This window comes from Oncorhynchus keta, chromosome 33 (genome assembly GCF_023373465.1).
Source record: "Oncorhynchus keta strain PuntledgeMale-10-30-2019 chromosome 33, Oket_V2, whole genome shotgun sequence".
Taxonomy (NCBI): Eukaryota; Metazoa; Chordata; class Actinopteri; order Salmoniformes; family Salmonidae; genus Oncorhynchus; species Oncorhynchus keta.
This window is the reverse complement of record NC_068453.1, coordinates 81526-153614: the sequence shown is the minus strand read 5'-3', so window position 1 is coordinate 153614 and position 72089 is coordinate 81526. Positions and strand designations below refer to the sequence as shown.

Genomic DNA, 72089 nt, shown 5'->3' with positions numbered 1-72089 from the left:
TCAGAAGAAACTGTTGAATTCAATGTAGACTTTAATGCAAGTTATTAAAGCCGTGCTGGTCCGCGGGAAAGCCGCCGCTTCTTAGCACTGGCTCTGCTTTTATACATACATAGTATTGGTGTACATCACATATGTATACAAAGTCACTCCCCCTTAGTATCTGCTTTTGGTCACAACGATGGCAGAACTCTTTCCATGTTCTAAAAATAATGTATATACTGCATGCCCATGTTTTACATGTTAGTCATCAGTTATCCTGCCTACATCTTTATTCCTGCACCCTGCTGACCACAGCATGTTCAGCTGTCATGAATGCATGTATGGTCTTGGTTAATGTATTCCTACATAAATAGAGTATGGTCTGGGTGTCATATGGCCTGGATATCATATTCTCTTAATGTGCATGTGCTTGCTACTTCAGCCTCTCAATGGTTTGCTCCAACATAATATAACAGTACAAAGTCATTTTGATATTGTTTGGAATGATTTTACCCCATTTTCTTATAACAGGAAATCTGGATGGCAGACATGACAGGCATCCCAGACTGCTGCTAATCTTTACAATGTTCCTGAAGGTATGTTTTTGCTGTATTTTATTAGGATGCCCATTAGCTGTTGCGAAAGCAGCAGCTACTCTTCCGAGGGTCCACACAAAACATGAAACATGACATAATACAAAACATTAATAGACAATTAATAAACAACAACAGCTCAAGGACAGAACTACATATCAATACATACACACAAATTACCTAGGTCAAAAAGGGGAGAGGCGTTGTGCTGTGAGGTGTTGCTTTCTGTTTTTTGAAAACAGGATTGCTGTTCATTTGAGCAATATGAGATGGAAGGGAGTTCTATATAATACTGTACGCTTTCTTTAATTTGTTCTGGATTTGGGGACAGTGAAAAGACCCCTGGTGGCATGTCTAGTGGGGTAAGTGTATCAGAGCTGTGTCTAAGTTAACTATGCAAACAATTTGGAATTTTCAACACGTTTCTTAAGTACTAGGTATCTAGTATTAGTGTTGATACTTTTATCATGAAATGGAACAATTAATTCACCTATCCGCTGGCCTACTTTGAGACTGCTTAATCCTGCTTAATTGTATGAGCAATTGAATACTGTATCTAAAATACCAGTGACTTCAATTTAGTATTTTAATTAGTTGTTAATTTATTTACTTACTTATGTAGGCTTATGTATGTTATTGAGTTGCACATTTTTTACATCACCATTACAATTTAGCCTTCAATGTATGCTATCAATTTGTTATCTCATGAAACCACACTGATCCTTTGTTTAAGGTAAACAATATATGCTTTTGCTCATTGGTGTGGGGAGGTGTGCCCCTTTTTGTACAATGACGGCATTTCTGGGCAATTTATCGGTACATTTTTCCATGAAGGTGGATGGCGTATGGCACCACATACTCTGGCAGCAGCGAGAACAGGTTCACTACAAGAAGAACACACACGAGCACACACACACAAATCATGAGGACCATGCCACACAGCGCTATGGCACACTGCTGACTACAGTGTGAGGCAGGCAATCAACAATTACGATGTTTGATCCATCCCTAGGGTCAAGAGTTATTCCTGATAACATAACGAGTCCAGGAAAAACCATAGGCCCTAGTTATGAAATTAGTTAGTTAGTTAGTTAGTGAAATGTTCCGGAGTTCTAAATTGAGCAGCTGCTGAAAAATGAGCTCCTGTATATATTGAGATTTAAATGTTTTTTTAGAGTGAAGTACATCGAAAAAATCAAGAGAAAACTGCAAGACTCAATAGAAGACAAAACAAGGAACAAACCAAAAAAGACAGGCTTTTGAAAAATTAACTATTTTTCATAAAATTGTACAGTTATCTTAGCTAGCTGAATTGCTAGCAGAATTGTTTACTTGTTGCTAAGCAGTTGCTAGGGACTCTCCTGGAAGAAGCTAGCTAGCTTACAAAGAATAACAACAAAAATATCTAGTTAACAGAAGAAAGGAAGACAAAATAAGGACAAAAGAAGGACAGAAGAAAAAGGAAAAGAAAGAGGACAACAAAGTGAAACAGTCAGCACTTCTATTGCAACTTCGTATTTCGTCGTCCTAACATAGTCTACACTGCTATCTGCCCAGCAGCTAGCCAGCTAGCAAACGTCCACCGTCTACCGAATAGCAGCACTGTAGAAACTATTACACTCAACTGAACGACTTGATTAGTGTAGTGTTAGCTAGCTACATAGTTGTCTTTGCTGTCTTCGTATCCAAGATAATTGTGTAGTTTAGAGCGTGTAGTCTTAGAGTGATTATCTTAATTTACCGAGGTTAGCTAGCCAGCTATTTGTCGTCCTTAACGTAGGAGACACTGCTAGCTAGCCAACAGCTAGCCAACGTCTACTGAATAGAACTTCCGCACTCAACAACCCGGTCGCATTCCGCTTCGCTCCACAGGTAGTATCACATTTTCATTTCATTTCATTACAGCACAACGGTTTGATTTGTTTGATCGTAGCTAGCTACATAGCTAGCTACATAGCCGTCTGTGTATCAAAGATAATTGTGTAGTCTAGAGCGATTTTCTAGGTTAGCTAGCCAGCTATTGTCGTTCTTTTAACGCAACGTAACGTAATCAACACTGCTAGCTAGCCAGCTAGCCCCCGAATAGCAGCACTGTAGAAACTATTACACTCAACGGAACGACTTGATTAGTGTAGTGTCAACAACGCAGCCACTGCCAGCTAGCCTACAAAGTCAACAACGCAGCCACTGCCAGCTAGCCTACTTCAGCAGTACTGTATCATTTTAATAACTTTAGTCAATAAGATTCTTGCTACGTAAGCTTAACTTTCTGAACATTCGAGACGTGTAGTCCACTTGTCATTCCAATCTCCTTGCATTAGCGTAGCCTCTTCTGTAGCCTGTCAACTATGTGTCTGTCTATCCCTGTTATCTCCTCTCTGCACAGACCATACAAACGCTCCACACCGCGTGGCCGCGGCCACCCTAATCTGGTGGTCCCAGCGCGCACGACCCACGTGGAGTTCCAGGTCTCCGGTAGCCTCTGGAACTGCCGATCTGCGGCCAACAAGGCAGAGTTCATCTCAGCCTATGCCTCCCTCCAGTCCCTCGACTTCTTGGCACTGACGGAAACATGGATCACCACAGATAACACTGCTACTCCTATTGCTCTCTCTTTGTCCGCCCACGTGTTCTCGCACACCCGAGAGCTTCTGGTCAGCGGGGTGGTGGCACCGGGATCCTCATCTCTCCCAAGTGGTCATTCTCTCTTTCTCCCCTTACCCATCTGTCTATCGCCTCCTTTGAATTCCATGCTGTCACAGTTACCAGCCCTTTCAAGCTTAACATCCTTATCATTTATCGCCCTCCAGGTCCCCTCGGAGAGTTCATCAATGAGCTTGATGTCTTGATAAGCTCCTTTCCTGAGGACGGCTCACCTCTCACAGTTCTGGGCGACTTTAACCTCCCCACGTCTACCTTTGACTCATTCCTCTCTGCCTCCTTCTTTCCACTCCTTTCCTCTTTGACCTCACCCTCTCACCTTCCCCCCCTACTCACAAGGCAGGCAATACGCTCGACCACATCTTTACTAGATGCTGTTCTTCCACTAACCTCATTGCAACTCCCCTCCAAGTCTCCGACCACTACCTTGTATCCTTTTCCCTCTCGTTCTCATCCAACACTTCCCACACTGCCCCTACTCGGATGGTATCGCGCCGTCCCAACATTCGCTCTCTCTCCCCCGCTACTCTCTCCTCTTCCATCCTATCATCTCTTCCCTCTGCTCAAACCTTCTCCAACCTATCTCCTGATTCTGCCTCCTCAACCCTCCTCTCCTCCCTTTCTGCATCCTTTGACTCTCTATGTCCCCTATCTTCCAGGCCGGCTCGGTCCTCCCCTCCCGCTCCGTGGCTCGACGACTCATTGCGAGCTCACAGAACAGGGCTCCGGGCAGCCGAGCGGAAATGGAGGAAAACTCGCCTCCCTGCGGACCTGGCATCCTTTCGCTCCCTCCTCTCTACATTTTCCTCCTCTGTCTCTGCTGCTAAAGCCACTTTCTACCACTCTAGATTCCAAGCATCTGCCTCTAACCCTAGGAAGCTCTTTGCCACCTTCTCCTCCCTCCTGAATCCTCCCCCCCTCCTCCCTCTCTGCAGATGACTTCGTCAACCATTTTGAAAAGAAGGTCGACGACATCCGATCTTCGTTTGCTAAGTCAAACGACACCGCTGGTTCTGCTCACACTGCCCTACCCTGTGCTCTGACCTCTTTCTCCCCTCTCTCTCCAGATGAAATCTCGCGTCTTGTGACGGCCGGCCGCCCAACAACCTGCCCGCTCGACCCTATCCCCTCCTCTCTTCTCCAGACCATTTCCGGAGACCTTCTCCCTTACCTCACCTCGCTCATCAACTCATCCCTGACCGCTGGCTACGTCCCTTCCGTCTTCAAGAGAGCGAGAGTTGCACCCCTTCTGAAAAAACCTACACTCGATCCCTCCGATGTCAACAACTACAGACCAGTATCCCTTCTTTCTTTTCTCTCCAAAACTCTTGAACGTGCCGTCCTTGGCCAGCTCTCCCGCTCTCTCTCTCAGAATGACCTTTTTGATCCAAATCAGTCAGGTTTCAAGACTAGTCATTCAACTGAGACTGCTCTTCTCTGTATCACGGAGGCGCTCCGCACTGCTAAAGCTAACTCTCTCTCCTCTCCTCTCATCCTTCTAGACCTATCGGCTGCCTTCGATACTGTGAACCATCAGATCCTCCTCTCCACCCTCTCCGAGTTGGGCATCTCCGGCGCGGCCCACGCTTGGATTGCGTCCTACCTGACAGGTCGCTCCTACCAGGTGGCGTGTCGAGAATCTGTCTCCTCACCACGCGCTCTCACCACTGGTGTCCCCCAGGGCTCTGTTCTAGGCCCTCTCCTATTCTCGCTATACACCAAGTCACTTGGCTCTGTCATAACCTCACATGGTCTCTCCTATCATTGCTATGCAGACGACACACAATTAATCTTCTCCTTTCCCCCTTCTGATGACCAGGTGGCGAATCGCATCTCTGCATGTCTGGCAGACATATCAGTGTGGATGACGGATCACCACCTCAAGCTGAACCTCGGCAAGACGGAGCTGCTCTTCCTCCCGGGGAAGGACTGCCCTTTCCATGATCTCGCCATCACGGTTGACAACTCCATTGTGTCCTCCTCCCAGAGCGCTAAGAACCTTGGCGTGATCCTGGACAACACCCTGTCGTTCTCAACTAACATCAAGGCGGTGGCCCGTTCCTGTAGGTTCATGCTCTACAACATCCGCAGAGTACGACCCTGCCTCACACAGGAAGCGGCGCAGGTCCTAATCCAGGCACTTGTCATCTCCCGTCTGGATTACTGCAACTCGCTGTTGGCTGGGCTCCCTGCCTGTGCCATTAAACCCTACAACTCATTCAGAACGCCGCAGCCCGTCTGGTGTTCAACCTTCCCAAGTTCTCTCACGTCACCCCGCTCCTCCGCTCTCTCCACTGGCTTCCAGTTGAAGCTCGCATCCGCTACAAGACCATGGTGCTTGCCTACGGAGCTGTGAGGGGAACGGCACCTCAGTACCTCCAGGCTCTGATCAGGCCCTACACCCAAACAAGGGCACTGCGTTCATCCACCTCTGGCCTGCTCGCCTCCCTACCACTGAGGAAGTACAGTTCCCGCTCAGCCCAGTCAAAACTGTTCGCTGCTCTGGCTCCCCAATGGTGGAACACACTCCCTCACGACGCCAGGACAGCGGAGTCAATCACCACCTTCCGGAGACACCTGAAACCCCACCTCTTTAAGGAATACCTAGGATAGGATAAAGTAATCCTTCTCACCCCCCTTAAAAGATTTAGATGCACTATTGTAAAGTGGCTGTTCCACTGGATGTCATAAGGTGAATGCACCAATTTGTAAGTCGCTCTGGATAAGAGCGTCTGCTAAATGACTTAAATGTAAATGTAAATGTAATTTAACTAAGGGGAAGGTCAGGCGCGACAATCGGGAGAAAAAGAGAGAGTCAGAAACAACAAAAGCGAGATTAATGAGAATCCTCGCTGAGGAAAAGCTTGGACCTTTAATTTAGGGCTATTTTTGTTGTCTCTGTGCCGGAGTTACGAATACAGACAATTGTAAAGAGGGTTTATTTGCGGAGAGTCTTAAACATTCACATGTCTTTGGTGGTTCAGTGGTAGAATTCTCACCTGCCATGCGCGAGGCCCGGGTTCTGTTCCCAGCCAATGCTGGGACTAAATTTTGAGTTTTTGATTGTAATTCAACTATTTGTATGTTTTGCCTGAACAGATACGGTCGCTAGTGATTGTATAAGATATAAACTGAACGTTTTAATAGCTTGTTTGCTTTAAATTGATAGAAGGGGTAAATTGAACTTTTTAACAGATTGTTTGGGTTAAATTGAAAGACCAATCCATTCTAAATAAGAGCGGGCGATGTCGTTGGAATACGCTGTCTTGCCTAAATAGCCTACTCGAATAACTTATTGAGTCGAATTTAAATTACTGAATCATTGAAGAGACAGTTACCTAAATCTAATGAATTCTAAATAATAATAAAGAGACAATTATGATAGAGTTGTGCCCATTGAAATGTTCTTATAAATTTAGTGAAGTGCATGCTACGTTAAAATTTTGGTTTTACGATAGAATTAAAGCAAAACTCAATCCAAATAGGGGATACATCTTTGCCAAGAGGTAGGTTGAATTGTTTCGTGATAACGTAAAACTGCGTCATTACGTTGAATACACAATAATGTTACTCAAATTGATTTGACCGTTGTTCAGGTACACTCTTTTCTGTACTTCTGGCAGTACAATTTTGATTGAGAGATGTTGATTGATGTAAGTTCTATTCAAGATCCAACATTTGTGATAAATTGGGTTTGGTTTATCGAACCCGTACTACTGCTGCTGCAGTTAGCCAACAATGATTTGCAATTCCTTTGAAAGTCGCTGCGGCTTGGGCACGGGTTGAGCGCCTGTTACTGACATCACTCACAATGCACTCTTGCCGCCAGGCAATGATGTTGTGACTGAGGGTGACAGAGAAAATTGTTTGTGTCATTTAGAGGGAAAATGTGTGCATTATAGCTTTGTCACTTTTCAGAAGTTCCAAATACATTTTTAAAAGTAGCTGAATATCGTCAGGGTAGTCTGAAAAGATGCTAAAACTAGCAACACAATTGCTAGGTGGCCATCACGGATTGGTGGCGTTCACTGGGCTATATTTGGCTATAAGGGGAGGTCTGAATAGTTGAATCGAGGGAGGTCTGAATAGTTGAATCGTAAAAAGTTGTGGTAGTTCCCAGTTATAGATTTTTGGTTTGATTGTTTAGGTAACACCAGTGAATTTGAACAAGAAGTTAACGTATTCTAAACATTATCTGTTTTCATTACGGGGAACAATGAGGTCCACAAGGTGGATTGCAAAGTGGATTGCAGGCTGAGTTTGTTTTATTTTAAAATGGGACAGTGCACGTTTATCACAGTTGTGTGGGTCTAATGGCGGAGACTATTTGGAGAAAAACTGAATGAGTTACATGAAACATTGAGGAAATTTAAAACGAATGATTTGAGGGAGTACAATAGGATTATCATAATTATTAGGTTTTGTTTGTAGTAAACGTTTGGGTTTAAGGGGATTTCCATGTCTCCCAGAGACAAGAAATCTTAAAGCGGTACACTCACATATGGAATGTCAGGAGTTTTATTTTCTGAGTTCTAATTGAGGCAGGACAAATTATGGGGAGCGGGGGAATAAACTCTAGTGAGGAAGAGGAAGAGGTTCAGGATTCTGTTTTTAAACATTGGCTAAACACATCTTTCAAGCTGTCAGGCATTCCCTTGGCAGCAAGAGCCTCTTGGTGGATGCTGCAGTGTACCCAAGTGGTGTCGGGAGCAACTGCTTGCACGCGCGTTACCACTCCACTATGTCTCCCTGTCATGGCTTTTGCACCATCAGTACAGATACCGAAGTCCATTTGATGTCACAAAGCTGTCCAGTACTTAAGAAATATATTCTACTGTTGTCCTGGTTTCCAGAAGAGGATGTCTTCCTTAATTGACCCCCCCGTAAACGTTACGGACATATACCAGGAGCTGTGCCAAGCCTACCACGTCTGTTGAGTCATCCAGCTATAACGCATAGAATTCACTGGCTTGTATGCAAAGCAATAATTGATTCAAAACATCTCCTGTCATGCCACTGATGCCTTGTGAAACAGTGTTGTTTGATGAAGTCATTGTCTGTATAGGAAACCTGGCACCATCCTTACGTTGAAGCATGGTGGTGGCAGCATCATGCTGTGGGGATGTTTTTCAGAGGCAGGGACTGGGAGACTATTCAGGATTGAGGCAAAGATGAACGGAGCAAAGTACAGAGATCCTTGATGAAAACCTGTTCCAGAGCACTCAGGACCTCAAACTGGGGTGAAGGTTTACCTTTAAACAGACAACGACCCTAGGCACTGTCATGACGCTGCCCTGTTGGGTGAGGTTTATGACCACCCCCCCCACACCATAAATACCTTTTTTCTTCACTATACAGAATGGACTCTTGGAAAGCCCTTTGTTAACACAGAGATGAACGGTAACATCAAAAGGTTGGGGAATGGAACAATATTTCCCTTTATCAACCATTTGAAAATGTCCATTGGTACATAAAGAATATAATGTTAGATCAGTTGGTGTCTGGTACATTATATCTGATGATAGGATGACATAAATTGGACATTGGAATGTCTACACATTCTAGTGATCAGATTCACATGGAATTGTTTAAATGTTTAAATATGAAACTATTTGTGAAAAGACTAAATGTAATTTTAGATTCTAAATGAGAGAATTGTTTTCATAAGTAAACTATGCTCACTCAGTGGCCACGCCCAAGTGAACAGACATTGGTTGAGAACTATGTAACACGCCCTTCTCTCCCACAGTACGGAAGTCAACCTCAGTTCCCGATGACGTAAGGACTGGTGTCCATACATCTAAAAGGGCTCTTTTCAATGTGGAGGTGACGATCACCACGCTGGAAGGATGAATTTCGACTAGACCTGCTAGAATACAGCACGAGCTGAGTATGGCAACTTGGTATGAACTTTGAAATCTTATTCACTAAAGAAGAAGATACATCCTAGACGTTGAGTTATCAGCTGCAGCTGTAAACGTACGTGACCTAGGAAAGGACAGACAATCTCCAGAGAACGACAGGGACTTCAACGTATCCACTCTACAACACTATGACCAGATTGAAGAATCTAAGGACAATGGTGATCTCTGCTGGGTAAACCAGTCTTCCATCTTTGACCCATTTATCGAAGCACAGCTCAGTGTAAATTGTAAAAAGTGTAAGTTGCATTTTCCTTTTCAGAATGGCCGGTTATTAGAATGCATAAGATTCTGTATTTAATTTAGGTGACACCCAAAAGTGCATCACGTGGTTACTTATGATAAGCAGCCAATTGCAATTGATTGGATATAGATATCTCATTCAATTGAACTAATAAGAAAAATTGCCAGACTTACCTTTTCAGATAGATCTTTTAAATAATATCTAAATTGATTGGTTTTCTACAATGAGACAATTTCAACTTTTCCACATTAACCTAGAGCAACAAGGCTCTCAGATTAATTAAAGTTTAATTCCCAAATAACCTATACTGGTTTGATGTATCATTAACATTGATTAAATCCATCAAATTTGCAAATGCAAAGTTCATTCAGGACTACCCAGTACTGAATGAAGTCCTGCCTCCAGCGGGAATCCCATGTGGCTTTGGCCTTAGGGACATGTGAATCTGGTGATGAATGTACCTCAACATTTAAACTACGGTTTACACTTATGATAATCCAGACAATCTCAATTGATTGGATATCATCGTCTCATTCAATTTAATTGGTTACATTTTAAACGTTCCCATATTAACCTATATGAACCAACTTCTCAGTTTTATTAAAGTTTAATTGCCAGATAGCCTAACCAGGTATGATTAATCATTATCATTGATTAATCAATTTGCTTTTGCTAAATTCATTCACATCCAACTCCCACATTACTGATACAGTACGGATGGTTCATTAACATCTATAAATAGATTAAAATCATCTTTGCAGCTTCCAATGAATTCCCAACACAAATTTTGAAAAAAAGCAGATTTTTTCCTCTAAATATTATTGTGCAAGCTATCAGAGGTGTTCACCACTCCTCCTCTAATTAGTGAACCTCCTCCCATAAAAGGATTCATATCTGACATCAGCAGCGATACCGACCCTAATTTTGCCATTAGCGGAAAAACAGCAGAAATTGCGAAACGCTCTCCACTTTAGCCCTTATGTATCGCCATCAAAGATTGGCATCGGTCCAATACCACAGTGCACAGCTGAAGCATGTGCAAGACATCACTGACATGACAGGTGGAGAGAACCGAGCAACTATTGACAAAAGCAGGAAATTAAAACATTCTGCTAGCCAAGGAACTGTGTTTGAAATCTAAACAATTAAAAAGAATGGCAAATACTTATGATGATGAACGAGCACAAACTCTTCAACAAAATCGTTGTCTCCAGGAAGAACTCGATTTAGCCAAAACTAAATATGATGTAGCCCACTCCAAACGAAATAAATCTGTCGAGTTATCTACAAACAGGAGCATGCAATTTGATAACATGCATGCAGTTTGGTTGAACGTTACTCAAAGTAACAAAGTTCTACTCCAAATGCTGCAGACCAAAGACGATCAGATAATGAACACAATGACTAAGTTGGACGACAAATCAGCAGAACTCATTGAAGTCGCTGACCAAATGAATGATGAGAGAACTCAGGTGATGAAGATGGAAATATTGATTTCTAAGCATGCGGAGGAAATCTCATCACTGAATCTCTCGCTCTGTACTCAGGAGCTCTATCTGCAAACCATGACAGATAAGTTTGAGACCGAAAGGAGCAAGTGCGACACTCATGTGTCCAAAATCAGTACTCTAAGTGCTCAAGTGGACTCTGCAATGCAGCAGAATACCACCCTTAGGCACAATCTGGTGGAATTCCAGAACGGTCATGAGCTACAGCGCGACTACCCAACCAAGCAACCGGAGTCCGGTACTCAAAGAAGTGGAGATGATAGGAGGTTTCAGTCTTGGCCTCCCTTATGTGTCCCTCAGTCTTCTCTTGGCCATTCGTAACTGAGTAATATGGCGCCTCTTCGCCAACACAGCCAAAGCTTTGCTTCTCCTATTGGCGCCAATTTCCTCACAGGATGAAGCCAACCCTCCCCTCTCCGCCAGCGGCCACGGAACGCCTTGACAACTCGTCAAGAATTTCCCCACTTTAGACCCCATTCCAGGTCAGCCAAACGATACTGAGACGTTCCTAGCTGACATAGAGGACGCATTGGATGGGTTCCTGAATGCTACGGGTTCTGACAGGCTTTATCTTGTTGAAGCAAATGTCAAATAGACTTGACGAGGTTCATTCGTCTAAAACAGCACCACGTGCTAAACGACTAAGCTAAACTTGCCACAGCTTTGAAATTAGAATTCAGTGGTTCTGTGACTCGCAAACACGATAGCTCACTGGCTAACAATGTCAAACATGCTCAGATCATAGGCTTCGTTCAGTTTACTTTGGCCTACTCACTGAAACAGGAATGGAAGAGCTGTTACATAGCTCTGTCATAACCTCACATGGTCTCTCCTATCATTGCTATGCAGACGACACACAATTAATCTTCTCCTTTCCCCCTTCTGATGACCAGGTGGCGAATCACATCTCTGCATGTCTGGCAGACATATCAGTGTGGATGACGGATCACCACCTCAAGCTGAACCTCGGCAAGACGGAGCTGCTCTTCCTCCCGGGGAAGGACTGCCCGTTCCATGATCTCGCCATCACGGTTGACAACTCCATTGTGTCCTCCTCCCAGAGCGCTAAGAACCTTGGCGTGATCCTGGACAACACCCTGTCGTTCTCAACTAACATCAAGGCGGTGGCCCGTTCCTGTAGGTTCATGCTCTACAACATCCGCAGAGTACGACCCTGCCTCACACAGGAAGTGGCGCAGGTCCTAATCCAGGCACTTGTCATCTCCCGTCTGGATTACTGCAACTCGCTGTTGGCTGGGCTCCCTGCCTGTGCCATTAAACCCCTACAACTCATCCAGAACGCCGCAGCCTGTCTGGTGTTCAACCTTCCCAAGTTCTCTCACGTCACCCCGCTCCTCCGCTCTCTCCACTGGCTTCCAGTTGAAGCTCGCATCCGCTACAAGACCATGGTGCTTGCCTACGGAGCTGTGAGGGGAACGGCACCTCAGTACCTCCAGGCTCTGATCAGGCCCTACACCCAAACAAGGGCACTGCGTTCATCCACCTCTGGCCTGCTCGCCTCCCTACCACTGAGGAAGTACAGTTCCCGCTCAGCCCAGTCAAAACTGTTCGCTGCTCTGGCCCCCAATGGTGGAACAAACTCCCTCACGACGCCAGGACAGCGGAGTCAATCACCACCTTCCGGAGACACCTGAAACCCCACCTCTTTAAGGAATACCTAGGATAGGATAAAGTAATCCTTCTCACCCCCCCCCCCTTAAAAGATTTAGATGCACTATTGTAAAGTGGCTGTTCCACTGGATGTCATAAGGTGAATGCACCAATTTGTAAGTCGCTCTGGATAAGAGCGTCTGCTAAATGACTTAAATGTAATGTAAATGTAAATGTTACCATTCAAACAAATGTTTCTGCCGAACATGTATCCCACTTTCATTACCTTCTTGGGCCCTACAGCCCACGTTGGCTTGCCTATCTTATAACTCAGGGAGCTTGCAAGCACAGCAATTGAAGCATCAAAAGCTCGCAACGCTAAGAGCCCTGACCACTCGGCTTGAAGTTTGACCAGGAGCACTCACTCCAGTTAGGAGGGTGCATTATCAGGTATTGGAGCATTGAGAGATGAAACCAATAACCACGGTCGAAATAACTGTAAAGTACATCGCCATCGAAATGACTACCACTACAATCGACCTGTTCTCTACGTTCCTGCACCCAACCCACACAAAGTGTCAGAGCACAAGGGTAACAAAGGGTTAAAGGATGATCAAAACGTAGACCAATGTTCTCTAGAAGTTCCACTATATGAAGAACTAAAGCGAGAAACATTTGAGAAAAGGGTAAAAGATAGGACTAGACGGGGAATTGCCGGATACCAGGTCTGCAGGAATTAACACCCTTACAAGGACATTAAACATCTAATTTATCCCGCTCTCACTCAAGACCCTATCCAGGGCCTGCTTGATCAAGAAACAAGCCCACAGACTTTGTCTATAGACTCTGATACAAAGATTGCGAAGAAAAGGCTAAAAAGCTTTATTAAAACTTCTTGTGACTCCCCATCCCGGGTCCGGAGCGTAATCATCGCCTGACACTAATTAGCATAACGCAACGGACATACATCTTCCTAGAAAATCTTCCTATTCATGAAAATCACAAGTGAAATATATTGGAACACAGCTTAGCCTTTTGTTAATCACCCTGTCATCTCAGATTTTCAAAATATGCTTTACAGCCAAAGCTAGACAAGCATTTGTGTAAGTTTATCATAGACTAGCATAGCATTATGCCTTGCTAGCAGCAGGCAATCTTGTCACGAAAATCAGAAAAGCAATCAAATTAAATAGTTTATCCTTGATGAACTTCGGATGTTTTCACTCACGAGACTCCCAGGTAGATAGCCAAAGTTAATTTTTTCCCAAAATATTATTTTTGTAGGCGAAATAGCTCCGTTTGTTCTTCACGTTTGGCTGAGAAATCGCCCGGAAATTGCAGTTACGAAAACGGCGAAAAATATTCCAAATTAGTTCCATAATATCGACAAAAACATGGCAAACGTTGTTTATAATCAATCCTCAAGGTGTTTTTCTAATATCTATCCATCTACTCACTGTTCCTAGGCCATCATTGAAAATAAGAATTTGTTCTTAACTCAAACATTGTTCGATGATCTCAAAAGGGCTTTGAAGCCAACTGGTTGGCGTCAGTATTGGTTAAAAGTGGAACGATGCGACACTACACTTCGAGGTTTCACTCAGACTACCTCGCCTCTCACATTGAGAGTCATGCTGAAACTACACTTCCAGGACGTATTGCTCGTTCATTTTGTGTATGTTACCAGCCTCGAATCTGAACCCCTGCTACTTGGAGCAGACTTTATGGATCGGTTACTCCCACTGACATTTATGGTCACAGGCCACATTGCTTTTTTCACTGACCACATTGTCTTCCTCCAACGCTAGCTGCAGCGCAGTCATCCATGAGGGGTATGTGTTGAAAGTATCACTTGGGAAAAAGACGTTTAGAAACCTCTTGGTGCAGAATCCGATCCAAGGAGATATTACGAGATGTCAATACATTCCATCAGCAAACCTGATTGACCATTATTTTCATGATTTCGAGCCAGCAGTCTCTGTGAATGAGCATCCTCCCTCCTCCTTGGAGTCGTGCAATATTGTTGCTGTGATGAACTGCTCTTGTCCTTCGGACACTTCCGCAAGCACTGCAGCCACCAGAGCAGTAAAAGCGTCGGCGCGCAAAGTGTACTCTGCTTCCGATTATACATCTTCCGATTTGTGGGGGACTGTCACCCCTTACAAGGACACTAATGGCGTCATTACAGCAACTGACCCGATGACTTCGCGTTCCTAGGAAACTATGCAGTTTTTTTTTTTTTTTACGTGTTATTTCTTACATTAGTACCCCAGGCCATAAGTACGACCAAGAATATGACGTTCGCGAAGCGGATCCTGTGTACTGCCTTTCACCCAGGACAACGGAATGGATCCCAGCCGGCGACCCAAAAAAACGACTTCGTAAAAGGGGGAAACGGAGCGGTCTTCTGGTCAGACTCCGGAGACGGGCACATCGTGCACCACTCCCTAGCATTTTTCTCGCCAATGTCCAGTCTATTGACAACAGGGTTGATGAAATCCGAGCAAGGGTAGCATTCCAGAGGGACATCAGAGACTAACGTTCTTTGCTTCACGGAAACATGGCTCACTGGAGAGACGCTATCGGAATCGGTGCAGCCAGCGGGTTTCTCCACGCAATGCGCCGACAGAAACAAACATCTTTCTGGTAAGAAGAGAGGTGGGGGCGTTATGCTTCATGGTTAACGTGACGTGGTGTGATCATAACAACATACAGGTACTCAAGTCCTTCTGTTCACCTGATTTAGAATTCCTCACAATCAAATGTCGACCACATTATCTTCCAAGGGAATTCTCTTCGATTATAATCACAGCCGTATATATTCCCCCCCAAGCAGACACATCGATGGCTCTGAACGAACTTTATTTGACTCTTTGCAAACTGGAATCCATTTATCCGGAGGCTGGATTCATTGTAGCCGGGGATTTTAACAAGGCTAATCTGAAAACAAGACTCCTTAAATTTGATCAGCATATCGATTGCGCAACCAGGGCGGGAAAAACCTTGGATCATTGCTATTCCAACTTCCGCGACGCATATAAGGCCCTGCCCCGCCCTCCTTTCGGAAAAGCTGACCACGACTGCATTTTGTTGATCCCTGCCTACAGACAGAAACTAAAACAAGAAGCTCCCGCGCTGAGGTCTGTTCAACACTGGTCCGACCAATCTGATTCCACACTCCAAGACTGCTTCCATCACGTGGACTGGGATGTGTTTCGTATTGCGTCAGACAACAACATTGACGAATACGCTGATTCGGTGAGCGAGTTCATTAGAACGTGCGTTGAAGATGTCGTTCTCATAGCAACGATTAAAACATTCCCAAACCAGAAACCGTGGATTGATGGCAGCATTCGCGTGAAACTGAAAGCCCAAACCACTGCTTTTAATCAGGGCAAGTTGACCGGAAACATGACCGAATACAAACAGTGTAACTATTCCCTCCGCAAGGCAATCAAACAAGCTAAGTGTCAGTATAGAGACAAAGTAGAATCTCAATTCAACGGCTCAGACACAAGAGGTATGTGGCAGGGTCTACAGTCAATCACGGATTACAAAAAGAAAACCAGCCCAGTCACGGACCAGGATGTCTTGCTCCCTCCCAGGCAGACTAAATAACGTTTTTGCCCGCTTTGAGGACAATACAGTGCCACTGACACGGCCCGCAACTAAAACATGTGGACTCTCCTTCACTGCAGCCGACGTGAGGAAAACATTTAAACGTGTCAACCCTCACAAGGCTGCAGGCCCAGACGGCAACCCCAGCCACGCCCTCAGAGCATGCATAGACCAGCTGGCTGGTGTGTTTATGGACATATTCAATCAATCCCTATCCCAGTCTGTTGTTCCCACATGCTTCAAGAGGGCCACCATTGTTCCTGTTCCCAAGAAAGCTAAGGTAACTGATCTAAACGACTACCGCCCCGTAGCACTCACTTCCGTCATCATGAAGTGCTTTGAGAGACTAGTCAAGGACCATATCACCTCCACCCTACCTGACACCCTAGACCCACTCCAATTTGCTTACCGCCCAAATAGGTCCACAGACGATGCAATCTCAACCACACTGCACACTGCCCTAACCCATCTGGACAAGAGGAATACCTATGTGAGAATGCTGTTCATCGACTACAGCTCGGCATTCAACACCATAGTACCCTCCAAGCTCGTCATCAAGCTCGTCACCCTGGGTCTCGACCCCGCCCTGTGCAACTGGGTACTGGACTTCCTGACGGGCCGCCCCCAGGTGGTGAGGGTAGGCAACAACATTTCCACCCCCCTGATCCTCAACACTGGGGCCCCACAAGGGTGCGTTCTGAGCCTTCTCCTGTACTCCCTGTTCACCCACGACTGCGTGGCCACGCACGCCTCCAACTCAATCATCAAGTTTGCGGACAACACAACAGTGGTAGGCTTGATTACCAACAACGACGAGACGGCCTACAGGGAGGAGGTGAGGGCCCCCGGAGTGTGGTGTCAGGAAAATAACCTCACACTCAACGTCAACAAAACTAAGGAGATGATTGTGGACTTCAGGAAACAGCAGAGGGAACACCCCCCTATCCACATTGATGGGACAGTAGTGGAGAGAGTAGCAAGTTTTAAGTTCCTCGGCGTACACATCACAGACAAACTGAATTGGTCAACCCACACAGACAGCATCGTGAAGAAGGCGCAGCAGCGCCTCTTCAACCTCAGGAGGCTGAAGAAATTCGGCTTGTCACCAAAAGCACTCACAAACTTCTACAGATGCACAATCGAGAGCATCCTGTCGGGCTGTATCACCATCTGGTACGGCAACTGCTCCGCCCACAACCGTAAGGCTCTCCAGAGGGTAGTGAGGTCTGCACAACGCATCACCGGGGGCAAACTACCTGCCCTCCAGGACACCTACACCACCCGATGTCACAGGAAGGCCATAAAGATCATCAAGGACAACAACCACCTGAGCCACTGCCTGTTCATCCCGCTATCATCCAGAAGGTGAGGTCAGTACAAGTGCATCAAAGCACTTTAACCTCTTGAGACTCTAGAGGCAGTATTTCATTTTTGGATAAAAAGACGTGCCCGTTTAAGCACTCCTAGATGTCCCATAAACATCACTATTGGGTATTTTTTCCGATTAAATTGGTCCATATATAGCCTAGATATCGATCTATGAACACTGTGATCAAGGAAAAAAATAGCGTTTTATAACGTAACGTCATTTTTTTAAATTAAAAAAGTTGACGATAAACTTTCACAAAACACTTCGAAATACTTTTGTAATGCAACTTTAGGTATTAGTAAACGTTAATAAGCGATCAAATTGATCACGAGGCGATGTATATTCTATAGCTGTACGTCTGGATATAATGTCCGGGTAAATCTCAACCAAAATATCCGGTCGGAGACCGGAAGAAAGGCGCTACCTTGTGCCCGTTTGACCAAGAAACAAATCGTAGGCAAATGACAAGACTGTTGACATCGTGTGGAAGCTCGGCCCCATTTAATGTGGTTCACATTCAACAATGGGTTCTAGTGGCGCATGGATATATTTTCGCATTTTCAGTGATCAGATTTTCCTGCGCATTTCGATGAAATGCACGTTCTGTTATAGTCACAGCCGTGATTTAACCAGTTTTATAAACGTCTGAGTGTTTTCTATCCACACATACTAATCATATGCATATACTATATTCCTGGCATGAGTAGCAGGGCGCAGTAATGTTGTGCGATTTTTAACAGAATGTTCGAAAAAGTATTGGGTAGGAGTAACAGGTTAAAGAGTCATAATGCTAATTTCACCAATGAGTCAATGATTGACAAGGAACAAGGAAATTAACCCCAACACCTGCACAGAGCCCCCAACTCAACCCAATCGAACACCTTTGGGATGAATTGGAACTCTGACTGCGAGCCAGGCCTAAACGCCCACCATCAGTGGCTGACCTCACCAATGCTCATGGTGGAATGGAAGCAAGTCTCTGCAGCAATGTTCGATCAGGGCGATTCCCTGATCCACCTCTACGCAGACGACACCATTCTATATACTTTCGGCCCGTCATTGGACACTGTGCTATCCAACCTCCAAACGAGCTTCAATGCCATACAGCACTCCTTCCGTGGCCTCCAACTGCTCCTAAACGAGTAAAACCAAATGCATGCTTTTCAACCGATCGCTGCCTGCACCCGCATGCCCGACTAGCATCACCACCCTGGATGGTTCCAACCTTGAATATGTGGACATCTATAAGTACCTAGGTGTCTGGCTAGACTGCAAACTCTCCTTCCAGACTCACATCAAACATCTCCAATCAAAAATCAAATCCAGAGTCGGCTTTCTATTCCGCAACAAAGCCTCCTTCACTCACGCTGCCAAGCTTACCCTAGTAAAACTGACTATCCTACCGATCCTCGACTTCGGCGATGTCATCTACAAAATGGCTTCCAACACTCTACTCAGCAAACTGGATGCAGTCTATCACAGTGCCATCCGTTTTGTCACTAAAGCACCTTATACCACCCACCACTGCGACTTGTATGCTCTAGTCGGCTGGCCCTCACTACATATTCGTCGCCAGACCCACTGGCTCAGGTCATCTACAAGTCCATGCTAGGTAAAGCTCCGCCTTATCTCAGTTCACTGGTCACGATGGCAACACCCATCCGTAGCACGCGCTCCAGCAGGTGTATCTCACTGATCATCCCTAAAGCCAACACCTCATTTGGCCGCCTTTCGTTCCAGTACTCTGCTGCCTGTGACTGGAACGAATTGCAAAATCGCTGAAGTTGGAGACTTTTATCTCCCTCACCAACTTCAAACATCAGCTATCCGAGCAGCTAACCGATCGCTGCAGCTGTACATAGTCTATTGGTAAATAGCTCACCCTTTTTCACCTACCTCATTCCCATACTGTTTTTATACTGTTTTTATTTATTTACTTTTCTGCTCTTTTGCACACCAATATCTCTACCTGTACATGCCCATCTGATCATTTATCACCAGTGTTAATCTGCAAAATTGTATTATTCGCCTACCTCCTCATGCCTTTTGCACACATTGTATATAGACTGCCCATTTTTTTCTACTGTGTTATTGACTTGCTAAATTGTTTACTCCATGTGTAACTCTGTGTTGTCTGTTCACACTGCTATGCTTTATCTTGGCCAGGTCGCAGTTGCAAATGAGAACTTGTTCTCAACTAGCCTACCTGGTTAAATAAAGGTGAAATAAATAAAAAAAAAAAATGTTCCAACATCTAGTGGAAAGTCTTCCCAGAAGAGTGGAGGCTGTTATAGCAGCAAAACTCCATATTAATGGCCATAATTTTAGAATGAGAAGTTTGATGAGAAGGTGTCCACATAATTTTGGTCATGTGTATATAAACAAGTTCCTTGAATTTTCTTTAGCAGGTGCCTTTTCATTATAGGATAGACACAATCAAAGCAGTGATTAAGCATGTAGTAAAGAAAAACTTGTCGGTGTCAAAAACATTGATCTTGGGGCAACGGGGGGAGAGGGGATACAAAATGCAAACATATAACGCATTTACACCATTTATAAAATGGTTAGATATATATAATTAATACAGACGAGATAGAAAATAAGTGAAAATCGACAAATTATCCAAAGAATTAGAATAATTCTGGTTTAAAAAAAAGTGTAGGTACAAAAACACAGTTAGCAACCACTGTTTTAATTTGTACAATGGGCTCAGGCAGCTAAGTGGTTGCAAGGCTGTTTAGCTCCACTCAGTTGTAAAGAGGAATAACTTTTCAGGTATTTCTGATTAATAACCAATGCAGTGCTGCGAACATTCAAATAAAAACCAGCCATGAAATATAACAGGCTAAAAATAAATTGCACGTATTGGACATTTTCTAATACATATACATACACCTTAGAGTAAAATCAGTGCACTCTGTGTGTCTCGGTCATTAGACGGCATTAGACATGCACCTGTCTTGGGAGTGGTCATGTCTGTTTATTTTTATACCGTTTTACCATTTTTGTACCATATTTTTGTACCATTGCTAATGCTCTAATTCTATGCCCTAAAATGAAACCAAACTAAAATTTGTGCAAGGCAAAAAGATAATGGTGGCTAAATGCCAGAGGGGATGAATCATTAACATAAAGAGGAGTTATTATGTGTAAGGATGAAACCTGTGTGTGCCAAGGCTGGAAAGGGAGTTACTTCATGAACCAGCTCGGCTCAGGCTCCGGTATTTGAGAAATATTATTGACTGAATATTTCCACGACACATGTCATCTCATAAGAAAAGACAGCGCATTGACACAGATTTACACTAATGTCTCACTTCGGATTTCCAACTTTATCATACTTTGGCTAACATGACAACCTTTTGAAATATTTGGATGTACTACAACATGGGTAAACTCTGGCCATCGTCTTTCAGATCGAAAAAGTGTATTTCTGCTGGTGTGGGCGTATAAATCACCATATAAACAGCCTCTCAACATAGATTGATCGTGGTTATAGCCAAAGAAAGCCAATGATCTGGAGATGAAACTGACCAGGGTATCAAGTTCATTTTGATTGCTCCAGTGTGGAAACGCCTTCAAATGTTACCCCACGTTCAAACGCCGAAATTGATAGCGACAGTCAGTCTAAACTTGCATGGTCACAAAAAAAACAAACGTTCTTATTTCATCATCACTGCTAAGTAAGGTTATAATATTGTAAAGAATAATGTAATGAATAATTGTATGTGATTTATGACATGGGGCAAAGAAAACTAGGTTGACATTAATTTAGTAGCACACTCTTAAATTGACCAGTTTTCCTCTGCATTCTAGCGAGTGAATGCCCTTTGATGTACTGTGTATAATTTGTACAATGCATATTCTCTAAATACATGGGCATGGCATCTTACATGACATTAGTACAGGTATCTTTTAATTATTAATGCAGACAATCATGGACAGAATTACTTTTCTAACTCTATGGGATCAAATTTACAACTGGTGTGAGGCTCATTAAAGTTGATACTGTATCCTCTCGCCAAGGCCTGCATTGTGAAAAATAAGTATTCATCATATTTATAAAAATGTACATAAAATGGGTCGATTTTTGATAACTGAACAATGGATTCTGCAACAGACAATATAACAGGATAAAAACTTACCAGTTTAACGTATGGCCTCATTTCCCAAGCTTGCATGTTTGTGTTATCAATAATGACAGGAGAACAGCGTTTACACATGACTTCTTTGGCTGAAAGAATACAAAGCATTGATGTAAAACTATTAATCCATACATCTTTTTTACATGTTTACAAAACAAACACGATATCCAATTAAACAATACATAATATTAATACCAATGATGGTGGCCTGGCTGGTCTAACATGAATGCCTCAGCTTCCAACATGCGTCTTCAGTATCGGCATAGGTTTGAATCAGGCCTACTACCCCTTGACACAATTTCTATCTTTCCCACTGTCATTCTCTCTTTCTGGGTGTTCAATAAAATCAGAATATAGCTTAAAAACACATTTTAAAACTATAGCAACAATGGACTTTTGCAAAGACACTGCTATGAGCCAACCTCTGTTCTGGTTCCAATAGTGTGCGGCCCCAAGCAGACTGGGGTCGTAGGGGTAGCCTTCCTCCAGGGAAAAGTAGTCATCTGTACTCAGCCCACTGGAGCCTGTCGACAGCAGTTCCCTAGAGTAACACACATGCAATGGCTCAAAACAAATGCTTGAAAAAAAAGAGAGAAATACATTCAAACATGAGTAGAGTCTCTATGATTAATTATATGACATGCTATTTTATCAAATCGATAACCTAACCTTTAATTGATTACGTGATTGAATTAAACCATGCAACAAGTAAACCATTAATAACCTGGGGCACCACGGAATAATTAATTTATACAGAGCGGTTATCTCCTGAATCCACTCTTGAAGATCTTTTATATCAATATTAATCGTCACCTCGATCGGTCTCATTCGGATTGTCGTAAGTACTCGGTTATCTGCACGAACCCTAGCTAACAAGTTGAGGAATACACAAATTGGCTTAATTATTTATTTACTAAATAAATCACACACACGATAGATTATACATTGATTACTAATCATATCATGACAAGCACCTAGTGGGCTAACCTGATATGACAGCTGGTTACACAAAGGAAGGGGGTTGGGTTTGAATGAAAGAGCGGGAAGACTGAGGGACAAAGGGATTGGGTCTATCGGCCATTGAGAAGCTATGCTACCATAAATACAGAATCTTATGCATTCTAATAACCGCCCATTCGGAAAAGGAAAATGCAAGATATAAATTTACACTGAGCTGCAATTTATGTCGTCCTATCATCAGATATAATCCCAGACACCAACAGAACTGATATCATATTGTTTATGCACCAACGGGGGGGGCAGATTATTGAACGGTCTATATACTTTTTCTAAAACCTTTGTTCCCCGACAATGTTTCCCTGATAAAAACAGACCTGGATAGTGTTGATTTCCCAGATCCCGGGTGTTACGGATACAGTTATCCTGTGTGTGTGTGTATCCTGTGTGTGTGTTTCTTTTCTCTCCTTCTCCCCTCACAGGTGAAAACCATCACTCCCCAATCAATCAGCAATCAGAAGACACACCTCCTCCTATTTCCTGACCTATCACAGTTCCTTCCCCATGGTTTAAAAACCCCATCATTTGTTTGTTCTAAAGCTCAGCTCAATCTCTCTGTAAATGCCATGTCTGTAGGTCTCTGTGTTTCACTCTCGCTTTGTGTCTTAACCTCTCTTTTGTTTAAAGCACTTCATAGCACTTTGTCATCACCTGTGAGTATTATTTTTGGTTATGGTATTTGTTTGTTGCTGGTGGGAAAAGGGGGAAACCAAGACAAGTCGCCCATGGGCATACACTACCCGTAGGTGAACTTTGTTTAAATACACTAGTTAGAACTGGGTGGACCACCCACTGTATTTTTGGTTAGTTAGTTAGCTGTTGTTAAAGTAGGCTAGTCTAGCTTAGGGGTGTGTTTTTGTATACTTATTGTTTCTTTCCTTGGGTCCAGCTCAGCCCCTTTTCCTGCTCCCCCCCCATTACCGTGTGTTTATAAATAAACCTAGAGTTTGACGGTAGATTTCTGTTGTCGTGGTTATTTCGTTCACACTTTTACTTTGTCACAATAATAATTTGCATGAGTTATGTTACGGGTCTCATTACCATCCCCCCTAGACCGTCGGGCCAAAAGGGATTCGTAACATAAGTGGGATCTCATCCGGGATCTGTCATAACTGACACCCATGCCGCTCATGTAGATTGTTGTAGTGGTATAGTTCAGTGTTGAGTGTCATAGCTGAAGTAGCATTAGTGTTTGCTATTTTCTTTGGCACTTGTGAAGTAGTGTAAAATGACTACTTTTGATTTGAGATCCTTTTTGGATAACCCTTCGTGGGAGGTTTTTGACAAATGTCGTAGAGTTGATTTAATGACCTTGGCTGACCATTATTCAGTATCGATTCCGCAGAGTTTAGTTAAGGCGGAGGTTAAACGGCTAGTATTAAATGTATTGTTGGAAGAGCAGGTGCTTGTGTTACCGCTGCCTGAGCCTACTACCCCTGTAGGGGATGTTGCTGCTCCTGTAAGCCCATTGGTGTCTGATAATGAGGGAGAGGCTAAAACACCAGCCACATTGTCCCGTTTTGATCCACTCTCCCCACTGTCAAATGGTGATGCCAGGAGGGATGTCCGTTTAGCACAGTTCCAACTGGAGGTGGAAGAGAGCCCAAATTAGGCGAGAGACTCTCCAGTTGGAGATGTGTAAAATAGAGGCAGAAAAAGAACGAGAACAACGGCATTTGGAGATGTGTAAAATTGAGGCAGACAGAGAACAAAGGCAGTTGGAGTTCAAAATGCGCCAGATGGAACTGGAGGCAGAGACAGCGAGGCTAGCCTCCGGTCCTACTGTGCCTGTTTGTGAGCCGTCCTCACCTACTGTGTCCTCAAACACGTTTGACATTAGTAGGCAGATTGCCTTAGTACCTTTGTTCAGAGAGTCAGAGGTTGACTCCTATTTTTGTGTATTTGAGCGTATAGCCGTAGCATTGAAATGGCCTGAAGAGGTATGGTGCCTATTACTTCAGTGTAAATTAACTGGTAAAGCCCAAGAGGTTTTGTCAGCGTTACCTCTGGAGGACAGTTTGAATTACGAAGTGGTCAAAGCTACTGTTCTTCGTGCCTATGAGCTTGTGCCTGAGGCATACCGACAGAGATTTAGGTCTCATAGAAAGTCTTCTAGTAAGACTTATGTGGAATTTGCTAGAGACAAGGGAAATCTGTTTGATAAATGGCATGCTGCTAGTAAGGTAACTGATTTCAACTCTCTCCGGGAGTTAATCTTGTTGGAAGAGTTTAAAAATTGCTTACCCGAACGCATTGTAGTTTACCTAAACGAACAGAAAGTATCCTGTCTGGCAGAAGCGTCTGTGTTGGCAGACGAGTTTGTGTTGACGCACAAGAGTGTGTTTTCGGCTCAAACCGAGAGTAGAGCCACTGAGTTTCCTACCTTTAGCCCTAGTCGGCCAGCAGTAGTATATCAAGCACGCCAGAAGAATGAGCGTCCCTGTTTCTATTGCCATAAAGTAGGACATATGATTAATGATTGCTTCCTGCTTAAACGCAAACAAGGGATGCCTCTTCGTGCCAAGCCACCAACAGGTGTTGCTCTAATTCGTACGGTTAAGAGGTCTGCAACAAAACAGGTGCCTCAGGGTAACTGTAGTTTGAAAGTCTCAGTCCCCGACCGCAGTTATGAACCATTCATTTTCGAGGGGTTTGTGTCCCTAACGAATGACGAAGCGTCTCAGCGACCGGTTAAAATCCTTAGAGATACTGGTGCGGCGCAGTCGTTTATATCGTCTGATGTGTTGCCCTTATCTGACGATACATACTGTGGTTCCAGTGTGTTAGTGCAGGGTATTGAAATGGGTTTTGTCCCAGTGCCATTGCACTTTGTGAAAGTACACTCTGAGTTAATCAGTGGAATATTCAGAGTGGGGGTACGTCCTATGTTGCCAGTGAAAGGTGTGAACTTTATAATGGGTAACGATATTGCCAGAGGAAAGGTAGTACCCGTATTGGAAGTATTGGATAAAAGTGACCACTCTCTCTCGAATGAGCTGGTACAGAGTTATGCACATGTGTTCCCCGCTTGTGCTGTCACTCGTGCTCAGGCACGACAAGAGGGTGACGAGATAGATTTGTCGAACACTGTTCTGTTCAAAGAGGTTGATCAAGAGGATGGATTGTGTGATACCTCTGAGAAGCTGATCACCTCTGACAAACAGCCCAGGAAAGAAGCAAAGAACGTTGAACTTATTGCTGATGCAATACAGTTACCAGTCACTCGTGAGCAGCTGATTGCTAACCAAAAGGTTGACAACAAGCTTGCTAAATGTTTTTCTAGTGTTGTCTCATTGGAAGATGTGAAGAAGAAGAACGTGGCTTACTTCATTGATGGTAATCTCCTCATGCGTAAATGGAAATCCCATGTTGACGCGGATGGAGATTGGAATGCTGTTTACCAAATAGTGATTCCTACAGCCTTTCGACAAAATGTGTTATCCCTTGCTCATGATCACCAGTGGTCTGGTCATTTAGGAATCACAAAAACTTATGATCGGATCCTTCGACATTTCTTTTGGCCGGGTTTAAAACAAGATGTGGCTCAGTTCTGTCGGACATGCCACATGTCAGATAACAGGAAAACCAAATCAGGTTATTCCTTCCGCTCCTCTTTGTCCCATACCTGTCATAGGTGAACCATTCGAGCATGTGGTGGTTGATTGTGTCGGACCGTTACCGAAGACAAAATCGGGTAACCAGTTTTTTTGTTAACGATAATGTGTTGGCAGATGCTTTGTCTCGTGTGTGAAAATGATTTCTGTATGTTTTGCAAGGTTGTTGCTTAGTTGTGAGTATTCATTGAAGTACTGTAGTCGCAACCCCTAGGGTTGCTCTTTTAAGGGTGGGAGTGTTACGGATACAGTTATCCTGTGTGTGTGTGTATCCTGTGTGTGTGTTTCTTTTCTCTCCTTCTCCCCTCACAGGTGAAAACCATCACTCCCCAATCAATCAGCAATCAGAAGACACACCTCCTCCTATTTCCTGACCTATCACAGTTCCTTCCCCATGGTTTAAAAACCCCATCATTTGTTTGTTCTAAAGCTCAGCTCAATCTCTCTGTAAATGCCATGTCTGTAGGTCTCTGTGTTTCACTCTCGCTTTGTGTCTTAACCTCTCTTTTGTTTAAAGCACTTCATAGCACTTTGTCATCACCTGTGAGTATTATTTTTGGTTATGGTATTTGTTTGTTGCTGGTGGGAAAAGGGGGAAACCAAGACAAGTTGCCCATGGGCATACACTACCCGTAGGTGAACTTTATATATATATTATTATATTATATATTATTAACTTTGTTTAAATACACTAGTTAGAACTGGGTGGACCACCCACTGTATTTTTGGTTAGTTAGCTGTTGTTAAAGTAGGCTAGTCTAGCTTAGGGGTGTGTTTTTGTATACTTATTGTTTCTTTCCTTGGGTCCAGCTCAGCCCCTTTTCCTGCTCCCCCCCATTACCGTGTGTTTATAAATAAACCTAGAGTTTGACGGTAGATTTCTGTTGTCGTGGTTATTTCCTTCACACTTTTACTTTGTCACAATAATAATTTGCATGAGTTATGTTACGGGTCTCATTACCATCCCCCCCTAGACCGTCGGGCCAAAAGGGATTCGTAACACCGGGGCTCCCCTCATCAGAATGAGAACCAGAGAAGGATCATAGTCATATGTTGTATCTTCTGGTGGTTGGTGCTGATCCTCTGTCAAACCTCTGCTGCCATTGAGAGGAACCTTGCTGGTCATTACCCTGCTGTTCATATTCATCACTCCAACCATAGTCCCCTCTCTCTCTTTTAGAGTGCTGTGGGGGGAAAACCATGGTCATCCAAGTCTGGAGAGTTCCTGTACCCATCAGGGACAGGGAACTTGTGGAAATGTAGGACCTGCTGGGAGCCCTGAAAAAGCCTGTGTGAGCAAGGAGGCCTACAAACCTGACTCAGTTACACCAGCTGTCAGGAGGAATGGGCCAAAATTCACCCAACATATTGTGGGAAGCTTGTGGAAGGCTACCTGAAACATTTGACCCAAGTGAATCAATTTAAAGGCAATGCTGCCTAATACTAATTGAGTGTATGTAAACTTCTGACCCACTGGGAATGTGATGAAATAAAAGCTGAAATAAATCACTCTATACCATTATTTCACATTCTTAAAATAAAGTGGTGATCCTAACTGACAGAATTTTTACTAGGATTAAATGTCGGGAATTGTTTAACTGAGTTTAAAATGTATTTGGCTAAGGTGTACGTAAATGTCCAACTTCAACTGTACAGGTCCAATGAAGGCAGCGCAGCTGGTAACAAGATTTTTGATAACTGGATCTGCCCTTTATGCCAGGACCTGTCTGTTGCAGAGGCTCCATTCGTCTCCACTTTTAAACACTCCAGCCATTCTCCATTTTTTTCCAGTGAGAGAAGTTTCAGACTTGTCTCATGGAAATGCCATCGAGAAATTGGGGTAAATCCTTTGAATCAGCATGCTACGAAGGAAAAAAAATCCCTCTACTACATATTGTATTTCATGGGTTTGATTAGCAATACTTAGCAAATACTTGCCAAGCAAGTTAGCTTGTTAGTGAAAGCTGAAATCAGTGCCAGAAAGTTAAGATATTTTTTAAAGAAACATTATTTCTGCACTTCATTGACAAGCATCAAGCTTTAACTAATAGCTAGTTTCAAAGAATGGCTGAGGTTAGTTAAAGCAATTCAAAATATACAATCTAGATGAAACTAAGAGCATACAGCTACAAGAGTATAGCTACAAATATTAGCAAGCTAGCCAATGTTATAGCAAGTCTTGCAAAGTTACTGCGTTGCAAGATTTTGATAACTGATAAAATAGCTATAGGCAGCTGCCAGAATTGTGCTAATATATTAGCTACTTACCATAAAGTGACGAAGTATTACATGTTACATTTTCATGATTTTAAATTAGCTAGGTAACATTTTAATGGAAATTATCATAAAGACCGACTGTTTGTGAAAAAATGGAGGCAGTTTCGCAGCAACATCGCCACCTGCTGTTGTTGTTTAAGTGTTTGACCACACCAGTAAAATACTCATATTACCAATACATTTATTGTGAACATGCAGATGTGAGCACAAACGGTCATAAACACAAGGACGTAAATGTTACAGTATTTTTTCATTTATATTATACAGTTCGTGACGGTTCTTCTAATGCGATTTCACTAAACTATTTCAGGAGTTCTCCAAGACAACCCCTTTTCTGTCCGATACATTTTGTTGGGCTCCTTGTTGGCATCAATACCTTGGCCCAAAAAGGCAAGATGGACCAAATCCTAACTTGATTCAGCCTGATGTTACAAACAACTCCATATGATAATTTTCCAACATTTGCTAGTGTTAACATTCACCTGGCACCAATCATGTCATGGTTAGCCTCTAAAATCCCCCCCTCCCGTAGCTTACAAAAGGCACTACATCTTTCCAGGTGGATTCCCAACACACAAATTCAACATGTGGGCTCGGAGAAGCTGACCAGCTTTGTGCTGATGTTTTCTGAAACCTTTAAAATAACAGTCCAATACATTCTCTGTCACGTGTCTCTCTCTATGCCATCGTGTAAGGCCTGAGTGTCAATCATGACCAGCTCTTCATCCTCCACCCACTCATCCTCTAGGGGCAGGTGGACATGCTGTGGAGCGGGGGCCAGAGGTGTCTTTAGGATCTGGTGGGTCTCAGCCCTGCGAGGGGTGTTGAAGGTCTTGTTGACGCACGGCGAGGGTAATGTCATGGTGCCCAAGGGGCAGAGTGGAGGGGGAGAGGGGATGCGACACAGGTAGTCCAGGCCCCTCTTTCTTTTCAAGCTCTTGGGATCTTTGTTGTCCCCCCCTGAGAAGCAGGCGGGTGGAGGGGGGACGACGCTGTTCAGAGGGGTGAAGGGGCCAACGCTTCGAACTGACTGCTGGGGTGTCATCTGAAAGACAACACACACACTACAGGTTCGTACAGACAGTGGCAAGTCAAATTCAAGGACTTAAGTACTTTTTCAAGCACTAATATTTATTTTCAAGGACCATCAATTTGTAATAGTTAGTACTATGCAATTGTTTCTCGTTGCTGCCAGTAGATCGACAACCTCATGGAAAAAAATTCTAACTATTCATCACTACCTTACAAGTTCTACTCAATAATATGTTGTTTCACTACATATACATGAGTGTTAAGTCAGTACTGATGATTTTGGGAGATGCCTACTGATGAACACACATTTCATATTTACATTACTCCCGAGAGGCGCAGCGGTCTTAGACACTACATCTCAGTGCTAGAGGCGTCACTACAGACCATGGTTAGATTCCAGGCTGTATCACAACCAGCCGTGATTGGGAGTCCCATTACAGCTGAATTACTTTTTGAATCCCCTACTTAATAGCTACGAAAAAGCGCCTAGCTTCCGAGTGGCAGCTTTAGTGTCACCGGCGGGAGAAGGGTGGGTGGGCTGTGTGAGGAAAACGGCATGTGAACAGTCACCAGAACCCGCTTGATATATGAATGAGGCGATTGCCAAAAAATCTCAGGAGGTTGTTTTGAGAAAGTCACAATTTGTCCCCCCTTCATGTGACTCTTCAAGGCCGATTCACCCATACTCACAAAACAAAAATATAAGACACAACATGTAAAGTGTTGGTCCCATGTTTCAAGAGCTGAAATGAAAGATCCAGACATACCCATAAAAGGCAGGATTGAATCTACCCAGCATTTTAGCTATCGATGTTACATTTGGCGGCACCTAATCAGTCAGTTCTGTACCTTCCTGGCTGAGTGGCAGTGTGGGTAGAATCAGCGAGCTCGCCTGGCAACGACAGCACGAAACACGAGGAAATTATACTCTGTAGTCTGCCCAGAAATTAATTCGCAAGACCAATACATTTTTAATAAAAAATAAAAAAATCATTGTCTGTTCTCTCATTTGAATTCAAGTACTTTTGAATTCAAGTACTCATTTGAATTCAAGAACCCTGACACACATTCTTTGTTAATTGAATGTACAATGTGTAGATGTGACTTGATGTGTAGTGGTGAATAACATTGATACAGACTTGTGTTATGTACATAGGAATGTACATTATTATTTACCGTCATTCCAGGTTGACCAGAATAGTTGTCTGATTGGGAAACCAACAAAAACTCACAGTAGTCCTTGAATCTGGTTTGGCTGCTTTCCATGGCAGCGGAGGAAGACACTGGACAGACACCTGGACTAAGTTAGATAACCTCTCCTCTGCAGTCCTGAAGAAGTGTTCCTGGCCCTGCTCAAACCACACACAATAGATTCAAACATCAGTTTGTTGAAAATATCCTCAAATCAGCAGCAGTGAGGAAGACAAATCTTGACCTCACAGGAATAACGTGTCCAATTTCCCTGTATAATAGCTTTTCTGTCTATCACACTTCAGGTTTGATTGTGATGTTTCGAAACCTTCAAATGCCCTCAATCCCTAGCTACCTGGACAAGGGTCCTGAGTTGAGCAGCAGCCTCCTGTAGATGTGGCTCCTTAGGGTTGGTGGAAAACGAGACTAGATCTCCAGCGTATAGGCCAGGGATGGCGCTGCGGATGGGGGTGGGGGAGGAGGGATGGGCTCTGAGCTGAAGGTTACTGAGGGCCACCAGAGCCAGAGGCTTGACCACCTCCTCCAAGCCCTGCTGGACCAGACTGCTGCAGCAGCGCACCTTGACAAAGTCCAGCCAGCCATCCACAAGATACACCACTGGAGATTGACCTGCAGGCAACAGCATGTCAACAGAGTTGGTCAAATCCATCTGTTCACTCTTGTTCTTGATATACCATTGCCATATATGGTTATGTATTTGTCCAAGACCTGTGATCACATTTTGAAGTAAGTATTTAGACAAAATATCTTTGAAAATACAAGTAGTTGAACATTGGAATGTATTTGGAAAAAAAACATGTGGAAAGTATTGGCATGTATTTTACAACTAATTATATTCGAACATCTAAAAAATGTACTTAAATGCCAAGTGCAGTCAAAAATGTGATTTTCCTGCATTTTACATATTTCCATACTACAAGGTTGGAATAATAATAATAAATGACTATGCCTTTTTAGAATAAGAGCGGTTTGAAAAGACCGCCTGAAATTTTAGCCTGTCTTGGTGGGATGGAGTTTTGGCCGGACTGCTGACATATCACCTAGCATTAAATGAGTTAATAGACCAATAAGAAAGACAGTTCCAAACATCTCTGCCAATAACAGCTAGTTTTCAGTTTTCCCCTCCCCACCCAGACCACTCCAGCAAAAATCTTGCTTGAGAAATTGCTTGTTGCTGAAAAGCAATCACATTACAAGGTACTTAATTGTTACACACATACATATAAATACACATCTACATACAAATAAACAAATAAATATATATATATATATATATATATACATACATACATACATACATACACACACGTGTGTATATACACTGCTCAAAAAAATAAAGGGAACACTTAAACAACACAATGTAACTCCAAGTCAATCACACACAAATCAAACATTTCACATGCTGTTGTGCAAATGGAATAGACAACAGGTGGAAATTATAGGCAATTAGCAAGACACCCCCAATAAAGGAATGGTTCTGCAGGTGGTGACCACAGACCACTTCTCAGTTCCTATGCTTCCTGGCTGATGTTTTGGTCACTTTTGAATGCTGGTGGTGCTTTCACTCTAGTGGTAGCATGAGACAGAGTCTACAACCCAAACAATTTCCACCTGTTGTCTATCCCATTTGCATAACAGCATGTGAAATGTATTGTCAATCAGTGTTGCTTCCTAAATGGACATTTCAGTTGTGTGCCCTGATGAACAACCCACCTTGTCTGTCTGTGATGGAGATGACGTAGCCTACCAGATCCACCTCTCCACAGAGCGGCTTTAAGTCCCGGTTCAGGAGAACGCGAAAGCCGACCGCCTCTCGGGCTTGGAAAATCTCAGACAACCACCCTGCAGAAGCCTGGGTGACGGAGAAAATGACACGAGACAACCAATTCCAAATCAATCCCTAAAACCCTTGCCACTAGGCACTTGTGAGGACCTAGGAGGATCAAATCAGTGTAATAGAGTGTCTTCAGAATGTATTCACACCCCTCAACTTTTTCCACGTTTTGTTGTGTTAGACAGAATTCAAAATAGATACATTTTGATTTTTTGGTCCCTGGCCCACACACACACACAGTCAAAGTGGAATTATGTTTTTTTTTTTTTTTCAAGCTGAAATGCTTTGAGTCAGTATTCAACCCCTTTGTTATGGCAAGCCTAAATAATTTCAGGAGTAAACATTTGCTTATCAAGTCACATAAGTTGCATGGATTTAACATGATTTTTGAATGACTCTGTTAGTACCCCCCACACATACAGTGAATTTCAAAACACATTCAACCACAAAGACCAGGGAGGTTTTCCAATACCTCAAAGGGTACCTATTGGTAAAAAAAAGCACACAAAAAAAAAAGCAATTAATGTCCCTTTGAGCATGGTGAAGTTCTTAATTACACTTTGGATGGTGCATCAATACACCCAGTCACTACAAAGATAGGCATCCTTCCTAACGCAGTTGCCAGAAGAAACCGCTCAAGGATTTCACCATGAGACCAACTGACTTTAAAACAATTAAGAGTTTAATGGCTGTGAGGGGGAAAATTAGGATGGATCAACAATAGTTTCTACACAATACTAACCTAATTGACAGAGCGAAAAGGAAGACTGTATAGAATAAAAATAATCAAAAATCTGCATTCTGTTTCCTTTGCCACATTTTTTGCTGCATTACTTTAGTGCCTTGTTGCAATTCACTTTTTGTCCTGAATACAAAAGTGTTATGTTTGGGGCAAATCCAATACAACACATAAGTAACACTCTCCATATTTTCACTCGTAGTGGTTGCTGCATCATGTTATGGGTATGCTAGTAATTGTTAAGGACTTTTCCAGGATAAAAAAAAAAATCCTAGAGAAAAACCTGGTTCAGCCTGCTTGAATTCACCTTTCAGCAGAACATTAACCTAAGACTCAAGGCAATATCTACACAGGAGTTGCTTACCAAGAAGACTGTGAATGTTTGCGAGTGGCCGAGTAAAATTTGCAAGACTTCTACAATGTGTTTTGACTTAAATCTTTGTGCTTTTATGCACAAATATTGATATAACCATATTGTATTTATGCATGAAAATCTGTAGCGAATTGGATTTAAACCTAGCTACTGGTCAACAACCAATGTAACAGAGCCTGACTTTTTATTTATTTTTAAGATTAATGGACAAATGTTGCACAATCCATGTGTGGAACACTCTTAGAGACTTAATTCCACCTAGGAACAACAAAATGTGGAAAAAGTCAAAGGTTGTTTATGCTTAACGGCCAGTTTATTACACTTACCGGCCAGTTTATTACATACACCACCCCGTTCACCGCAGTGAGTCACGTGGCCGTGGCTTCCTATATAAAGCAGGCGGACAGGCATCAAGGCATTCAGTTACTGTTTGATTGATTGTTAGATAAGGGTGTCCTCCTAGGCTTTTCACGCACGACTGTCTCGGGTTTACAGATAATGGTGCAACATCCAGTCAGTGGCAGTCCTGTGTTCAAAAACAGCTTGTTGATGAGAGGTCGAAGGAGAATGGCAAGAATCGTGCAAGTTAACAGGCGGGCCCCAATACAACCGCGGTGTGCAGAAGGGCATATTGGGCTATTGCAGAAGAGTACCACACTGGGTTCCACTCCTATCAGCTAAAAACACGAAGCGGCTCCAGTGGGCACACGATCACCAACACTGGACAATTGAGGTGTGGAAAAACGTTGCCTGGTCCGACGAGTCCCAGTTCCTGTTGCATCATAGCAACAGCAGTCAGGATTTCACGTAAGCAGCACGAGTCCATGGACCCATCCTGCCTGGTACAGGCTGGTGGTTTACTGGTGTGGGGAATGTTTTCCTGGCAGGAATCCATGACACAAAGAATTCAAGCTGTTCTGGAGGCCCGACCCAATACTAGATGGGTGTACCTTATAAAATGGTCGGTGAGTGTATACACAAGTGCCTAGGGTTGATTTGAGATTGGCAAATAATTTTAGAATTTACATTTGTATTCGCACACTGTCGTTTAAGTTCAGTGTTACCTGTAAATTCTGGAACTGGGTTTTCTTGGTGGCGGTGAGCTGGATGGAGGTATTACCGGCTCGTTTCTTGCCCTCCGATGTGGATAGTTGGTAGGCCCTGTATCGACAGCCCTCCTTCAGCAAGGACTGCAGATCCATGGAGGGGCGCCAGATATTCAACAGGTACACTGCTGGAAGGAGTGTGTTGGTTAGGTGAGGAACCAAGAATTAAACAAGGACGACACTGGTCTACTACCCCTTCGGGGTCCAGGGTTAAATGCCTGTGTTGACCTTATAACTTTCTCTTTTCCCATATCTGTATCCCTTTTACTTTCTCCTTGGTCTGAATTGTGCTATATACAAAGATCCATTCACACCATTGCTGCCCGGCTTGGCCCTGGAGTCAGCGACGCTGAGCTTCCAGATGGGGGTCACGTCTCGGTTGTGACAGCTCCTGCCCTCGCCCTCCCGGGTGCTTTCCAGAGCCTGGCGAAACCGCTCCTGCAGTGCCTCTTGCCTCCTCTCACCAACACAAAGCCTATAGCTGTTCAACGCCTCCCGTTGCTGCTCACTCAGACGGCCCTAGCACAAAACAATATGAAAGTCAGTAGGTCTACTTAGGACTCAAAAATATAAATTGGGAATTAAAAGAACTTAACTGTACACATTTTTCCCTGTATAAATAAATTTATGAAATTATTATGTTTTGCTCAACTGTTATGAGGATATATTGACACAAAGAGACCAAAAAGAGTAATGTTTTGTCAACATCAAACACCAGAATCATGGTTGTCTGTCATAATTTGTTTTGTTTTTTTACACTTGTTTCAGACATTCATCTAATAACCAAATCAGTTTGATCAACATTGGTGGGATTGAAATAAAGCATCATATAAAAGTGACTATACATAACTGATTTGATATGGTCAGTCATGTATCCTTAACCATAACTAAGACTCCTTCCTAGCAAGGGCTATGCCCCAAATGGTACCGTATAGTATGTTTAGCGCACCACTTTTGATCAGGTCCCATTAGGCTGATCCTTTATTTAAACCCACCAATGTTGATCAAATGGATTTGGACAGGGTGATTATGGTCACCTCCAAATAAACTGGGTCATTCTCCACCGCGTCGTACAGCTCCTCCCCGTCCAGCAGTGTCTCAATGTCTCGACCACGCAGGGTCCGTCTCCGGCCTCTGGGTTTACTGCAAACTGTTGGGTGATGTTCAGTAGGCGGAAAAGGTTTTGTAACTGAGTGAAACGGGGAGGCGGAACCTGAACTTACACAGATGTACAGATGTTTTGCTAGTGTGCCCTGCTGAAAATGACTGGAAGATTAGTAGGAAGTAGTAGTAGTTGATGTTATTGGTAGCAGTCAGACTAAATTCTATAAGAATTTGCAATACATAATACATGCAGGAACATGAAAATAATATTGTAAATATATTTGAGATATAGGAACCTGAACAAGTCTATGGACTAAATTAAACTAGAAAATGTAACTGTTAATATGATTGACAGATCTCATCTAACCTCAACAATCCCTGTCAGTAATAATAGACAGTAATAGGGGCACCCTATTCCTTATGGACCCTGATCAAAAGTAGTGCACTGTATAGGGGATAGGTTGCCATTTGAGATGGAACCAGGATTTCCTACCATCCTCCTCCTTCTCAAACTGGGTCTGGATCTTGGCGAACAGTATCTCCATGGCTCTGTGTTTGGTGTTGCCATGACGCCGTGCCTCCCTCTCCTCTGCACGGCCTGCGCGGAACACAAACCCTCCATCCGACTTCTTCTCCATCCACTGGAGGGACACACACAACCTCTCTGAATAAACCTCTAACCAAGGGCCAGGAGTGTTACCTGGGCCTAAGTTATACATATGTAACACGCCCTCTCAGAGTACATCACTCACAGCTAGGGGTCCAGAGTTTCTCCTTGTTCAGGTTACGTGATCTGGGAAAAATTCCTTACCCTAGCAATGCCTTCTTAGGTGATTCATTAAGTGGATGATGTGTGCCTAGCTCTGGTTCAGGTTGTTAGTGCATGTTCCTCCACTAAATGGTAAACGCACACTAACACAATGGACCAGAGCTAATGTGTACAGTGAAACACACCTGGGTAGGGTAGCTCCTCAGCACCACAATGTCCACACAGCCCACGGGGCCTCCGTTGCTGTAGAGGGAGGAGAGGGGGAGGAGGAACGGACTAGGGTTGCTGTAGAACCCTAGCCTAGTGTACCAACGCGCCGCTCTGGTGCCGTTGGCCCCAATCTGAAACCACATACATCAGGGTCGTGTTCATTAGGCACAAAACAGAAGAAATAAGTCCAAAATGGAGTGTAATGCGGAGGTACCATCGGAACTTAACCAATAAGAGACACTTCCAATCAGTTAAATTCATTATCTTACAGCTTCCCCCTGTAGCCTATCAACTGCTTTTGTCCCCGGAGCTTGGTAAGAGCAATTGCATTCAAAATCACTGCTGAAACAAAACAAAAATGTTTCGCTTAGGTTATGCCCAATCCCAAACTAATCCAAAAGGAGTGTGTAAGGGACAATACTGTTAATGGAAATACAGGCTAAGGGAGGGTGGGTACAACCCAACTTGTTGCTATACCATTGGGGTCCCTAGTGTGCATACACCGACAGCAGTGGCAAAATGTTTTGTTTACAGAGCTCTCCTACTCGAACCGAGCCCGACATTATGTATCGGTTTAGGGCCATGTAGGGCTCAGATATCACTAAATTGATCCCTAACATTTTAAAGCGGACACATTTGCTCGTGCTCTGCTGCTGTCTTATCTGACTAAGATCATGACATGGTGTCAGAAGTGCTTCAACCTCATCAAATACAGTATAAAACAGGACAGATTATTTCACAGAAAAGAATAACGGTCCTTGAGTTGTCCGATTTTAGAGTGACGAAAAGTAGCTAACAGCTAACTGCTCTCTCATGTCTCGTCATTGAGCAGAGCAGCACCAGTAGAGCCGGTGCTATGGATACTTAGAGCATCCATGAGCAGAGCGAGCTGCGTTCAGAGAGCGAGTGACAGAGAGGAACAGCTAATGGATTTACTAATGGAGGAAGTAATTTTTGATTTTGGGCAAGGCCTTAAATTTGGCAGAAGCAATCAGGCATGGATAGGGCCTAAAAATCATGCCTGTGCAGGACTCGTGTGCCCTACTGAAAATGACCCGGGAAGATCCGTAGTAGTAGTAGTGGTACTAGCTGTTATTGGTAGTTAGGGATGTGACAGTTCTGGAATTTTGGAAGAATTATTTGTCGGTCACAGTTAATAATTGCTATTTGAACAATTTTATATATATGTATATATACATACATACATACATACATACACACACACAAAAAATTATCAACAAAGCCTGGTTTACACACATTTTCTACTCTCCTCCACTCCTGGCTGCTGCAGGGAGAGGTGTGTTGCCTAGGCAACCGAAGACTTGTTTGCTACAACACCTTGCTAAAACAAGGAGCAACAAAGATTTATCACGTTCAATAATCGTCGGTTACACGATTAAAGAATTACCGTGCCAGCCCTACTGGTAGCACAGTCAGACTGAATTCTAAAGGAATTTACAGTACATTTACATGCAGTAATATGTAGTTGGAATATATCATTCTGAATACTGAGTGTCTTCTAAGCCCATATCGGCTATATTGTCTTCTTACATTTGAGTTCATTGCGGGGCGCAATGGAAAACAGCGTTTCTTATTAGACAAGTACAAGCAGTTCCTCCCAGTTACAGTCTCTTTTCTTCTGGTTTGTGCCTAATGAATACAACCCAGTTCTTACCTTCAACATGAGGGAGTCGGGAGCCTCTAGTGGGGAGCAGGCATCCTGAGATCCCACCAACTCGGCCCCGTGGACCAGCACCTTTCCCCCAATCGCCAGGCGGCCCCGGTGGAGCATGGCGGTCAGTGGGACGTCCAGCTGGGCCTTGATGGCGTACCAGCCATCCGTCAGCCAGATCAAGCCTACAGGGGACGACTTCGCTTTAGACCCTGCGGCGCTCCCGGGTGGGGTTTTGGTCTTGGTCTCACTCCAGCTCTGCCTATGTGATGCACATAGGGTTCTCTTTCAGTCCGCTTACTAAATGCAACACACTCATGGGGAAGCAAGCTCCATACCGGTTTGTTGCATTTCCTTCTCGACCTTCATAGAACCGAGGTTATAAACAATAATAACATAACAATTTCTACAGAACTATATGACATGAAGTCAATTTTGAATAAGTCAATCGACTTATTTTGGCAAACTTCACATTGAACAAAGTCATTTATTTTTCTACTCCGTTTCACCTTGTTGGGTTATGGCCTTTGGTGACAACACCACATACACAAAGCACCAGGGTCTTGACTGCCGTGTCGTCTCTCTCCATGATCTTTCTTAGAGCAGACCTCTTGCTGTTGTCCACCTCCAAGTCGTACCTGACACACACACACACAATAGCCTTGCTACTTGCTGCTGTGGTTCACAGCACACTTATTTGTGTGTAGCACACACACAAATAAGTGATACATTTCGTTCGCACAATAATTTGTTTTGTCTGCAGTTTATGTATGCAAGTTTCTCTTCAACCTCACTTCACTGTACACATTGTTATGGGTTCACCATATAAAAACAGAAATTGAAATATCCTGGTCACATAAAAGGCTGAATAGGCATGTACATTACACAAAACACATACACTCTTTATCCAAAATCATTTAATGTTCTTACGCAGTATGAGGTTACTTGCTGGTAGCTCTGGTCCAGGGCGTGAGTGCGTATTCCCCTACTATCGTCCTGTACCGATGTGCGCACATTGATACAGGTCGTTAGTAAAGGAAAGTGCACCAACGACCTGCACCAGAGCAGTTGCTGCTGTACCTGTATTTCAGTTGTAGGAGCACCTGTTCTGGTGTGAGACAGAGGCTGCCCATCACCTCTGGGAATGCCCTCTCCATGCAGGCCCGTTTCCACACCACCCAGCGGTAGTGGTTGAACACCCAGTCCTCACTGATCAGCTCGGGGTCCACGCCAGGGCTGTCACACAACGCTCTGAAGTAGAGGGGGAGCTTATGTTCAGTTTAATTCATTATTTAAAAATGTATACATTTTTATCAAGTTCACCATCAAAGTATTGCGATGTAGTGTTAACTGCAGCATCAGTGATGTAACCTATAAACCAAATATTTATTCAAGTTGATTAACTAGTTATTTAAGTACAAATGTATTTAAATTTGTTTCTAAAAACTATTTCGATATAGCGGTAGATGGAGCATCAGTATACCTGTTACATACATACATTAATCCAAATTAATAATAAATATGTTCAAGGGAATACATAGCAAAGTTGAAAATTAACAACTTCATCAGTTGGAACGAATGCTACCTGTCCCAAACAATCAATAAAACCGTACCTGTGGAACTCATGTTTCCCTGCAGTTCCATCGTTGCGAGGAATGAGCCAACCCCCGTCGGCCAGCTGAATGCACCCCTCTACAAACGCCTCGCGTCTGAAGAAGTGTCGGCAAACAAAGCGGAACGCCTCAGCACTCTCACTGCTGATATCCCAAACATGCCGGTGCACTCCATAGCCATACAGCTGAGTAATATCCACAATGAGGATTAGACATCAGTCATTACCCCCCCCCCCCAAAAAAACACACTTATCAAGTTCAACAGACAAGCCCCCAGCCACTCACCATTGTTCATATTCTAAATCAGACATCAAAAGCCCTGTTCCACCTCTACCAATCCAGTGTGTTTATCGGTCTGTTTTTACAGTATCAGTCTGTGTGTGTGTGTGTGTCTTCCAACACCCGTTTGTCAGTCTGTGTTCCACTACCTGTTTGTCTGTGTGTTTCAGTATGTTTGTATGTGTAGGTTACAATATCTGTTTGTGTGTGTTACAGTGGCAAGAAAAAGTATGTGAACCCTAATGAATTACCTGGACTTCTGCATCAATTGGTCATACAATTGAATCTGATCTTCATCAAAACAATAGACAAACAGTCTGCTTAAACTAATAACACATACAATTATATGTGTTTATGTCTTTATTGAACACAATGTGTAAACATTCACAGTGCTGGGTGGAAAAAGTATGTGAACCATTGGATTTAATAACTGGTTGACCCTTCTTTGGCAGCAATAACCTCAACCAAATGTTTTCTGTAATTGCGGATCAGACCTACACGGTCAGGAGGAATTTTGGACCATTCCTCTTTACAAAACTGTTTCAGTTCAGCAACATTCTTCTGATGTCTGGTGTGAACTGCTCTCGAGGTCATGCCCCAGCATCTCAATCAGGTTGAGGTCAGGACTCAGACTGGGCCACTCCAGAAGGCATATTTTCTTCTGTTGAAGCCATTCTGTTGTTGATTTACTTCTGTTTTTGGGTCGTTGTCCTGTTGAGTCACCCAACATCTGTTGAGCTTCAACTGGAGGACAGATAGCCCAACATTCTCCTGCAAAATGTCTTGGTCAACAGAAAAATTAATTCCCAAGTTTATGATAGCAAGCTGTCCAGGCCCTGAGCCAGCAAAGCAGCTCCAAACCATGTTGCTCACTTCACTATACTTTACAGTTGGGATGAGACTTTGATGTTGGTGTGCTGTACCTTTTATTCTCCACACAGTGTTGTGTGTTCCTTCCAAACAAACTCAAATGTAGTTTCATCTGTTCACAGAATGATCTTTTGCGAACTTCAGACATGTAGCAATGTTTTTTTTTGGACAGCAGTGGCTTCTTATGTTGTGTCCTCCAATGAACACCATTCTTGTTTAGTGTTTTTTACGTATCGTAGACTCGTCAAAAGAGATGTTAGCATGTTACAGAAATCTCTGGAAGTCTTTAGCTGACACTTCTTATTCTCATTGAGCATTCTGCGCAGTCCTCTTGCAGTCATCTTTGCAGGACGGCCACTCCTATGGAGAGTAGCAAGAGTGCTAGACAATTCGTCATACCATGGACTGATGAACATCAAGGCTGTTAGAGATACTTTTGTAACCGTTTCCAGCTTTATGCAAGTCCAAAATTCTTAATCTTGGGTCTTCTGATATCGGTTTTGTCGAGGCATGGTTCACATCAGGTAATGCTTTCTGTGAATAGCAAACAAATGTTTTGAGTGTTTTTTTAATAGGGCAGGGCAGCTCTAACCAACATCTCCAATCTCGTCTCAATGATTGGACTCCAGGTTAGCGGACTCCTGACTCCAATTAGCTTTTGGAGAAGTCATTAGCCTGAGGGTTCACATACTTTCCCCAACCTCCACTGTGAATGTTTAAATTATGTATTCAATAAAGACAAGAAACAAACACAATAATTTGTGTGTTATTAGTTTAAGAAGACTGTTTGTCTGTTGTGACTTAGATGAAGATCAGATCAAAATGTTATGACCAATTTACGCAGAAATCCAGATCATTCCAACGGGTTCACATAGAGTGGCAAAAAAAAGTATGTTTGCGTGTGTTAGTTACAGTACCTGTTTGTGTGTGTGTTGTACAGGGTGCCAACCTCCAACAGCCTCCCTGAGGTTCAGCCTGGCCACCCCAGATGTCTTGGCCAGGTACAGGCTGCCAGGGAGAGGTCTAATGGTCTGCCGCTTCTTCTTCCTTATCCTCATGTCCTGCATGTCTCGGGCAAGCTGCAAGCACTCTGCATCTGAACACACACACATTATTTTTTGACATTAAGTCGACTCCTGATAAGTGCACATCGGTTACAATTTATCAGTCCCGATTCAAATGCCTTCTTGTTAATTACTTTCGGATAAATACATGTTCTGATTCAGTACACACATTTAGTCCCAAGCCAGTAAATTGATCAGCATAATTTTTCACGTGTTGTCACACCATGTTGAAACTAATAATATTGTTTACAATATCCCAAAGATGATAAAAAGGCAAGATAAATTATTATATTTGTACCATAAACAACGTCTAGAAGGGTACCGGTGGCATCAGGGGCTAGCTGACCTGCAATAGACTCCTCTGCAGTGGCATCCTCTCCTCCTAGGGTGACAGGAAGGCAATGGCCACAATCATCACCTCGGTCCGTTTTGTCAATATTTTGTGGGTCCTTAATGGACTCCTTTGCGTTATCACTACCAGTGTCAGTGATGGGGTTGTACTTAGGAAGTGGAACAGATGTGGTCTTGGTAGGCATTTCAGAGATGAAGGGAGAATAATTATCTTCTGAAGGCTTAAAGGAACCCTCCCTGGTTAAGCGGTTGTTTTTTCGAAACGGGGAAACAAACACACCAGGCGCTCTAGTCTTGTCCTGAAGACCACTGCTCCCCAGTGACTCAAGCTTGACATTCTTCCGGAATGGGGGGACAAATACAGCTGTCTTGGAGCTAACTGGTTTACGGTCTTTGGCAGTTGGATCTGACGTTGTCTTCTGTGGCTCGGGCTTATTCAGCCTTGTGTCTACACATCTCTGATTAGCGCTGGAAAGGCAAACATAGGTGATGAGAATATGACACAGATTTCATGCTAGGTGAATGAATGAATGCATTTTATTTGATAAATAATTTCAAAATACATATGTTGTTTGAACTACGTGAAAACAACAAATACACACAGGTACTGTACTCTAGTTCAGAAATACCTTTGTTTAAAATTGATTACCTACCGATATGGCCTTGTGACATTAGGTTGAAGAGCCACATTATATTTGAAGACTCTCCTGTCTTTAAATGTACCTGAAACAATCAAATATGCATTGATGAACCATCTTGTCAATGTTCATTTTCATTGTACAGGGAATTGTGTTACTTGATAATTCGTTACTTAGAAAAGGTCAACTGTCTTACCATCTGAACTGCTTTTAGCTGGAGTGAGTTTTGACCGTCGAATACAATCCACAGTTCTGTCGAATTTGGTCAAGAGTTTTCTTTTCAGAGGAGGCTGGTCTATTGAATATAATATCACATAAAGAACAATGCTGTAAATAATTTTCTTCAAAACAATATTAGATTGGTAAACACACAAACCTGTATATATATGCAAGTAAAAAGTTATGTCTAACAATACTCCTCTAGGCTCCTCCCAATTACAATATCTGATCACATTTGTTATTTTAGATCTGATAGATACACAGTGTACACACACACACACACACACACACACAGTCCCAGTTAAAAGTTGACACCTACGCATGCAAGGGTTTTTAGTTTACATTGTAGAATAATAGATGACATCCTAACTATGAAATAACAAATATGGAATCATGTGGTAAACAAAAAAAAGTGTTAAACAAATCCAAATATTTCGAATTCTTCAAAATAGCCACCCTTTGCCTTGATAGCATTGCACTCTTGGCATTCTCTCAAACAGCTTCACGAGGTAGTCACATGGAATGCATTTCAATTAACAGGTGTGCCTTGATAAAAGTAAATTTGTGGAATTTGTTTTCTTAATGCGTTTGAGCCAATCAGTTGGGTTGTGACAAGCTAGAGGTGGTATACAGAAAATAGCCCTACTTGGTAAAAGACCAAGTCCATATTATGGCAAGAACAGCTCAAATAAGCAAACAGAAACGACAGTCCATCATTACTTTAAGACATGAAGGTCAGTCTATACGGAAAATTTCAAGAACTTTGAAAGTGCAGTCGCAAACACCCATCAACCACTATGATGAAACTGGCTCTCATGAGGACCGCCACAGGAATGGAAGACCCAAACTCTGCTGCACAGGATAAGTTCAATAGTGTTACCAGCCTCAGAAATTGCAGCCCAAATAAATGCTTCAGAGTTTAAGTAACAGAGACAACATCAACTGTTCAGAGAAGACTGCGTTGGTCAGGCCTTCATGGTTGAATCGCTGCAAAGAAACCACTACTAAAGGACAAAAATAATAAGGAGAGACTTGCTTGGGCCAAGAAACACGAGCAAGACAGACCAGTGGAAATCTGTCCTTTGGTCAGAGGAGTCCAAATTTGAGATGTTTGGTTCCAATCACCGTGTCTTTGTGAGACGCCGAGTAGGTGAACCGATGATCTCCGCACGTTTGGTTCACACCGTGAAGCATGGAGGTGGTGGTGTGATGGTGTTTTGCTGGTGACACGGGCAGTGATTTATTTAGAATTCAAGGAACACTTAATAAGCATGGCTACCACAGCATTCTGCAGTGATAGACCATCCCATCTGGTTTGCGCTTAGTGGGACTATCATTTGTTTTTCAACAGGACAAGGACCCAACACACCTCCAGGCTGTGTAAGGGCTATTTGACCAAGAAGGAGAGTGATGAAATGCTGCATCAGATGACCTGATCTCCACAATCACCCAATTTCAACCCAATTGAGATGGTTTGGGATGAGTTGGACCGCAGAGTGAAGGACAAGCAGCTAACAAGAGCTCAGCACGTGGGAACTCTTTCAAGATTGTTGGAAAAGCATTCCAGGTGAAGCTGGTTGTGAGAATGCCAAGAGTGTGCAAAGCTGTCATCAAGGCAAGGGGTGGCTACTGTCGGGTTCACCTTGGGAACATGATAGGGGCTGTACCAAATGTTTGATCTATTATAATAATTGATTATGCTTGTGTTGTATTAATAGAAGGGGAGGGGTTATAAGACCTCTCCCTCCTTACATTTATAGGGTCCTAGACTACAGATTTTATATATATTCATTATAAAGGTTTAATATTGATCCACAAGCTTTTCTAATCTCTGCCACTTATTAAGAAACTGTCTGAGAAATGCGAGACTGAGACAGAACGCTGCAGGGGAGTTGTTAAGGTATAGGGGGCAGCATTTTCACTTTTGGATAAATAGCGTGCCCAATTTCAACTTCCTGCTACTCATGCCAAGAATATAAGATATGTATATTATTAGTAGATGTGGATAGAAAACACTGAAGTTTCTAAACCTGTTTGAATCATGTCTGTGAGTATAACAGAACTTATGTAGCAGGCAAAACCCCGAGGACTGTTCAGATTTTTTTTTTGCTGCCTCTGACTGTTCACTGAGTTGTCATTGCTATGGGATATTTCTTAGGAACCTGTTTTCAGTTCCTACCGCTTCCACTGGAGGTCACCAGTCTTTGGAATTTGGTTAAGGTTATTCATTTGTGCAATGAAGAAGAAGCACATCAACGTTACACTATCGAGAGTTGCGTAAGACGTAAAAAGGAGCATGGTTTGTTTACTTCCTGTATTGAAAACAGATTGCGCAGTCTACAATTTGATCGATTATTAACGTTTAAAAATACCTAAAGTTGTATTACAAAAGTAGTTTCAAATATTTTGGCAAAGTTTTTTCCTGGATCAAACGCGTCAAATAAATGGACATTTGGATATATATAGATGGAATTAATCGAACAAAAAGGTCCAATTGTGATGTTTATGGGACATAGTGGAGTGCCAACAAAAGAAGCTCGTCAAAGGTAATGCATGTTTTGTATTTTATTTCAGCGTTGTGTAGCGCCTGCAGGGTTGAAATATGCTACTCTCTTGGTTGACATTGTGATAATAGCCTCTTATGCTTTCGCCAAAAAGCATTTTTAAAATCTGACATGTTGGCTGGATTCACAACGAGTGTAGCTTTAGTTGAGTATGTTACATGTGATTTTTATATCATTTTTTGAATTTGCCGCGCTGCATTCTCCCATTTCTTTTTTTAAGTGGGACGCAACCGTCTCCTATTCCATAACAGGTTAAGAGATAAGCGACTAGTCAGACATTCCACTATAAATCAACTTGGGGAGTGGACATTTACTGCGGAGCTTTTAGATAACACTAAAACTTGTTTATATAGCTGTGTAGGCATGGTTTTGGTTTCATGAGTAGAAGGTAATGACGTAGGCAGTGACATCACTAAGATATATGACTGTAGGAATAATAAAACTCGGACCCCTTTCTATTTTGCAGAACTTACTCGGAAACATGCATGCTATGTTCCTGTTGTCAACTTATGTCTGCAATTGCATTAATAAAGGTTTTAGAATGATTTAATTAAAGATAGTCTGAAGGCTAATTTCACAAATGAGCCAATGATTGACAAGGAACAAACCCGACTTAAGTATCTAAAATATATTTTGATTTAATGAACACTTTTTTTAGTTACTACATGATTCCATGTGGTATTTCATAGTTTTGATGTAGTCACTATTATTCTACAATGTAATTTAAAAAATAAATAAACTAACCCTTGAATGAGTAAGTGTTTCCAAACTTTTGACTGCTACTGTATATCTTACCTGTCATCCCTAAATCCTCTGCCGACCTTTTCCAAATTCCACTTCTCATCTCAAAACTCCCCTTGCAGGACATGGGTTTAGCTTGGATTGGTGTTCCAGGACAATGATCGGTCAAGTCTTCGTCCTCTAAAAGAGCCTTGGTACAATCCATGGCCTCCTGGGCAAAGTACCTCCTCTGGGTCACAGAGCAGCCACTGAATCCAAGGGATTCAAAATTTAACAAGGAAGACTCCGCTTGACATTCTACAGACGAAGACTTACTACATTCCATTCCAACAATGGTCTGGATCACTTCGCGGTCCTCCAGTCGAACTGCTTTGACCGGCACACACTGAACATTAATATGGGGAGAAGGGACCTTCAGTGGCCTATTTTCTTCAGATCTTTTGTGAGGGTCAGTATCCCTGGCAAGGGTATCAGACGCTTCTTGAAGTGCCTTCTCTGAAACAGACAGTCCTTTACTACTGGCTGTGCTAAAACCAAAATGGCTTCCGACTGGATTACTGCCAACTGAATATTTTACATTACCAGTCTCACCCAGAACGTACACAGACTTCACATGCTGAAGAGCCTTTTCTGAAATAAACACCCCTTTCCCACTGGCTGCACTACCATGAGAGATTTCATGCATTTCCTTTGTTGGAATCTTTTCCAGATGCACGTTGTGGCCATTCTCAGGTTGTGGATTTTCAATTACATCACATTCGTTCAGAATAGACTTTGCTTTCTGGAGTGCTCCATCGGACATATGCACAGTCTTCCCACCGGCAGTGCTGAAATCACAGCTCTTTTCATCCCCGTTGAGGTCAGAATAATGTGATTTGTTCCTTGCTCCTTTTTTGACACCTGTACCATCTTCAGTGAGTAACAAAAATCTACCATCTGAAAACCAAGCCTCCTCAATGGCATTTGAGTCTGTGCAGTTATCAAGGTTTTCATTCAGAATGCTCTTCGCCTTCAAAATACCTTTTTCAGATACATGCACATTCTCTCCACCAGCTGTCATGAAGGCACAATAGCTTTTCCCTGGATTGTTCATCAGACCATCAGCAGACTTTACATCTATATTCCCTTGCTTTGCTTCAGCACTGATTAAGCTGTCCATATTGAAATCACAGTTGTTGAAAAGAGCCTGTGCTTGCTTATGGGCCTTAGGTGATACGGTAACTTCTTTGACACCAGCAGTCTTAAATCCACTGTGCTTCTGTGTTGGGTTATGAAGATCTACTCTGATCTTTTTCTTTGATTTAGAAAGTTCCTCTCCATCTACATTACATTCACTCAAAAGAGCCTGTGCTTTCAATAGCGCCCCTTCTGACACAGACACTATTTTACCACTGGCAGTGCTGAACCCACATCCATTTTTCAAAGGATCTTTAGCATGGGTTTGAGAATTTTCTGGTTCAAGCATTTTGCTCTTTGCCCCTAGAACATCATGTGACATGCCACTATCAAATTGAGTTTTTGCTGTAAAAGGGATCCTTGCTGATATGGAGGCTGCTTTAATACTGGGTTTCTTAAAATCACAGTCACTTTTCTGCTGAATATTCTGACTTGGTATCTTTGCATTCAAGCTGGGGATTTTCCCTGGCTTAGAATTTTCCAATTCATCACAGTCATTCAGGAGAGTCAGTAGAGATTTTGCAGGAACATCAAGTCTCTTCCCTCGAGCAGTGCTGAAGCCACAATTGTTTCTCTCAAAATTATTGCTGCCAGTCTCTGATACAACACTTGTTTTGCTCAGCTTTGATGCACAACCTGAACTTTCCTTAGCGTCACAGTCTTTGAAGACTGCATTGGTTTTTTGAAGGGCCTTTGCCGAGATGGTCACTCCTTTACCACTGGCTGTCTGGAAACCACCATCCCCATGTGTGTGAGAATGTGTAAAGTCCACTTTAATCTTGTCAATGTATTCATCATGTAGTTCCTTCAGATCTACTTTCTTTTCAGGGCCATGAAAATGTGTCACATTTGAATAAACATTTGTGTCAACTTCGCCTCTATATTGAACAGGTGAAATTTCAACTTGTTCTGTATTTTTTACTGCACACTTGGGTGCACAGTTTTTTTCCTCAAAATCTGCAAACAAGGCCCTTGCTTTGCTCAGACACTTCTCTGAAACTATCATAGCATTTCCACCAGCAGTTTTAAAACCCACATCCAACTTGGGGAGATTTTTGCGTTCACACTCCATTCCACTGGTGTTCGTATCCATATCGAGTAAATGGTTCTTGTTTGTGGATTTTGTCAACAAACCAAAGGAATGGTCAGCTATGTTTTCAGAGCTATAACTGGGAATGTAAAGTACTCTTCTGTGGATAACATGTTCTTTGGATTTCTCTGTTGAATTGCTGGATGATGCCCCACTAGATTTAATTTTGGTGGTTACTTGGCAAATTTCCTTGCAATGAGAAATAGTTGTCTTTTTGTCAGGGGTGACCATCTTTACAGATTGCTTCTCAACATCAGAGTTGAAACTGTCATCGAAATCTATGCCTGTGAGAAAGTCGGGATCTAACTCTTTCTCAGATTGACGAGGGGGGCTACCATCTGGAACATAGAAGTTCAGCTTTGCTGGTTTAAACTGTGTGAACTCAAATTGGCTGTCTGCAGCTTCTAAGAGACTGCACAATTCTGAAACATCAGCTCTCTGTGAGGCTGTCAATGGACCTTGGCTATTAACAGACCTCTGGCGTGTATAGGGTAGAGGTGGTAAATGAGATCCATCAACAAGCTCCAATCCACATGACATGTTACCTTCCTCAGGAAGGCTTATCTCAGGAATATTGACTGCAGGTATTTCATCCTCAATCTCCTTAAACAGATCCTCGTCTTTCTCCAGATTTGCTGAAAAAAAATGTATCTTCTTATTGGAGGCCATTTTGAAACCAGACCCAGGGTGTGAGGAAACCGAAACATTGATGCTCTGATGGGTCGGAACATGAACTTGACCATTCAATTTTACGCTGGTTTGCTTTGACCTTTTGGCAATGTTGAGTGGACTAATGAACTTCACTTCTGTGGACAGTCGGCTTCCTGTCACACATGACAACACAGGTTTCACTTCACTGGCAGCAGTAACAACATCAGTCATATTTTCCTCAATTAAGTAATCTAATGATGCTTTTGCTTTCTTGATTGCTTCTGGAGGCAAAGAGATAATCCAGTTGTTACCCGTTTTAAACCCTCTAGATGATTGATTTCCATAACTTTTTTCAGAGCTAGGGTGAACGTTGGATGATTCTGTTTGTGTGACATCAGAAAGGGTGGAGGGGGGGAAGCCGCTATCACACACTGTACTCTTCATTCTAGATGTGTTTGCAGAGTTGCTAAACTGAGAACCAGGAATATGCATTTCATCACTGATGCCAGAGTTAAAATGTTCAGGTTCCTGACCCCATTCTAGTCTATTCAACAGTTTTCTGTTCCTTAGTCTCATTGCTGAGAGACAAGCTGATGCAGAGAAGCCATTTTTAATAGCATCTGCTCTTTTGCTGCATGGTTGACTGTAGTCAATTACTTGGCTAAAATCTTGTGCAAATACCCTGCAAAGCTGTGACATATCAAGATCAGGGTCTTTGCTTGGTGCTTGTGAAACAATATTTTCTTCAGCTGCACTTTTCTGAACTAGCGGCTTTTTCCCATCCAAGGCAGTTTTGTTAAGATTATTAACCTCAGCTTCATCTGGTATGGTTTTACTTTGTTTCATGTTCTGATTTTCACCTAACATGATGGAAGAGAATAAAAGCATATGTATCAATATATATAAATATATATCAGTGAAATCGTTTCATTGAATGAAAGAAATCAATACAATAAATGGAATGAGATTAAAAAACAGCATTACAATCTTACCTCTGGGAGCAGTTCCAGGTGATGCAGGTAACATCTGAGTAACATATTTCTCTTGCACTGACAGAAGTGGATTTTGGACACAGTAAACAAATGTCCTTGTTTTCCTGGGAAAGGTGTGTTCTAGAGAGCTTTCGACTACAGACCCTGTCAATTGAGATCCCTCTGGCTGGCTGGTGCATGGTAATGTTCTTCTGGAAAGAGCAGACTCCACCTGGACAGTGGCTTCCTGCTGGCTTCCAGTGAAATCACGGAATGTTTCACCTTTGCCACCGTGTGGAATTATGTGTTTAGTAGAGGAAGACCCCTCATGGTGAAATGAATCCATATCATAGCCTGAAAAGTCAGGTACATTTATTAGAGTCCACTGAGAAGTCACCAAATCCCCAGACTTCATGTCAGTCCTGGACTCAAGAGGCTCAGAGGTTTCCCTGGTGTGTTGGTATTCTTCTGCTCTCTCACTGGATACTTTGTCATGTTCCGTTGTAGAAGTAGGTACGTGTTCCTTAGTTGCGCCACTTGGCTTCCTTTTGATTCTCTCGTTGGTCTTCACCTGTTGTAAAGCCAAAGTTTTGTTGCTGAAGAATATGGAGATGACATCCTCGGCTCCATCTACGACACCGGTCATTGTGCTGGAGATTTCTCCGTCTTCAATAGCATCTGGTAAAGTCTGTTTCCAATGGCTGCCACTGTCACCAGGTAACGTGTCTTGAAAGCCAGGGGAGATGTCAATCACACCAGGCAAGTGGGAATCCAGTCCTGTTGGTATATCAGAGAAATAATCAGTACTTGTATCTGTTACACAGTGTTATTGTGCAGAGTAACTTCTACAATATTTACTACTGTAGTTACCAGTCAACAAATACTCACCATTGTGTTGACAGAGAGGTCTATCATTCTGTTCTGGTGACAGCATTGTGCTTCTAGACTCCTTGGCCGAAGGGAAAAGCTTTCGCACAAACTATATGAGGGCAGACAAATCCTTCTCTACAAGTCTGATACACAAATGCCTTGAGCATGGGTAGAGTATCCAAGTGTAATCAAGGGGACACCAATGTACTGGAGCAATATTGTACTATGTATCCAATTTAGTTTTTAAAATTACAGCAAGTCAATAGCATTAGACATCTTTAGAGGAAGAAAAATCTGTTTATCCTTAACCTGCCATGAGTTTTTCTAGGATTGTATGGAATACTCACCATAACCTGCTCTTCCGTAGCAATTCTTACTGGGCACATTAGACTATGCTCCTCACTTTTAGCTGCAAGGGTGAGGACATGCCATTTTAGACAACCAATGTAAAACTCCCATTATAATAAAACTCCAAATTCATACAGGATCATACTTACTCAAAATTATGGTGGGCGACATGACAGGTGTATTGAGAGAACTGGTCCAGGACATATCAGGGTCTAACTGTGCACCAAGACTTTCAGATATACGTTTGGTAGAGTGTGCCTGCTGAAATAAAAAGATCTTAATAAAAAAAAAAGTGTATTGGAACTTTTAAAACACTAGTTTGGTTTTAAAAAGATTTCCCAAGAACAGCTGCACCTACCGTAGAGTGTTTCGGTGTGTCAAGCAGCCCTGTAAAAGGAAGTTGTGCAAATTTTAAATAAAAACAATAAATACCAATATAATAAATATCAACATCGATCAACACTGAAAAGTCACCAGTCAGCTTACCAAAACTGTCTCCATGCAGCCTTGTTCTATAGGATTTACTGGGGGTCCCGCTGAAAATAGAACCACTGATGTCAACCATCACATTCTGAGCAGGTGGTCAGAATATCAGGATCCAGGCATTAGCAAAGCAAGGTGTACTTTTAGATGAGCACATTTGTGAAAAGCCAACGTATCTGCACAAAAGAGACAGACATTCTCACCTGTCTATTGATTTTCCAAATAAGCATGGGCTTGTGTCCATTTTTTCAGTTGCAGAGGTTCCTGAGCAGCAAAATGGAAAATACCAGTGCACACATTCCGCAGCCACGTAATCAGGGATAACATAGAAAATCAAGAAAAAGGAGATAGGCCAACTGGTTAGAGGTAGGTCTAGCACTCGTTCACCAAAGAAGGGTTCTCAGTTAAAGAACTTATGACGGAGCAGGAATTTGTACAACTGTTCTGACGCTCTGTCCACACGTTTAAGATCCTCACTTGCGATACGGTTTTGGAAACTTTTGGAACTTCACTTTCATTTATTTTCATGAAAGAAATTGTAAAATTATGACACCTTTTTAACAAGATTCCCACACCTAGGAATATTTCCATGTTAAAGCTTTACGGAAGAGAGGCGCCCATCAGTTCAAATTATCTACAGTTGAAGTCAGAAGTTTACATACACTTAGGTTGGAGTCAATAAAACTCGTCTTTCAACCACTCCACAAATTTCTTGTTAACAAACTAGAGTTTTGGCAACTCGGTTAGGACATCTACTTTGTGCATGACAAGTAATTTTTCCAACAATTGTTTAGACAGATTATTTTACTGCATCACAATTACAGTGGGTCAGACGTTTACATAGATTAAGTTTAAACAGCTTGGAAAATTCCAGAAAATGTCATGGCTTTAGAAGACTTTGATTTGAGTCAATTGGAAGTATACCTGTGGCTGTATTTCAAGGCCAACTTTCAAACTCAGTGTCTCTGATTGACATCATGGAATATTCCAAAAATAAATCAGCCAAGACCTCAGGGGAAAATATCTTTTGTAGACCTCCACAAGTCTGGCTCATCCTTGGTACCTTCAGGCGTTTGGAAATTGCTCCCACGTTCATCTGTACAAACAATAGTACGCATGTATAAACAGCATGGGACCACGCAGCCATCATACCGCTCAGGAAGGAGACATGTTCTGTCTCCTAGAGATAAACGTACTTTGGTGCAAAAAGTGCAATCAATCCCAGAACAACAGCAAAGGACCTGGTGAAGATGCTGGAGGAAACAGGTACAAAAGTATCTATATCCACAGTCAAACGAGTCCTATATCGACATAACCTGAAAGGCCGCTCAGCAAAGAAGAAGCTACTGCTCCAAAACCACCATAAAAAAGCCAGACTACGGTTTGCAACTGCACATGGGGACAAAGATTGTACTTTTTGGAGAAATGTCCTCTAGTCTGATGAAACAAAAATAGAACTGTTTGGCCATAATGACCATCGTTATGTTTGGAGGAAAAAGGGGGAGGCTTGCAAGCCGAAGAACACCATCCCAACCGTGAAGCACGGGGGTGGCAGCATCATGTTGTGGGGGTGCTTGGCTGCAGGAGGGACCGGTGCACTTCACAAAATAGATGGCATCATGAGGCAGGAAATTATGTGGATATATTGACGTAACATCTCAAGACATCAGTCAGGAAGTTAAAGTTTGGTTGCAAATGGGTCTTCCAAATGGACAATGACCACAAGCATACTTCCAACGTTGTGGCATAATGGCTTAAGGACAACAAAGTCAAGGTATTGGAGTGGCCATCACAAAGCTCTGACCTCAATCCTATAGAAAATGTGTGGGCAGAACTGAAAAAGCGTGTGTGAGCAAGGAGGCCTACAAACCTGACTCAGTTACACCAGCTGTCAGGAGGAATGGGCCAAAATTCACCCAACATATTGTGGGAAGCTTGTGGAAGGCTACCCGAAACATTTGACCCAAGTTAAACCATTTAAAAGGCAATGCTACCAAATACTAATTAAGTATGTAAACTTCAGACCCACTGGGAATGTGATGAAAGAAATAAAAGCTGAAAGAAATCACTATTATTCTGACATTTCACATTCTTAAAATAAAGTGGTGATCCTAACTGATTAAATGTCAGGAATGGTGAAAAACTGAGTTTAAATGTATTTGGCTAATGTGTATGTAAACTTCCGACTTCAACTATGTAAACTGAGAACATGTGACACTAAAATAAAGTCCACCTGTGTGCAATCTAAATAATTATGTGACTTCTGGAAGTAATTGGTTGCACCAAATCGTATTTAGGGGCTTCATAGCAAAAGGGTGATTACATATGCATGCATCACTTTTCCATTTTTTAAATAAGTTATTTTAATTTCACCAATGTTTTCTGTGGGACCAACATCAAGATGTAAGTTGCATCTCAATAGTTTTATTGCTTCTTTAAATCAGGACAACAGTTTTCAGCTGTTCTAACAATTGCAAAAGGGTTTTCTAATGATCAATTAGCCTTTTAAAATGATAAACTTGGATTAGCTAACACAACGTGCCATTGGAAGTGAGTGATGGTTGCTGATAATGGGCCTCTGTACACCTATTTAGATATTTTTTTTTAAATTAAACATTTAAAAAAGGTGTTTCTAGCTACAATAGTCATTTACAATTTTAACAATGTCTACACTGTATTTATGATCAATATGATGTTATTTTAAAATTGACAATTGTTATGCTTTTCTTTCAAATTAAAAAACAAGGACATTTCTAAGTGATCCCAAACTTTTGAACAGTAGTGTAGGTCCTTGGATGTGAAAGGAGTAGGCTTGCCAAAAATCCTTAAGAGTACATTTTGGGCTAGGGTAAGTCAATGATGAAATTTAGAATAGTTTATTATGAACAGTGCAAACAAATATTTCTCTACCTTGATCAGGAAAAAACACTGCATCTTCTATCAACGTCTCAGGAGACTGTGGTCTTCTCTGCCTGAAAATCTTTGGGGTAGAGAACATATCACCATCAAGGGGACATTTCCCCAATGGTGTTTTGAAACTGCCATCTTGTCCACAAGATATTGCAGTACTGGGATTATCTTTCTCTGTATCACCCCAATCCCGACTGGAAGCTTTAGCAGTGAGCTCTTCAAACCAGTTTGGGTTCAGAGGTCCCAAATCTTCATTGAGAGGATATGGAATAGAGAAGAGTCAGTATAAATTATATGACAATATCATTGCTAGCAGGTACATTAATGATTGAGAAAATTAGATGCAAAGTTTTAAAAAATGACTTGCTACCTTCCCATATTTGATCCTTGAAAGCATCAAACATGTTTCTCCTTATGTCCATGTCTTAGGTCATCTGTGGTATGCCTGAAACGAGTTGATTATTAAAGTTTACTTAGCTAGATAAGCAAATAGCTAGTCTATATGCAGCATTCACGACTGGCAAACCTACAGTGCAGTCGCAAACTATTCAGACCTTTGTTATTTTACAGCCTTATTCTAAACTTTAATCAATTAAAATGTTTCAGCAAACACACTACCCCATAATGCCAAAGCGAAAGTTTAGACATTAATACAAACGCAGACCTTATTTACATACAGTACCAGTCAAAGGTTGACACACCTACTCAATTCAAGGTATTTATTTTATTTAACATTTTCCACTTTGTAGAATAATAGTGAAAACATCAACTATTAACTAACATATGGAATCATGTAGTAACCAAAAGTGTTAAACACATCCAAATATATTTTATTTTTGAGATTCTTCAAAGTAGCCACCCTTTGCCTTGATGACAGACTTGCACTCTTGGCATTCTCTCAAACAGCTTCATGAGGTAGTCACCTGGAATGCATCTCAATTAACAGGTGTGCCTTGATAAAATTACATTTGTGGAATTTGTTTCCATCTTAATGCATTTGAAATAATCAGATGTGTTGTAACAAGGTAGAGGTGGAATACAGAAGATAGCCCTATTTGGTAAAAGACCAAGGCCATATTATGGCAAGAACAGCTCAAATAAGCATAGAGAAACGACAGCGTCATTACTTGAAGATAGGGTTAGATAAGGCAGAACATTTCAAGAACTTTGAAAGTTTCTTCAAATGCAGTCGCAAAAACCATCAAGCGCTATGATCAAACTGGCTCTCATGAAGACCGCCACAGGACAGGAAGACCCAGAGTTACCTCTGCTATAGAGGATACGTTCAATAGTTACCAGCCTCAGAAATTGCAGCCTAAATAAATGCTTCAGAGCTCAAGTAACAGACACATCTCAACATCAACTGCTCAGAGGAGACTGTGTGGAACAGGCCTTCGCGGTAAAACTGATTCAAATAAACCACTACTAAAGGACAGCAATAAGAGACTTGCTAGGGCCAAGAAACACAAGCAATTAACATTAGACTGGTGGAAATCTGTGCTTTGGTCTGTTGAGTCCAAATGTGAGATTTTTTGTTCCAACCACCGTGCCTGTGACGCAGGGTAGGTGAACGGATGATCTCCGCATGTGTGGTTCCCACTGCATGGAGGTGGTGATGCTTTGCTGGTGACATTGTCAGTGATTTATTTTGAATTGAAGGGAAACTTAACCAGCATGGCTACCATAGCATTCTGCAGCAATATGTAATCACATCTGGTTTGCACTTAGCGGGAATATCATTTGACTCCAGGCTGTGTAAGGACTACTTGACCAAGAAGGAGAGTGATGGAGTGCTGCATGAGATGACCTGTTCTCCACAATCACCCGACCTCAACCCAATTGAGATGGTTTGGGATGAGTTGGACCGCAGAGTTTAGGAAAAGCAGCCAACAGGTGCTCAGTATATGTGGAAACTGATTCAAGACAGTTGGAAAAGCATTCCAGGTGAAGCTGGTTGAGAGAATGCCAAGAGTGTGCAAAGCTGACAAAGGCAAAGGGTGGCTACTTTGAAGAATCTCAAATATAAAATATATTTTGATTTGTTTAACACTTTCTTGGTTACAACATGATTCCATATGTGTTTTTGATTGGAACTGTAAGTATTCAGACCCTGAATACTGACCGCAGTATACCCTCAAAACTGACCGCAGTTGCATCTTGTTTCCATTGATCATCCTTGAGATGGTAAATTCAATTGATTGTACATGATTTGGAAAAGCACACACCTGTCTAGATAAGGGCCAACAGTTGACAGTGTATTTCAGAGCAAAAACCAAGCCATGAGGTCAAAGGAATTGTCTATAGAGTTCTGAGACAGGATTGTGTCGAGGCACAGATCTGAGGAAGGGTATCAAAAAATGTCTGCAGCATTGAAGGTCCCCAAGAACACATTGACCTCCATCATTCTTAAAATGGAAGAAGTTTGTAACCACCAAGACTCTTCTCACAGCTGGCCGCCCGGCCAAACTGAGCAATCGGGGGAGAAGGGCCTTGGTCAGAGAGGTGAAGTACAGAGGTCTTAATGAAAATCTGCTCCAGAGCGCTCAGGACCTCAGACTGGGGCAAAGGTTCATCTTCCAACAGGACAACGACCCTAAGCACACAGCCAAGACAATGCAGAAGTGGCTTCAGGACAATCTCAATGTCCTTGGGTGGCCCAGCCAGTGCCCAGACTTGAACCCGTTCTAACATCTCTGGAGAGACCTGAAAATAGCTGAGCAGTGACACTCCCCATCCAATCTGACAGAGGATATGCAGAGCGGAATGGTAGAAACTCCCAAAATTCAGGTGTGCCAAGGTTGTAGTGTCATACCCAAGAAGAATCAAGGCTGTAATCGCTGCCAGAAGGTGCTTCAACAAAGTACTGAATACTTGTGTAGATGTGATCGGATCGGCAGACTATTTAATCCATTTTAGAATAAGGCTGTAACGTGAAATAAGTAAAGGGTTCTGAATACTTTCTGAATACACTCTGTGGCAAGCCATCTGTTAGCTCAGCCTGTTCTTATAGACGAGACATAGTAAATGTAAATCCGGGACACTCAAATTAGTTTGATATGTAACCATACCAAATATAACATAAGACAAATGGTTACTGGGTGGTTGGTCGGGGTGGGTAGGTGGGCATATAACAGTAACATCTTGCAAGTTAGAATCTCACAGACAATTTTAGCATTTTATTAGCTACTTTTAAGATACTTTGCAACTACTTAGCATGTTAGCTAACCCTTATCTCTAGCTAATATCAGCTAACCATAGCCACCTAGCTAGAATTTGTGACATATGTTTTGCAAATGTACAACATATTGTACATTTAGCAAATTTGGAACATAATATGAATTGTGATAAACATTCACAAAATAATACATACCATTTGAAATGTAACAGTTAATTTAGTATGATGTCCCGGATTTACGTACAGAATCATATGAAATGCTGAGACCAGGTTGGTTTGCTAGCTACCTCACTGCATGATGTTTACAAGGCAAGCTAGGCAAGGTAGTTAGCTTGCTAATATTAGGTAACTGATAGATCTAGCTATCTAGCTGGGTGTCATCTAAAATACTCCTAATTTATAAGACAGTTCTTATTTGATTAATGGTGGTCCGACCCACCTATGTGAAGCTAGCCACAATAGTGGAATTTGCAGTTCACTTCTAAATAAGTCTCATTAAAAGTGATACAATTGAATACAAATAGTGGTATCATGCCATAATGGAAAAGATTGTGCTAAACGAGGTTGGAATGTTATATCAATTAAAACAAGACAAATTGTTAATTTGACAATCTGTTGAAATCACACTAGATGTCGACTTTCAAATTCCATTGAGGGCATACTTATTTAACTGTACATCCTTACCTATGGATTGTGGGTCAATGACATGGGTTATCAGTCTATTCAGTGACAACCAGAGAACATTAACGTTGTAGTTTTTATTGCGGGACTCTGAAACCACTGAATTGAGCCACATTTATTGTACCAGTCAACCTACTATGTGTATTGAACACTATTCCAGAGGAAAAACAATTCAATGTGGATGTTTTGGAGTCTGATTACTCTGAGGGGGTAAGGCGGTACAGTGCAATATTAAATGTCAATACTCTGACCGGGGAGGTAATTTCCCACAGTCAAAGTCCTGCATTTTTTGTTGTATATGTTTTACTTTTTATTTTATTTAACCTTTAATTTAATAAGAGCTATGATGCTAATATTTGCGTCAACTCTTCAGTTGTGTTCTGTGGGTGTCACCGAAGACTGCTCCACATTCCAACTTTGTTTAACATTGTTTTGTCTAAATTAGGCATGATTCCACCAATTGTAACCTTCTGCGTCACTTTCAAAAAAGGGACTTATTTTGAAGGTGAAAAGCAAATTCCACTATTGTGGCTAACTTCACAACACAATAACCCGGTCTGGTCAAGCCTCACTAGCCAAATTCAGCTAGCTGGTTGTTTATAACGTTAGCTTTGGGCAACAAGGTTAAGTAGCTGGCTAGCTAGTTATTTTCATGAACTGAAGTTCGATTTTAATAGAACAACAAGTGACAACCTAGCTAACACTTACTCACATGGATTCCTAAATCATTGCTAAGAAAATGTATAATGACTGCAGTTTCTACTGGTCATTGTTTTCAAGCTGGTTGCATTGGTGCAAGCTAGGTACCAAGCTAAAGCTAGCTACCCCAAAAGTTGCTAATAACATCATTATCAAATATACTTGCAAACATTGATCATGTTCGTTGGATCCTTATCTTATTTAAAAATGCTCACACAGACGTTATCCCATTCGGTCGAACAAATAATTACTTATTACCAACACGGTATGGTAAACACATCGTTCGTGGATGGTGTACTTGTTTACAGGCGTATTTTTGTACAGCTTTGACAGTGGTGGCGCTTGGCCTGCACGTGCAAATTCAGTACACACAACCTTCTATAATAGAATTGTGTTATTTGACGAGTCAAATAGTGTTTTGACGTGCATATATTTTTGACGTGTATATTGTTTGATACGCAAATACCCAAACGGCGTTCCATAGCCGGAAGCCATTCGTTAAATAAAAATGTAATTTCAACTTACTCTGCCAAATGTCCTTAAGGTCGGTCCTTATGATGGGGGGGGGGAAGTTGAGAAAAAGCATATAATAGAACATTAATTAAACTTTCCAAACGTGGGTCAGTTGTAGACCCACTTCCTCTCCGCTTACCCTCATGTCAAAATAACAGTCCTGCAAGTGCGCCATAAACGGCACAAAAAAGCAAGACTTTGTGGGGGACTTTGACTTGAGGTAAGCAGTAAGGAACTGACCTCCCGGAGGAACTGCAAGACCCACGGTATATGTTCCATATTCCCCCTGCATAATGATCAACTATATACACAATCCACATAGTAAATTGAAATTGAACTGTATTTCACTGCTGGCTTCCGGCAGACTTTTCAGGGGGTCAAACAACTAGTTCGTAAATTAAATACTAGCGTTGCTAAAACGCACCTAGCTTAGTAGCTAACTAATAAAGTTGTCACAAGGAGTTGTTACCACTAACTGTTAGTCCATATTTAGCTAGAGAGCTAACGTTAGTCAACAGAATAGTTAACGATATGGAGATTTAACTAGCTTGGTAACGTTACGTAAAGACATCTAAAGATAACTAGCAAGATAGCTAACGAGTTAACACTGTTAGTCCATACTTAGCTAGAGAGAGCTAACGTTAGTAAGTTGAAAAGTTAACGATATGAAGATTGGTAACGTTACATAAAGACATCTAACGTTAACTAGCTTAGATAGCTAACAACAAACCAACACTGATAAAAAAAAGTGATGACAGCTATAGCAAGCTACGCTAGGTGCAAGAGATAAAATAAAAACAAATACATAAGAAATGTCTCGTTCTCCTTCTCACAGCAGGGGTAAACATGAGAGTGCACTGTAGCTAGCAGTCCTTACACAGAAAACAGACCGATAGCTATGACTTCCTTTGACTGCTTAATGAGGTAACGTAAAATGTTTGTCAGACTATCTATCAGTCAGAACCTTCTTTTTCTATGGTGCAATGGGCGGTCCGCAAACATACGTTTAAGGTGCATGCCGACACCTACTCTGCTGGAGTGTGTGGGTCTAATTACGATTTACAACATTAGCGCCACATTTCTAAATCCTCCTACCTAAACTCAGTACTTCTGAGAAAATAAAAAATAGCCCTACTCTTCAAATAGGCCCATCTTCAAAATCTCGTCCAACCTCAGTGACCCTTCACTTCAATCTTTCAGTCACTTCAAAATACTTAAAACATTATAACGACACATTAACAAACATGTTTTAAAACTAAACCAAGATAGACCACAGCCTGTCGTTTCCAATGGTAACAATTTAGTCCTTGTGGGCAGAACAATCAAGGAGGTGGGCAAAGGCAAGCAGGAACGGGCCAATAAGATATCGCTAGTTAGTGCTTGTATTTTTATTTTATTTTTATTTATTTGTATTTTTTTACCTTTATTTAACTAGGCAAGTCAGTTAAGAATAAATTCTTATTTTCAATGGCGGCCTAGGAACAGTGGGTTAACTGCCTGTTCAGGGGCAGAACGACAGATTTGTACCTTGTCAGCTCTGGGGTTTGAACTTGCAACCTTCCGGTTACTAGTCCAACACTAGGCTACCCTGCCGCCCCATTTTATTGGCCCGTTCTAGCAGACATCTGCATATTTCCGTTAGGGAACACCTAGTCTGAAATACACGTGTTCAATAGTTCAATTCGCCTTTGCACTCCTAAATAACGCATTTAAAATGAAAATATATACTTTGGCATAAGCTAAAGTCTACAAAACTTCGTCAACTATGTTCATAACATATTCTAGTTTTGTGAACAGAAAACTATTGATATCCAATGTTTAATCAATGATATTTGCAGAATGTAGGCCAAAATCCGTCTTCTCCTACTGCTGGCTGCTGGGCCTCCTTTCACTACCATATTTGGTGGAAACACCAAGCGGATGCTACATATTTATACATCCAGTGAAATATCTGTCTCGTTGTGCTATCTGTGCCATTCACATGCTTGCCAACCAGAACTAATGATGAGCTTTTGTACAATGTCCTAGGCGCAATCTAGCAAATGCCACCTCTTCCTTCCTAATCTGACCTTTGAATTTTGGTCCACCGACCTTTCTTGGAGGGCATATAAATGCCGGCCCTTGGGCTCAGAGTCCTGTCTCTTCTGCCACACGTCTATCAAAAAGGCTCTTGTCTCACATTTGGCCTCACCTCTAGTGAGAACATGCTGCTTCTTCTTCTTCAAGATTTTATTGGCGGACTACATCCAGAAAGATGTATTGCCACCACCAACTGAGTGGGCTAAAAACTGAGATACAGTGGGGCAAAAAAAGTATTTAGTCAGCCACCAATTGTGCAAGTTGGGCGGCAGCGTATCCTAGTGGTTAGAGCGTTGGAGAGTTCAAACCCCCGAGCTGACAAGGTCTGTCGCTCTGCCCCTGAACAGGCAGTTAACCCACTGTTCCCAGGCCGTCATTGAAAATAAGAATATGTTCTTAACTGACTTGCCTGGTTAAATAAAGGTAAAAAAAAAAAAAAAAAAAAAAAAAAAAAAAAAGTTCTCCCACTTAAAAAGATGAGAGAGACCTGTAATTTTCATCATAGGTACACTTCAACTATGACAGACAAAATGAGAAACAAAATCCAGAAAATCACATTGTAGGATTTTTTATGAATTTATTTGCAAATGATGGTGGAAAATAAGTATAGCTGGCTGACTAAATACTTTTTTGCCCCACTGTACTTGAATGAAAAAAAATATATAGTCAGAACATTTATCCACTGTCTTTGACTTAACTTCGCCCACTGTCGTCCGGGTGTGGCCGGGGTAGGCCGTCATTATAAATAACAATGTTTTCGTAACTGACATGCCTAGTTAAATAAAGGTAAAATAAATAAAAAAATATTTTTTTCCCCTTTAGCTGTTAATTTTCTTGAAATCCAAAGGCAAAACCTAGATTTGAGCCAATGTCTAAAGCAGTTTAACATGTTTTTACTCCAACCTTGTGAAAGTAACAAACTGACACATTTTCATTTTCATCAAAACAACTTTATATTGAAGGAATGCAGTTGAGTTGATTTGACGGCCTTTACGTATGCAGTTTGGCACGTGATGACCATTATATGCTGACCACACCGCTCACGTTCCAAATAAATGTACACATACATGTTATTCAATCATTGCACCCACAATGCTCACGAGCGCCAACGAGTGTCTGCGTTTCCAAGCACTAAAATAGAAGTCAGTTCTATTTGTGACGCTGAACGCGGTGCAAGTCCTGCCTGTCCCATCTCCTAGTTTATAGAAGCATATACCCACATGCCATCTCATTGGTTTTACCCACGTGAGTGATTGAAGATGAACTGAGATCGGTTGGTCGGCTGTGGTAATATACCTTATTATGAAAGTTAAGATGCCAATCGCCATATAAAGTCCAAAGAAGGAAAAGCCTGAAAGGAGGAGAGATGACTAGAAACGATTTGGTTGACCATTTTATGTGTGGATTAATTGTCAGACCTTGTGCATTTCAGGTAAAATAACAACTCAACGTTTACATCCCAGGACAAATTAGCTAGCAACTGCAAGCTAGCTATCTGAATTGCCATACATGTTTAATGCTTTTCGATCTGCCGTTAACCCCAAACAACAACTTATTTTGCTGCTAATGAGACATGGTTCGATCCCACCTTGGGGCACAACTTGTTTGGTAATTAAAATACTAAACAATCACAATACAGTGACTATTGTTCACTTATGCTTTATTATTCTAATATATATTAATTTTTGAATTGTCAGTTATTAATGATAATATTAATTAATTAATTAAACCTATTTTACCTCACTCTAGAGAGTTGTAGGTCTAGATATCTGACAATGTATTTACACATTTACAGACTGTGTGTGAGAGAGATAGAAGAGTGTGTGTGTGTGCATGTTGTATTTTATTTTTTCCTTGTCAGCCACCCATCTCTGCTTCATAAAAAACTAAAGTCTAGAACTCCGTCCAGGTCATCTCTCTCCATTCCTTGGTCTTGGTTGCCTGATGAGTCACCCTGAATTTGAATAACTACATACAGTGTCTTCTGAAAGTATTCAGAGCCCTTGACTTTTTCCACATTTTGTTAGTTTACAGCCTTATTCTAAAATGTATTAAATTGTTTTCCCCTCATCAATATACACACAATACCCCATAATAACAAAGGAACATTTTAGCAAATTTATTAAAAATAAAACAGAAATACCTTAAGTATTTAGACCCTTTGCTATGAGATTCGAAATTGAGCTCAGGTTCATCCTGTTTCCATTGATCATCATTGAGATATTTCTACAACTTTATTGGACTCCACGTGTGGTAAATTCAATTGATTGGACACGATTTATATATATTTTTTAAATATCACATTTACATAAGTGTTCAAACCCTTTACTCAGTACTCAGCACATTTGGCAGCATTTACAGCCTCGAGTCTTCTTGGGTATGACGGTACAAGCTTGGCACACTGTATTTGAGGAGTTTCTCCCACTCTTCTCCGCAGATCCTCTCAAGCTCTGTTAGGTTGGATGAGGAGCGTTGCTGCACAGCTATTTTCAGGTCTCTCCAGAGATGTTAGGTTGGGTTCAAGTCCGGGCTCTGGCTGGGCCATTCAAGGACATTCAGAGACTTGTCCCGAAGCTATTCCTGCATTGTCTTGGCTGTGTGCTTAGGGTCGTTGTCCTGTTGGAAGGTGAACCTTCGCCCCAGTCTGAGGTCCTGAGCGCTCTGGAGCACGTTTTCTCAAGGATCTCTCTGTAGTTTGCTCAGTTCATCTTAGCCTCGATCCTGATTAGTCTCCCAGTCCCTGTCCCTGAATAACACGCCAACAGCATGATGCTGCCACCACCATGCTTCACCGTAGGGATGGTGCCATGTTTACTCCAGACGTAACACTTGGCATTCAGGCCAAAGAGTTCAAACTTGGTTTCATCAGAGAATCTAGTTTCTCATGGTCTGAGAGTCTTTAGGAGCATTTTGGCAAACTCCAAGCAGGCTGTCATGTGCCTTTTGCTGAGGAGTAGCTTATGTCTGGCCACTCTACCATAAAGGCCTGATTGGTGAAGTGCTGCTGAGATGGTTGTCCTTCTGGGAGGTTCTCCTATCCCCACAGAGGAACTCTAGAACTCTGTCAGAGTAACCATCGGGTTCTTGGTCACCTCCCTGACCAAGGCCCTTCTCCCCCGATTGCTCAGTTTGGGCGAGCGGCTAGCTCTAGGAATAGACTTGGTGGTTCCAAACTTCTTTCATTCAAGAATGATGGGGGCTAATGTGTTCTTGGGGACCTTCAATGCTGCAGAACTGTTTTGGTACACTTCCCCAGATCTGTGCCTCGACACAATCCTGTCTCAGAGCTCTACAGACAATTCCTTTGACCTCATGGCTTTGGTTTTGCTCTGACATGCACTGTCAAATGTGGGCCCTTATATAGACTAGAGGTCGACCGACTATGATTTTTCAACACTGATACCGATTATTGGGGGACCAAAAAAATCCGATACCGATTAATCGGTCAATTTATTTATTTGTAATAATGACAATTACAACAATACTGAATGAACACTTATTTTAATTTAATATAATACTTCAATAAAATCAATTTAGCCTCAAATAAATAATGAAACATGTTCAATATCTTTTAAATAATGCAAAAGTGTTGGAGAAGAAAGTAAAAGTGCAATATGTGCCATGTAAAAAACCTAACATTTAAGTTCCTTGCTCAGAACATGAGAATATATGAAAGCTGGTGGTTCCTTTTCACATAAGTCTTCAATAGTCCCAGGTAAGAAGTTTTAGGTTGTAGTGATTTATAGAAATTATAGGAGTATTTCTCTCTATACCATTTGTATTTCATATACCTTTGACTATTGGATGTTCTTACATTTACATTACATTTAAGTCATTTAGCAGGCGCTCTTATCCAGAGCGACTTACAAATTGGTGCATTCACCTTATGACATCCAGTGGAACAGCCACTTTACAATAGTGCATCTAAATCTTTTAGGGGGGGGGGTGAGAAGGATTACTTTATCCTATCCTAGGTATTCCTTAAAGAGGTGGGGTTTCAGGTGTCTCCGGAAGGTGGTGATTGACTCCGCTGTCCTGGCGTCGTGAGGGAGTTTGTTCCACCATTGGGGGGCCAGAGCAGCGAACAGTTTTGACTGGGCTGAGCAGGAGCTGTACTTCCTCAGTGGTAGGGAGGCGAGCAGGCCAGAGGTGGATGAACGCAGTGCCCTTGTTTGGGTGTAGGGCCTGATCAGAGCCTGGAGGTACTGAGGTGCCGTTCCCCTCACAGCTCCGTAGGCAAGCACCATGGTCTTGTAGCGGATGCGAGCTTCAACTGGAAGCCAGTGGAGAGAGCGGAGGAGCGGGGTGACGTGAAAGAACTTGGGAAGGTTGAACACCAGACGGGCTGCGGCGTTCTGGATGAGTTGTAGGGGTTTAATGGCACAGGCAGGGAGCCCAGCCAACAGCGAGTTGCAGTAATCCAGACGGGAGATGACAAGTGCCTGGATTAGGACCTGCGCCGCTTCCTGTGTGAGGCAGGGTCGTACTCTGCGGATGTTGTAGAGCATGAACCTACAGGAACGGGCCACCGCCTTGATGTTAGTTGAGAACGACAGGGTGTTGTCCAGGATCACGCCAAGGTTCTTAGCGCTCTGGGAGGAGGACACAATGGAGTTGTCAACCGTGATGGCGAGATCATGGAACGGGCAGTCCTTCCCCGGGAGGAAGAGCAGCTCCGTCTTGCCGAGGTTCAGCTTGAGGTGGTGATCCGTCATCCACACTGATATGTCTGCCAGACATGCAGAGATGCGATTCGCCACCTGGTCATCAGAAGGGGGAAAGGAGAAGATTAATTGTGTGTCGTCTGCATAGCAATGATAGGAGAGACCATGTGAGGTTATGACAGAGCCAAGTGACTTGGTGTATAGCGAGAATAGGGGCCTAGAACAGAGCCCTGGGGGACACCAGTGGTGAGAGCGCATGGTGAGGAGACAGATTCTCGCCACGCCACCTGGTAGGAGCGACCTGTCAGGTAGGACGCAATCCAAGCGTGGGCCGCGCCGGAGATGCCCAACTCGGAGAGGGTGGAGAGGAGGATCTGATGGTTCACAGTATCGAAGGCAGCCGATAGGTCTAGAAGGATGAGAGCAGAGGAGAGAGAGTTAGCTTTAGCGGTGCGGAGCGCCTCCGTGATACAGAGAAGAGCAGTCTCAGTTGAATGACTAGTCTTGAAACCTGACTGATTTGGATCAAGAAGGTCATTCTGAGAGAGATAGCGGGAGAGCTGGCCAAGGACGGCACGTTCAATAGTTTTGGAGAGAAAAGAAAGAAGGGATACTGGTCTGTAGTTGTTGACATCGGAGGGATCGAGTGTAGGTTTTTTCAGAAGGGGTGCAACTCTCGCTCTCTTGAAGACGGAAGGGACGTAGCCAGCGGTCGGGGATGAGTTGATGAGCGAGGTGAGGTAAGGGAGAAGGTCTCCGGAAATGGTCTGGAGAAGAGAGGAGGGGATAGGGTCAAGCGGGCAGGTTGTTGGGCGGCCGGCCGTCACAAGACGCGAGATTTCATCTGGAGAGAGAGGGGAGAAAGAGGTCAGAGCATAGGGTAGGGCAGTGTGAGCAGAACCAGCGGTGTCGTTTGACTTAGCAAATGAGGATCGGATGTCATCGACCTTCTTTTCAAAACGGTTGACGAAGTCATCTGCAGAGAGGGAGGAGGGGGGGAGGGGGAGGAGGATTCAGGAGGGAGGAGAAGGTGGCAAAGAGCTTCCTAGGGTTAGAGGCAGATGCTTGGAATTTAGAGTGGTAGAAAGTGGCTTTAGCAGCAGAGACAGAGGAGGAAAATGTAGAGAGGAGGGAGTGAAAGGATGCCAGGTCCGCAGGGAGGCGAGTTTTCCTCCATTTCCGCTCGGCTGCCCGGAGCCCTGTTCTGTGAGCTCGCAATGAGTCGTCGAGCCACGGAGCGGGAGGGGAGGACCGAGCCGGCCTGGAGGATAGGGGACATAGAGAGTCAAAGGATGCAGAAAGGGAGGAGAGGAGGGTTGAGGAGGCAGAATCAGGAGATAGGTTGGAGAAGGTTTGAGCAGAGGGAAGAGATGATAGGATGGAAGAGGAGAGAGTAGCGGGGGAGAGAGAGCGAAGGTTGGGACGGCGCGATACCATCCGAGTAGGGGCAGTGTGGGAAGTGTTGGATGAGAGCGAGAGGGAAAAGGATACAAGGTAGTGGTCGGAGACTTGGAGGGGAGTTGCAATGAGGTTAGTGGAAGAACAGCATCTAGTAAAGATGAGGTCGAGCGTATTGCCTGCCTTGTGAGTAGGGGGAAGGTGAGAGGGTGAGGTCAAAAGAGGAGAGGAGTGGAAAGAAGGAGGCAGAGAGGAATGAGTCAAAGGTAGACGTGGGGAGGTTAAAGTCGCCCAGAACTGTGAGAGGTGAGCCGTCCTCAGGAAAGGAGCTTATCAAGGCATCAAGCTCATTGATGAACTCTCCGAGGGAACCTGGAGGGCGATAGATGATAAGGATGTTAAGCTTGAAAGGGCTGGTAACTGTGACAGCATGGAATTCAAAGGAGGCGATAGACAGATGGGTAAGGGGAGAAAGAGAGAATGACCACTTGGGAGAGATGAGGATCCCGGTGCCACCACCCCGCTGACCAGAAGCTCTCGGGGTGTGCGAGAACACGTGGGCGGACGAAGAGAGAGCAGTAGTGTTATCTGTGGTGATCCATGTTTCCGTCAGTGCCAAGAAGTCGAGGGACTGGTGGGAGGCATAGGCTGAGATGAACTCTGCCTTGTTGGCCGCAGATCGGCAGTTCCAGAGGCTACCGGAGACCTGGAACTCCACGTGGGTCGTGCGCGCTGGGACCACCAGATTAGGTGGCCGCGGCCACGCGGTGTGGAGCGTTTGTATGGTCTGTGCAGAGAGGAGAGAACAGGGATAGACAGACACATAGTTGACAGGCTACAGAAGAGGCTATGCTAATGCAAGGAGATTGGAATGACAAGTGGACTACACGTCTCGAATGTTCAGAAAGTTAAGCTTACGTAGCAAGAATCTTATTGACTAAAATGATTAAAATGATACAGTACTGCTGAAGTAGGCTAGCTGGCAGTGGCTGCGTTGTTGACTTTGTAGGCTAGCTGGCAGTGGCTGCGTTGTTGACACTACACTAATCAAGTCGTTCCGTTGAGTGTAATAGTTTCTACAGTGCTGCTATTCGGGGGCTAGCTGGCTAGCTAGCAGTGTTGATTACGTTACGTTGCGTTAAAAGAACGACAATAGCTGGCTAGCTAACCTAGAAAATCGCTCTAGACTACACAATTATCTTTGATACAAAGACGGCTATGTAGCTAGCTATGTAGCTAGCTACGATCAAACAAATCAAACCGTTGTGCTGTAATGAAATGAAATGAAAATGTGATACTACCTGTGGAGCGAAGCGGAATGCGACCGGGTTGTTGAGTGCGGAAGTTCTATTCGGTAGACGTTGGCTAGCTGTTGGCTAGCTAGCAGTGTCTCCTACGTTAAGGACGACAAATAGCTGGCTAGCTAACCTCTGTAAATTAAGATAATCACTCTAAGACTACACACTCTAAACTACACAATTATCTTGGATACGAAGACAGCAAAGACAACTATGTAGCTAGCTAACACTACACTAATCAAGTCGTTCAGTTGAGTGTAATAGTTTCTACAGTGCTGCTATTCGGTAGACGGTGGACGTTTGCTAGCTGGCTAGCTGCTGGGCAGATAGCAGTGTAGACTACGTTAGGACGACGAAATACGATAATTACGCAATTATCTTTGATACAAAGACGGCTATGTAGCTAGCTAAGAAGAAATTGCTAAGATTAGACAAATCAAACCGTTGTACTATAATGAAATGTCATGAAATGTAATGAAAAGTTATACTACCTGCGGAGCGAAGTGCGGATGCGACCGCTCGCTCCAACCCGGAAGTAAACATACCATTCTTATTGGCGCTAGTATTGCCAGTGTAACAGTATAGCTTCCATCCCTCTCCACGACCCTACCTGGGCTCGAACCAGGGACACATCGACAACAGCCACCCTCAAAGCATCGTTACCCATCGCTCCACAAAAGCCACGACCCTTTCAGAGCAAGGGGAACAACTACTTCAAGGCCTCAGAGCGAGTGACGTCACCGATTGAAACGCTATTAGCGCGCACCCCACTAACTAGCTAGCCATTTCGCATTGATTACACCAGCCTAATCTCGGGAGTTGATAGGCTTGAAGTCATAAACAGCTCAATGCTTGAAGCACAGCGAAGAGCTGCTGGCAAATGCACGAACGTGCTGTTTGAATGAATGCTTACGAGCCTGCTGCTGCCTACCACCGCTCAGTCAGACTGCTCTTTCAATTCATAGACTTAATTATAACACACAGAAATACGAGCCTTAGGTCATTAATATGGTCAAATCCGGAAACTATAATTTCAAAAACAAAATGTTTATTCTTTCAGTGAAATACGGAACGGTTGAGTATTTCACTGAAAGAACAAGTGGCATCCCTAAGTCTAAATATTGCTGTTACATTGCACAACCTTCAATTTTATGTCATAATTATGTACAATTCTGTCACATTAATTACGGTCTTTGTTAGGAAGAAATGGACTTCACATAATTCGCAACGAGCCAGGCGGCCCAAACTGCTGCATATACCCTGACTCTGCTTGCACGGAAAGCAAGAGAAGTGACACAATTTCCTTAGTTAAAATAAATTCATGTTAGCAGGCAATATTAACTAAATATGCAGGTTTAAAAATACATACTTGTGTATTGATTTTAAAGAAAGGCATTGATGTTTATGGTTAGGTACACATTGGTGCAACGACAGTGCTTTTTTTCTCAAATGCGCTTATTAAATTATCACCCGTTTGGCGAAAGTAGGCTGTGATTCGATGAGAAATTAACAGGCACTGCATCGATAATATGCAACGCAGGACTAGATAAACTAGTAATATCATCAACCATGTGTAGTTAACTAGTGATTATTTTAAGATTGATAGATTGTTTTTCATAAGATAAGTTTAATGCTAGCTAGCAACTTACCTTGGCTTCTTGCTGCACTCGCGTTACAGGTAGTCAGCCTGCCACGCAGTCTCCTCGTGGAGTGCAATGTAGTCGGCCACAATCGATGTCCAAAAATGCCGATTATCGATTGTTAAGAAAACTTGAAATCGGCCCTAATTAATTGGCCTTTCCAAATCATGTCCAATCAATTGAATTTACCACAGGTGGACTCCAATCAAGTTGTAGAAACATCTCAAGAAGGATCAATGGAAACAGGATGCACCTGAGGTCAATTTCGAGTCTCATAGAAAAGGGTCTGAATAGTACCACCTGTATATAGCCTAGTTATTGTTATGTAATTTTGTGTTACTTTTTATTTAATTTTTTACTTTATTTAGTCTATTTATTGAACTGCATTGTTGATTAGGGGCTTGTAAGTGAACATTTCACAGTAAGGTTGTATTAAGCGCATGTGACAAATTACATTTGATTTGACTTATGCAAATAAGGTATTTCTGTTTTTTAT

The 72089-nt window shown here is 42.6% G+C and overlaps 1 protein-coding gene across 13 annotated transcripts; it reads right to left on the bottom strand.

Annotated features, from left to right (window-relative positions):
* Positions 1 to 28721: 28721 nt before the first annotated feature.
* brca2 (BRCA2 DNA repair associated) lies at positions 28722 to 61667 on the bottom strand. 13 transcript variants are annotated; one of them, XM_035748283.2, is made up of 29 exons: positions 61650 to 61667; positions 60527 to 60552; positions 55817 to 55891; positions 55447 to 55695; positions 52740 to 52800; positions 52540 to 52589; positions 52412 to 52440; positions 52203 to 52314; positions 52053 to 52114; positions 51724 to 51814; positions 50857 to 51612; positions 47002 to 50724; positions 43620 to 43718; positions 43439 to 43508; positions 42733 to 43253; positions 42288 to 42466; positions 40222 to 40406; positions 39689 to 39859; positions 39118 to 39246; positions 38612 to 38870; positions 36912 to 37067; positions 36451 to 36598; positions 35891 to 36042; positions 35168 to 35372; positions 34812 to 34981; positions 32515 to 32653; positions 31136 to 31410; positions 30822 to 30938; positions 28722 to 29602 (listed from the first exon to the last, which is right to left on the bottom strand). In XM_035748283.2, exons 3-29 carry the CDS (start codon positions 55866 to 55868, stop codon positions 29222 to 29224), a joined length of 8541 nt encoding a protein of 2846 aa, XP_035604176.1. In that variant the 5' UTR covers positions 55869 to 55891; positions 60527 to 60552; positions 61650 to 61667; the 3' UTR covers positions 28722 to 29221. The 13 variants fall into 13 exon arrangements, 12 of the variants coding, with proteins under 12 accessions (XP_035604176.1, XP_035604185.1, XP_035604174.1 ...); XM_035748292.2 differs by lacking the exon at positions 61650 to 61667 and having other exon boundaries at positions 42781 to 42816; positions 43066 to 43253; positions 60527 to 61488; XM_035748281.2 differs by lacking the exon at positions 61650 to 61667 and adding an exon at positions 61320 to 61488.
* Between the last annotated feature and the right edge of the window lie 10422 nt (positions 61668 to 72089).

Excerpts from the sequence above, each read along its gene's own strand:
- brca2 (XM_035748283.2), bottom strand. The coding sequence starts at position 55,868 with ATGGACATAAGGAGAAACATGTTTGATGCTTTCAAGGATCAAATATGG. Across the intron at positions 34,982-35,167 it reads GGCCAAGCCGGGCAGCAATG|CAGTGTACCTGTTGAATATC; the intron begins GTGTGAATGGAT and ends CACTCCTTCCAG. Across the intron at positions 30,939-31,135 it reads AACTCAGGACCCTTGTCCAG|GGCCAGGAACACTTCTTCAG; the intron begins GTAGCTAGGGAT and ends TGGTTTGAGCAG.